Raw genomic sequence first — 71,208 nt, forward strand, 5'->3', positions numbered from 1 at the left:
GAAACACAAATTATGCAGTCAAGTTTCCCACATTTGGGGAAATCGCAGGAGCAGCACACCCAGAGTGCAATGGGTGAGCCTTGCCCTGGGAGAAGCACCTACGTGATCATAGTTTCTCACCTGGCAGGTAAGTAGGAGTTGGGCTAGAGCTGGGGAGGGTCGCTGCTCGAGTACCCCCCTGTCAAGTGAAGGAGATCCAACTGAGGCAGCACAAGGGAATTCTCGAAAGAAGAACAAGGCTAGAGGAAGATCTGAGACAAAGAAATCTGACTTTTACCAGAGCTGACCAGAGGAAAACACAAACACAGTCCCCCACTACCACAAATAATGCTGTCGAGTTTCACACATTTGGGGAAATCACAGGGGTCAGCATACCCAGAATGCAATGAATGAACCTCACACTGGGAGAATAATCTTCATGACCATGGTATCTCCTATGCAAAATAAGTATGATTTGGGATAGGGCTGGGGAGGGCCGTTGCTCAGGCACATCTCTGTCAAGTAAAGGAGATTCAACTGAGGCAGCATAAGGGAACTCTCATCTGGGGACAACAACTGCAGGGAGAACACATATTTTCAGATGAACATGGGAGGGCAGAAGGCTGCCTAATACTGAAGCACCCCCAAACAACAAACCAAATGCAACAACTAGTGCAAGCATTCCTGGGGGAAGGCCTGCAGCAGATGGATTTGCATATGGTGATGTCATCCAAGCAGTGGGTCAAAGTTGGCTTCAACCCTCGTCTGCATATGAAAAGAGAAAAGGGGCGTGCAGGGCATGGCGGCCTTTTGCGGCCCTTGGATGACCCCTAGTTCGCATTAAACACCTCCACCCTCCTTCGGTGTGGGGCTCATGTTGGCTATGCCCCAGCCCCTGAAGCATTCAAGCTGATTTCTTGCAGTAGCTGGGCACTGTAACAGCTCCAGAGCTGCTCTGTACGGCAAGTAAAAGGGTGTGGGCCCTGCAGCACTACCTGTAGTTTGCATTGTGCATTGGAAGGCACAAAGTAAGCAGACGGGAGAAGTAAGGATAGTGCGCAAGGCCATAGAATGGAGCGGCTTAAGAAAAGAGAAGTGGAAACAGACAGCAAACTAGGCTGGAGAGAGACCTGAGACAAAGAGATCTGAATTATACGAGAGCCGACCAGGGGAAACACAAATTATGCAGTCAAGTTTCCCACATTTGGGGAAATCGCAGGGGCAGCACATCCAGAGTGCAATGGGTGAGCCTTGCCCTGGGAGAAGCACCTTCATGATTATAGTATCTCACCTGGCAGGTAAGTAGAAGTTGGGCTAGAGCTGGGGAGGGTCGCTGCTCGGGCACCCCCCTGTCAAGTGAAGGAGATCCAACTGAGGCAGCACAAGGGAACTCTCGAAAGAAGAACAAGGCTAGAGGAAGAACTGAAACAAAGAAATCTGACTTTTACCAGAGCTGACCAGAGGAAAGCACAAACACAGTCCCCCACTACCACAAATAATGCAGTTGAGTTTCCCACATTTGGGGAAATCACAGGGGTCAGCATACCCAGAATGCAATGAATGAAACTCACCCTGGGAGAACAATCTTCAACACCATGGTCTCTCCTATGCAAAATAAGTATGATTTGGGATAGGGCTGGGGAGGGCCGCTGCTCAGGCACATCTCTGTCAAGTAAAGGAGATTCAACTGAGGCAGCACAAGGGAACTCTCATCTGGGGACAACAACTGCAGGGAGAACACATATTTTCAGATGAACATGGGAGGGCAGAAGGCTGCCTAATACTGAAGCACCCCCAAACAACAAACCAAATGCAACAACTAGTGCAAGCATTCCTGGGGGAAGGCCTGCAGCAGATGGATTTGCATATGGTGATGCCATCCAAGCAGTGGGTCAAAGTTGGCTTCAACCCTCGTCTGCATATGAAAAGAGAAAAGGGGCGTGCAGGGCATGGCGGCCTTTTGCGGCGCTTGGATGACCCCTAGTTCGCATTACACACCTCCACCCTCCTTCGGTGTGGGGCTCATGTTGGCTATGCCCCAGCCCCTGAAGCATTCAAGCTGATTTCTTGCAGCAGCTGGGCACTGTAACTGCTCCAGAGCTGCTCTGTAAGGCAAGTAAAAGGGTGTGGGCCCTGCAGCACTACCTGTAGTTTGCATTGTGCGTTGGAAGGCACGAAGTAAGCAGACGGGAGAAGTCAGGATAGTGCGCAAGGGCATAGAAGGGAGCGGCTCAAGAAAAGAGAAGTGGAAACAGACAGCAAACTAGGCTGGAGAGAGACCTGAGACAAAGAGATCTGAATTATACGAGAGCCGACCAAGGGAAACACAAATTATGCAGTCAAGTTTCCCACATTTGGGGAAATCGCAGGGGCAGCACAACCAGAGTGCAATGGGTGAGCCTTGCCCTGGGAGAAGCACCTTCATGATCATAGTATCTCACCTGGCAGGTAAGTATGAGTTGGGCTAGAGCTGGGGAGGGTCGCTGCTCGGGCACCCCCCCTGTTAAGTGAAAGAGATCCAACTGAGGCAGCACAAGGGAACTCTCGAAAGAAGAACAAGGCTAGAGGAAGATCTGAGATAAAGAAATCTGATTTTTACCAGAGCTGACCAGAGGAAAGCACAAACACAGTCCCCCACTACCACAAATAATGCAGTCGAGTTTCCCACATTTGGGGAAATCACAGGGGTCAGCATACCCAGAATGCAATGAATGAACCTCACCCTGGGAGAACAATCTTCATGACCATGGTATCGCCTATGCAAAATAAGTATGATTTGGGACAGGGCAGGGGAGGGCCGCTGCTCAGGCACATCTCTGTCAAGTAAAGGAGATTCAACTGAGGCAGCACAAGGGAACTCTCATCTGGGGACAACAACTGCAGGGAGAACACATATTTTCAGATGAACATGGGAGGGCAGAAGGCTGCCTAATACTGAAGCACCCCCAAACAACAAACCAAATGCAACAACTAGTGCAAGCATTCCTGGGGGAAGGCCTGCAGCAGATGGATTTGCATATGGTGATGTCATCCAAACAGTGGGTCAAAAATGGCTTCAACCCTCGTCTGCATATGAAAAGAGACAAGGGGCGTGCAGGGCATGGCGGCCTTTTGCGGCGCTTGGATGACCCCTAGTTCGCATTACACACCTCCACCCTCCTTCGGTGTGGGGCTCATGTTGGCTATTCCCCAGCCCCTGAAGCATTCAAGCTGATTTCTTGCAGCAGCTGGGCACTGTAACTGCTCCAGAGACGCTCTGTAAGGCAAGTAAAAGGGTGTGGGTCCTGCAGCACTACCTGTAGTTTGCATTGTGCGTTGGAAGGCACGAAGTAAGCAGACGGGAGAAGTCAGGATAGTGCGCAAGGGCATAGAAGGGAGCGGCTCAAGAAAAGAGAAGTGGAAACAGACAGCAAACTAGGCTGGAGAGAGACCTGAGACAAAGAGATCTGAATTATACAAGAGCCGACCAGGGGAAACACAAATTATGCAGTCAAGTTTCCCACATTTGGGGAAATCGCAGAAGCAGCACACCCAGAGTGCAATGGGTGAGCCTTGCCCTGGGAGAAGCACCTTCATGATCATAGTATCTCACCTGGCAGGTAAGTAGGAGTTGGGCTAGAGCTGGGGAGGGTCGCTGCTCGAGCATCCCCCTGTCAAGTAAAGGAGATTCAACTGAGGCAGCACAAGGGAACTCTCATCTGGGGACAACAACTGCAGGGAGAACACATATTTTCAGATAAAAATCTTGGTCATGCTCTGGTTTCTCTTCAGAACGAACAAATCTTTCGCCTTTTACTAAAGATTTCCGTGGAGAGGAGCAAAACCGAGTTTTATCTCAATTTTTGCATGCCCCATCTTTTTGGGGTTTCTTTTATCGGTTTAAAGATAGAATGAGTGTGCTTTAATGTAAGCTCATTTGCATAGAAATGACAGTAAATGTTTGTTTCTTTTCAAACAGAACTTTCTTGAGCATGCTACTTGCTTGAAAGATCTGGGAGCACATGGAATACAGTACAAACCATGCTTATAGCAAGGAGAAGACAGGTGAGAAATCTGCTTTCTTTCAAATTGGGCGCTCACTTTGATCTGAATGAGGACTGCTGGCACGGCACTCAGGCGACAGGTGGAATCTTGGTCATGCTCTGGTTTCTCTTCAGAACGAACAAATCTTTCGCCTTTTACTAAAGATTTCCGTGGAGAGGAGCAAAACTGAGTTTTATCTCAATTTTTGCATGCCCCATATTATTGGGGTTTCTTTTATCGGATTAAAGACAGAACGAGTGTGCTTTCTTGTTAGCTTTAATGTAAGTTTATTTGCATAACAATGACAATAAATGTCTGTTTCTTTTCAAGCAGAACTTTCTTGACCATACTAATTGCTTGAAAGATCTGGGAGCACGTGGAAAAGAGTACAAACCATGCTTATAGCAAGGGGAAGCCTGGTGAGAAATCTGCTTTCTTTCTTTCAAATTGGGTGCTCACTTTGAGCTGAATGAGGACTGCTGGCATGGCACTCAGGCGACAGGTGGAATCTTGGTCATGCTCTGGTTTCTCTTCAGAACGAACAAATCTTTCGCCTTTTACTAAAGATTTCCGTGGAGAGGAGCAAAACTGAGTTTTATCTCAATTTTTGCATGCCCCGTCTTATTGGGGTTTCTTTTATCAGTTTAAAGATAGAACGAGTGTGCTTTAATGTAAGCTCATTTGCATAGAAATGACAGTAAATGTTAGTTTCTTTTCAAACAGAACTTTCTTGACTATACTAATTGCTTGAAAGATCTGGGAGCACATGGAAAAGAGTACAAACCATGTTTATAGCAAGGGGAAGCCTGGTGAGAAATCTGCTTTCTTTCTTTCAAATTGGGTGCTCACTTTGAGCTGAATGAGGACTGCTGGCATGGCACTCAGGCGACAGGTAGAATCTTGGTCATGCTGTGGTTTCTCTTCAGAACGAACAAATCTTTCGCCTTTTACTAAAGATTTCCGTGGAGAGGAACAAAACGGAGTTTTATCTCAATTTTTGCATGCCCCATCTTATTGGGGTTTTATTTTATCGGTTTAAAGATAGAACGAGTGTGCTTTAATGTAAGCTCATTTGCATAGAAATGACAGTAAATGTTTGTTTCTTTTCAAACAGAACTTTCTTGACCACACTAATTGTTTGAAAGATCTGGGAGCACATGGAAAAGAGTACAAACGATGTTTATAGCAAGGGGAAGCCTGGTGAGAAATCTGCTTTCTTTCATTCAAATTGGGTGCTTACTTTGAGCTGAATGAGAACTGCTGGCATGGCACTCAGGCGACAGGTGGAATCTTGGTCATGCTCTGGTTTCTCTTCAGAACTAACAAATATTTCGCCTTTTATTAAAGATTTCCGTGGAGAGGAGCAAAACTGAGTTTTATCTCAATTTTTGCATGCCCCATATTATTGGGGTTTCTTTTATCAGTTTAAAGACAGAACGAGTGTGCTTTCTTGTTAGCTTTAATGTAAGTTTATTTGCATAACAATGACAGTAAATGTTTGTTTCTTTTCAAACAGAACTTTCTTGACCATGCTACTTGCTTGAAAGATCTGGGAGCACATGGAAAACAGTACAAACCATGCAGTATCACAAGAGCCTTTATTTGATCTTTCATGAAGATAGAGCAGAATTGAGGACACGTCAACAATTTCTGCCAAAGGTGGTTCATCTTTCCACATGGTGCCTTTGGCCACTGACACCTTCGTTGAGTCAAAGTCTCTGGCTGTGGTCAGAACTTTGAAAATTTATGTCACCAGAACGGTACAGATTAGGAAAACAGAGGCTCTGTTTGTCCTGTATGCTCCCAACAGGATTGGGTGTCCTGCTTCCATGCAGACCATTATGCGCTGGATCTGTGGTAAGATTCAGCATGCTCATTCCACGGCAGGATTGCCGTTACTGAATTAGGTGAAGACCCATTCTACTAGAAAGGTGGGTTCATCCTGGGCAGCTGGTCGGGGAGTCTCGGCATTGCAACTTTGCCGAGCAGCTATTTAGTAAACACTTTTGCTAAGTTTTACAAGTTTGATACCTTGGCTGATGATAACCTCAAGTTGGGTCATTCGGTGCTGCAGAGTCGTTCGCACTCTCCCACCCGTTCAAGAGCTTTGGTATAACCCCATGGTTCTTAATGTGACCCCAGCATCCTCTAGGTCATATGAGAAAATAGGATTTTAATACCTACCGGTAAATCCTTTTCTCTTAGTACGTAGAGGATGCTGGGCACCCGTCCCAGTCCATACTGTGTCTGCAGTAATTACTTGTGGTTATACACATGTTGTGTTACGGTTCTGCTCAGCTTTTTGCTGCAATTGTTCATGCCGTTGGCTTGTGTTCTGTTGAATGCCACGTTCTGCGGCATGCTTAAGGTGTGAGCTGGTAAGATGCTCACCTTAGTTTAACAATAAATCCTTTCCTCGAAATGTCCGTCTCCCTGGGCACAGTTCCTATAACTGGAGTCTGGAGGAGGGGCATAGAGGGAGGAGCCAGTTCACACCCTTTGAAAGTCTTAAAGTGCCCATGTCTCTTGCGGATCCCGTCTATACCCCATGGTTCTTAATGTGACCCCAGCATCCTCTACGGACTAAGAGAAAAGGATGCCCTTGTGTACTATCCTGACTTCTCCTCCCGTCTGCTTACTTTGTGCCTTCCAACGCACAATGCGAACTACATGTGGTGCTGCAGGGCCCACACCCTTTTACTTGCCTTACAGAGCAGCTCTGGAGCTGTTACAGTGCCCAGCTGCTGCAAGAAATCAGCATGAATGCTTCAGGGGATGGGGCATGGCCAACATGAGCCCCACACCAAAGGAGGGTGGGGGTGTTTAATGCGAACTAGGGGTCATCCAAGCACTGCAAAAGGCCGCCATGCCCTGCATGCCCCTTTTCTCTTTTTATATGCAGATGAGTGTTCCAGCCAACTTTGGCCCACTGCTTGGATGACATCACCGTATGCAAATCCGTCTGCTGCAGACCTTCCCCCAGGAATGCTTGTACTAGTTGTTGGATATGGTTTGATATTTGATGGTGCTTCAGTATTAGGCAGCCTTCCGCCCTCCCATGTTCATCTGAAAAGATGTGGTCTCCCTGCAGTTGTTGTCCCCAGACGAGAGTTCCCTTGTGCTTCCTCAGTTGAATCTCCTTAACTTGACGGGGGAGGGGCTGCCCGAGCTGCCACCCTCCCCAGCCCTATCCCAATTCATACTTATTTTACATATTAGATATCTTGATCATGAAGATTGTTCTCACAGGGTGAGGTTCATCCATTATATTTTAAAATAGGAAGGTACAAATTACATATTTGAATTGCATCTATGTGCTGGATTCAAATGCCCCCCCCCCCTTCCTTTCTCAATTGTGCCCGTCAGCAGCTATTCTAAGGTTGCTGCCAATGGGTGTGACACATTAATTTCTTCTGTGGGGTACACTGGACTCCACAAGGATTCACATTGGGGTGTAGAGTAGGATCTTGATCTGAGGCACCAACCGGCTCAAAGCTTTTGACTGTTCCCAAGATGCTCAGCGCATCCTCCTCTATAACCCCGCTTCCATGAACAGGGAGCTCAGTTTGTAGTTGGTGCCTTCAGTAGCAGGCCACTTAACAGGGGCCTGCCTCAGGCAGCCTATTCTTAGCTATTAATTTTGACAAGAAAAGAAGAACTTGTTTTATGAGAATCTACAAGGGCTGCAGCAGGCTAGGTCTAATAGACATCTTTACTGCAGCTTCATCACTCCCAGCGGCGCTGTATACTCCCGTGCCCTGGTTGCTGGGTCACTGCAGCGGAGGCTCCGGTTTCTTCCTAAGGTCAGTCACACACACACCGCCCTTCCGGATCACGAGGCCGCTGATTAAGGGGAGCGTGGCCGTAGGGGGTGGGCCGTGTGCGCACTGGGGTGGACACTGATTACTGGGCAGCCGCTCCACTAGCCACCAGGTACAGTTAAGGAGCACAGGTCTGGGGGTTTTTCTCCTATATTAACCCAATTTTGTACTGCCCGCAGCGCATTGTGATAGGTAATAGGGCCTGATTCAGGTTGGATTGCAATCACAATAAGCGATCCAACTGCAAAAATTGCTAAGATCATACGCATGTGCCTGCATGCGATCGCCTCTGCCTGTCAATCGGGGCAGGGGGGGAGAGTGGGGTCAGCAACACTCCATTTCCAAGTCAGGGATGGAGCAGTGCGGGGGCAAGGCTTCAAAATGGGGTCTGCAATGGAGGAGACACAGGGGGCGTGGTCACAGCGGCTGTATGACATCACATTCAGCCGCTGTGATCACAAAAATGGTGGCGGCTTCCTGCGCGCACATACAGTCTGCACCAGCAGGAGGCTACACCATTGTTTATGATCACGCTGAACTGCAGTGCGACTGCAATTACAGCATGGTCAAGAAGGGAGGTGTCATACTGGGTGGCCATGCCCTGTCACTGTGCAGGAGCCAGCACCGCTTACACACTAGTCCCCGGGTGCAGCCCCCAACCCCCGGGACACCCGGAGCAATAAAATGTAGATTCAGGCCACCAGGCCACGCCCCTACCTATGAAATCATGCCTCCTTTTTACCATTGCGCTGCTTATTTGCACGTACTGCATTACAATCTCCCTCGCCACCTCTCTGGGTGTCACCAGTGATAGTGACACCTCTGCCATGCTTGTAGCAGCTGGTCCAAAGATCTATGCCTCAAGCCCTGAGTGTTTGGCCCTTGTGACTTGTTGATCATCATAGCGAAGCAGATGCTTACAGAAAACTGCAGGGGCTTAGATTGAAAATAAAAAAAATTGATGGGTATAAGGTAGAGAGGAGCGGGTTCGGTTCTCCGAGAACCGAATTCCCCACGAACTCCACGTGGTTTACACTGGTCTGAGGCAGGCTCGGTTGTTCCCGCCTGACTCGGAAAACCTGAACAAGGGAAAATGTCATCATCCCGCTGTCGGATTCTCGCGAGATTCGGATATTATAATTAGAGCTGCGCGTTGCCGCCATTTTTACTCGTGCATTGAAGAGAGAGCGGAGAGGACGTGGCTATGTTCTCTCAGTGGAAATCTCAATATCAGTGCTCAGTATCAGTGGTTACCTATTGCTGCTCAGTAATACTAGTAGTGTGTCTCTCTTGCTCAGTGTCAGTTCTCAGTAGTATCCTCATCAGTGCTCAGTATCACTGCTCATTGTCTTGTGCTGCATTGTGGTGCTCAGCATACTACAGTACATTACTAATAGTCCAGTGCTGCATCTTGCTGCTCAGTGTCAGTTCTAGTATCCTCATCAGTGCTCACTATCACTGCTCATTGCATTGTGGTGTTCTATATACTACAGTAATATAGTAACATATAGTAACATAGTTTTTGAGGTTGAATAGAGGCAAATTGCCCATCGTGTTCAACCTGTTTTAAGTTGTGATGATTCTACATACTTGCTGAATAATGTTTTATGACTAGTTAGCTACTAAAACTCATGTTACCCCCGGATTAACCATGTTGATATTTTAAGTATTATAACCTTGGATAGCTTTTTCATTCAGAAATGTATCCATTCCTTTTTTAAATCCAATTACAGAGTCCGCCATTACCACCTTCCCTGGCAGGGAATTCCACATCCTGATTGCCCTAACAGTGAAGAACCCTTTCCTCCATTGCGTTCTGAACTTTCCTCCAGTCGCAGCGAGTGACCACGTGTTCTTTTAATAAATAATTCCTCTGATAACTCTTTGTTATGTATCTTTACATATTTGAAGATATTAATAATATCTCCTCTTAGGCACCTCTTTTCTAGTGTATACATATTCAGCCTAGTAAGTCTTTCCTTATAGTCCAGTACTTTTAGGCCTTTAATCAATTTAGTCTTCAGGATCTCTCAGACTTCCATGAGCAGCAGAGTAGTGCAATGGAAGGATGCTGGGCCCATAACCCAGAGGTCGATTGATCGAAACTATCCTCTGCTATGTGCATTTTTTTTTTATAATTAAAGTAATCAAAAACTGGGATTGATATTTTGGCTCTTTTATTTTTACTTAAAGTACAATAACTTTTATCATTTTAATTTGTTTTAATAGTATATTGACAGCATTGTTTTCTTTAAAAAATCCACTTAATTTTCTTTACCCTATTACTGAAATGGTAATTGACAAAAACAAACTACATTGTCATCAGAAGAGCAATGCAAAATGTACAAGTGATATATTAAAATCATCTTCCATCTTGAATTTCAATGATGCATTCGGACAACAATTTTGTGAGAAACATCTTCACCCATAAAGAAAGATTTTCTTAATTCCTTACCTGTGTGCTGATTAGATATTACCTTGTTTTCACATTAAACAGACTTCCACATGAGAAAGCAGCAAGGATGCAGTAACGTTTATGTTTCCTGGTTTCCTGTATTATTTCAGTAGACATTGAAATGAGGATGCATCTTGCTGCCTTTCCAATGAAGCAAGTTTAATTCAGTAATAGGTGAAAAAACATTCCTACAAAGGTGTTAATCAGAGATTTGGCTTTGTGGACACTTTTCAGAGAGCAAATTTGTTAGCATAAAAATAAAGTCAGAAAATGAAGAGCTGTTTAATCACTCAATTGGACTTTTCTGCCAGCATAATTTTTTTTTCTCTGCAATCCACTGCTAAATTGTGCTTCCTAGCTGTTTTTTATAAAATCACTTAATTAAATCTAACTCTGATTACATCAGAGAAGGCCAGGTACCCTACACCATAAGAGGGGGTTTGAAATTTTGACTTGTCTACTTAAAGATCACCAAAATCTGATCACAAGGTTAATTACATCCCTGGGTGGAATTGAACCACCAACCTTTTGGTTAATAGCCAAACATGCTAACCGATTGCACCACAGAGACACCTCGTAAAAGTCCATTCTGACAAAGGCTAATAAGCATTCATCTAGAACGTTTCCTAGAAAAACTTTAAAAAGTCAATAATCTGGAGAGTTTTGGTAAGAAACACATTGCTACTTTCCCATGATGAGTGAGTGCTTCAGGATCTCTTGCACTTACATGAGCAGCAAAGTACTGCAACGGAAGCATGCTGGGCCCATAACCCAGAGGTAGGCAGATTGAAACTATCTTCTGCTATATGCATTGTTTTTTGTTAATTATAGTAATCCAAAACTGGGATTGATATTTTGGCTCTTTTATTTTTACTTAAAGTAAAATAACTTTTACCATTTTAATTTGTTTTAATAGTATATTGACAGTATTGTTTTCTATCAAAAATCCACTTAATTTTCTTTACCCTATTATTAAAATGGTAATTGACAAAAACAAACTACATTGTCACCAGAAGAGCAGTACAAAATGTACAAGTGATATATTAAAATCATCTTTCCAGCTTGAATTTCAATGATGCTTTGGTGCAACAATTTTGTGAGAAACATCTTCACCCATAAAGAAAGATTTTCTTAATTCCTTACCTGTGTGCTGATTAGATATCACCTTGTTTTCACATTAAACAGACTTCCCCATGAGGAAGCAGCAAGGATGCAGTGACGTTTATGTTTCCTGGTGTCAACCTGTATTATTTCAGTAGACATTGAAATGAGGATGCATCTTGCTGCCTTTCCAATGAAGCAAGTTTAATTCAGTAATAGGTGAAAAACCATTCCTACAAAGGTGTTAATCAGAGACTTGGCTTTGTGGACACTTTTCAGAGAGCAAATTTGTTAGCATAAACATAAAATCAGAAAATGAAGAGCTGTTTCGTCACTCAATTGGACTTTTCTGCCAGCATAATTTTTTTTCTCTGCAACCCACTGCTAAATTGTGCTTCCTAGCTGTTTTTTTTATAAAATCACTTAATTAAATCTAACTCTGATTACATCAGAGAAGGCCAGGTACCCTACATCATAAGAGGGGGTTTGAAATTTTGACTTGTCTACTTAAAGATCACCAAAATCTGATTACAAGGTCAATTACATCCCTGGGTGGGATTGAACCACCAACCTTTTGGTTAATAGCCAAACATGCTAACCGATTGCGCCACATAGACACCTTGCAAAAGTAAATACTGACAAAGGCTAATAAGCATTCATCTAGAACGTTTCCTAGAAAAACTTTAAAAAGTCAATAATCTGGAGAATTTTTGTAAGAAACACATTGGTACTTTCCCATGATGAGTGAGTGCTTCAGGATCTCTTTCACTTACATGGGCTATTAATCAAAAGGTTGGTGGTTCAATCCCACCCAGGGATGTAATTGACCTTGTGATCAGATTTTGGTGATCTTTAAGTAGACAAGTCAAAATTTCAAACCCCCTTTTATGGTGTAGGGTACCTGGCCTTCTCTGACGTAATCAGAGTTAGATTTAATTAAGTGATTTTATAAAAAACAGCTAGGAAGCACAATTTAGCAGTGGGTTGCAGAGAAAAAAATAAAATTTTAAACCTACCGGTAAATTTTTTTCTCTCGTAGTCCGTAGAGGATGATGGGGACTCCGTAAGGACCATGGGGGATAGACGGGCTCCGCAGCAGACATGGGCACTTTAAGAAAGACTTTAGATCTGGGTGTGCACTGGCTCCTCCCTCTATGCCCCTCCTCCATACCTCAGTTAGAGAAACTGTGCCCAGAGGAGACGGACAGTACGAGGAAAGGATTTTTGTTAATCCAAGGTCAAGATTCATACCAGCCACACCAATCACACCGTATAACTTGTGATATACTACCCAGTTAACAGTATGAAAACAACATAGCATCAGTCCAAGACCGATGAAAACTAACATATAACCCTTATGTAAGCAATAACTATATACAAGTCTTGCAGAAGTAGTCCGCACTTGGGACGGGCACCCAGCATCCTCTACGGACTACGAGAAAAAGATTTACCGGTAGGTTTAAAATCTTATTTTCTCTTACGTCCTAGAGGATGCTGGGGATTCCGTAAGGACCATGGGGATTATACCAAAGCTCCCAAACGGGCTCCTGCGGATGACTCTGCAGCACCGATTGAGCAAACAGGAGGTCCTCCTCAGCCAGGGTATCAAACTTATAGAACTTTGCAAAGGTGTTTGAACCCGACCAAGTAGCAGCTCGGCACAGCTGTAGTGCCGAGACCCCTCGGGCAGCTGCCCAAGAAGAGCCCACCTTCCTAGTGGAATGGGCCTTGACTGAATTAAGCAACGGCAATCCCGCCATAGAATGCGCCTGCTGAATCGTGTTACAGATCCAGAGAGCAATAGTCTGCTTTGAAGCAGGGGTGCCAATCTTGTTGGCTGCATACAGGACAAACAGTGCTTCTGTTTTTCTGACTCTAGCCGTTCTGGCCACGTAAATTTTCAAAGCCCTGACCACATCAAGGGACTCGGAATCCTCCAAGTCACGCGTAGCCACAGGCACCACAATAGGTTGGTTCATATGAAAGGATGAGTCCACTTTTAGCAGGAATTGAGGACGGGTCTGCAATTCCGCTCTATCCATATGGAAAACCAGATAGGGGATTTTATGTGATAAAGCTGCTAATTCCGACACTCGCCTAGCGGAAGCCAAGGCTAATAACATGACCACCTTCCAAGTGAGATATTTAAACTCCACCATTTTAAGTGGTTCAAACCATAACCTTAACACCACGTTAAGGTCCCAAGGGACCACCGGAGGTACAAAAGGAGGCTGAATATGCAGTACTCCCTTCACAAAAGTTTGTACTTACTTCAGGAAGAGAGGCCAATTCCTTTTGAAAGAAAATGGATAAGGCCAAAATCTGAACCTTAATAGAGCCTAATTTTAGGCCCAAATTCACTCCAGTTTGTAGGAAGTGAAGGAAGTGGCCCAGGTGGAATTCTTCCGTATGAGCATTCCTGGCCTCACACCAAGAAACATATTTTCGCCATATACAGTGATAATGTTTAGATGTCACGTCCTTCCTAGCCTTTATTAGCGTAGGAATGACCTCATCTGGAATACCCATTTCCGCTAGGATCCGGCGTTCAACCGCCATGCCGTCAAACGCAGCTGCGGTAAGTCTTGGAACAGACAGGGCCCCTGTTGCAACAGGTCCTGTCTTAGAGGAAGTGGCCACGGATCTTCTGTGAGCATTTCCTGCAGATCTGGATACCAGGTCCTTCGCGGCCAATCTGGAACAATGAGAATTGTTCTTACTCCTCTTTTTCTTACTATTATCAACACCTTGGGTATGAGAGGTAGAGGAGGAAATACATAGACCGACCGGAACACCCACGGTGTCACTAGGGCGTCTACAGCTACTGCCTGAGGGTCTCTTGACCTGGTGCAATACCTCTGTAGCTTTTTGTTGAGGCGGGACGCCATCATGTCTATCTGGAACAGTCCCCACCGACTTGCAATCTGTGCGAAGACTTCCTGATGGAGTCCCCACTCTCCTGGATGTAGGTCGTGTCTGCTGAGGAAGTCTGCTTCCCAGTTGTCCACTCCCGGAATGAACACTGCTGACAGTGCGCTTACATGATTCTCCGCCCAGCGAAGAATTCTGGTTGCTTCCGCCATCGCCACTCTGCTCCTTGTGCCGCCTTGGCGGTTTACATGAACTACTGCGGTGACGTTGTCTGACTGGATCAGAACTGGTTGGTCGCGAAGTAAGGTCTCCGCTTGACATAGGGCGTTGTATATGGCCCTTAGCTCCAGGATGTTGATGTGAAGACAAGTCTCCTGACTTGACCAAAGACCTTGGAAATTTCTTCCCTGTGTGGCTGCTCCCCAACCTCGGAGGCTCGCGTTCGTGGTCACCAGGATCCAGTCCTGAATGCCGAACCTGCGGCCCTCTAGAAGGTGAGCACTCTGCAGCCACCACAGGAGAGATACCCTGGCCCTGGGGGACAGGGTGATCAACTGATGAATCTGTAGATGTGACCCAGACCATTTGTCCAGTAGGTCCCATTGCAAGATCCTCGCATGGAACCTGCCGAAGGGAATGGCCTCGTATGATGCCACCATCATTCCCAGGACTCGAGTGCAGTGATGCACTGACACCTGTTTTGGTTTCAATAGGTTCCTGACCAGAGTCATGAGTTCCTGGGCCTTTTCTATCGGAAGATAAACCCTTTTCTGGTCCGTATCCAGAATAATGCCCAAGCAAAGTCAGACGAGTCGTAGGAACCAACTGCGACTTCGGGATATTGAGAATCCAGCCGTGTTGCTGTAACACCTTCAGTGAAAGTTATACGCTGTTCAGCAACTGCTCTCTTGATCTCGCTTTTATGAGGAGATCGTTCAAGTACGGGATAATTGTGACACCTTGCTTTCGCAGGAGCACCATAATTTCCGTCATTACCTTGGTGAAAATTCTCGGAGAAAATTCTGGAGAGACCAAACGGCAACGTCTGAAATTGGTAATGACAATACTGTACCGCAAATCTTAGGTACGCCTGATGAGGTGGATAAATGAGTACATGAAGGTATGCATCCTTTATGTCCAGAGATATCATAAAATCCCCCCCTTCTAGGCTGGCGATGACCGCTCTTAGCGATTCCATCTTGAACTTGAACCTTTTCAAGTATAGGTTCAGGGATTTTAAATTTAATATGGGTCTGACCAAACCGTCCGGTTTTGGGACTACAAACAGGGTCGAATAATTTCCCTTTCCTTGTTGAAGCAGGGGAACCTTGACCACCACCTGTTGAAGATACAATTTGTGAATTGCATTTAACACTATCTCCCTTTCCTGGGGAGAAGATGGTAGGGCCGATTTGAAAAACCGGCGAGGAGGCACTTCTTCGAATTTCAGCTTGTAACCCTGAGAAACAATTTCTATTGCCTAGGTATCCACCTGCGAATGAACCCAGATGTGGCTGAAAACTCGAAGACGTGCCCCCAACTGGGCGGACTCCTTTAGCGGAGCCCCAGCGTCATGCGGTGGATTTTGTAGAGGCCAGGGAGGACTTCTGTTCCTGGGAACTAGCTGTGTTGTGCAGCTTCTTCCCTCTGCCCTTACCTCTGGCAAGAAAGGACGCACCTCGTACTTTCTTGTTTCTCTGTGATCGAAAGGACTGCATTTGATAATGTGGTGCTTTCTTAGGCTGTGAGGGAATATAAGGCAAAAAATTTGATTTACCAGCTGTAGCTGTGGAGACTAGGTCCGAGAGACCTTCCCCAAACAATTCCTCACCCCTGTAAGGTAAAACCTCCATATGCCTTTTTGAGTCGGCATCACCTGTCCATTGCCGGGTCCATAGGACTCGTCTAGCAGAAATCGACATAGCGTTTATTCTAGAACCCAGTAGACTAATGTCACTTTGAGCATCTCTCATATATAGGACAGCATCTTTTATATGCCCTATGGTCAATAACATAGCATCCTTATCTAGGGTCTCAATCTCTGCTGATAAGGTATCTGTCCATGCTGCCACTGCGCTACAACCCCGGCCGACGCAATCGCCGGTCTGAGTAAGGTACCAGAATGTGTGTAAATGGACTTTAGGGTAACCTCCTGCTTGCGGTCAGCAGGGTCCCTGATGGTAGCCGTATCCTGGGATGGCAGCGCTACCTTTTTGGATAAGCGTGTCAATGCTTTATCCACCCTAGGGGAGGATTCCCACCGTATCCTGTCCATTGGCGGGAAAGGATACGCCATAAGAATCCTTTTGGGAATCTGCAGCTTTTTGTCTGGAGATTCCCAAGCTTTTTCACATAATTCGTTCAACTCATGTGAGGGGGGAAAGGTTATCTCAGGTTTCTTTCCCTTATACATGTGTACCCTCGTGTCAGGGACAGGGGACTCTGTGATGTGCAAAACATCTTTTATTGCAATAATCATATATCGAATACATTTAGCCAATTTTGGCTGTAACTTTGCATCATCGTAGTCGACACTGGAGTCAGAATCCGTGTCGGTATCTGTGTCAACTATTTGGGATAGTGGGCGCTTTTGAGACCCCGAAGGTCCCTGCGACATAGGGACAGGCATGGGTTGACTCCCTGACTGTTCCCTAGCTTCAGCTTTGTCTAATCTCTTGTGTAATAAGTTTACATTAGCACTTAAAACATTCCACATATCCATCCAGTCAGGTGTCGGCGTTGTCGATGGAGACACCACATTAATTTGCTCCTGCTCCTCTCTAGGAGAGCCTTCTACCTCAGACATGTCGACACACGTGTACCGACACACCATACACTCAGGGAATCCTCTTATCTGAGGACAGTTCCCCAACAAGGCCCTTTGGAGAGACAGAGAGAGAGAGTATGCCAGCACACACCCCAGCGCTATATGACCCAGGAAAAAAACACAATAATTTTATGTTTACCCAGTAGCGCTGTATTTCCATATATATATGCGCCTAATTATGTGCCCCCCTCTTCTTTAAGACCCTCTTTCTACCGTGGTATAAGCAGGGGAGAGTCCGTGGAGCTTCCCCTCAGCGGTGCTGTGGAGAAAATGGCGCTGGTGAGTGCTGAGGGAGAAGCCCCACCCCCTCAGCGACGGGCTTCTGTCCCGCTCAAATATAGTAAAAAAATGGCGGGGGCTCTTATATATATATACAGTGCCTAGCTGCATATATATTTATTTTGCCAAAGAGAGGTCTATATTGCTGCCCAGGGCGTCCCCCCTGCGCCCTTCACCCTTACACTGACTGCCGTGTGTGAGGTGTATGGGAGCAATGGAGCACAGCTTTACTGCTGTGCGTTACCTCAGTGAAGATCATGAAGTCTTCCGCCGCCTCTGAAGTCTTCTTTTCTTCTCATACTCACCCGGCTTCTATCTTCCGGCTCTGCGAGGGGGACGGCGGCGCGGCTCTGGGACGGACGGCGAGGGTGAGACCTGCGTACCGATCCCTCTGGAGCTAATGCTGTACAGTAGCCTAAGAAGCAGAGCCTATCAACTCACAGAAGTATGTGTGCATCTCTCCCCTCCGCCCCTCGATGCAGGGAGTCTGTTGCCAGCAGGCTCCCTGAAAATAAAAAAATCTAACAAATATACTTTCTGTCAGGAAACTCAGGAGAGCTCCCTGAAAAGCACCCAGTCTCCTCTGGGCACAGTAGTAAACTGAGGTCTGGAGGAGGGGCATAGAGGGAGGAGCCAGTGCACACCCAGATCTAAAGTCTTTCTTAAAGTGCCCATGTCTCCTGCGGAGCCCGTCTATCCCCCATGGTCCTTACGGAGTCCCCAGCATCCTCTAGGACGTAAGAGAAAAATTATGCTGGCAGAAAAATCCAATTGAGTGATTAAACAGCTCCAGAGCTGCTCTGTAAGGCAAGTAAAAGGGTGTGGGCCCTGCAGCACTACCTGTAGTTTGCATTGTGCATTGGAAGCCTAGTTTGCTGTCTGTTTCCACTTCTTTTTTCTTGAGCCCCTCCCGTCTATACCCTTGTGCACTATCCTGACTTCTCCTCCCGTCTGCTTACTTTGTGCCTTCCAATGCACAATGCAAACTACAAGTAGTGCTGCAGGGCCCACACCCTTTTACTTGCCTTACAGAGCAGCTCTTGAGCTGTTACAGTGCCCAGCTGCTGCAAGAAATCAGCGTGAATGCTTCAGGGGCTGGGGCATGGCCAACATGAGCCCCACACTGAAGGAGGGTGGGGGTGTTTAATGCGAACTAGGGGTCTCGCACAATGCGAACTACAGGTAGTGCTGCAGGGCCCACACCCTTTTACTTGCCTTACAGAGCAGCTCTGGAGCTGTTACAGTGCCCAGCTGCTGCAAGAAATCAGCTTGAATGCTTCAGGGGCTGGGGCATAGCCAACATGAGCCCCACACCGACGGAGGGTGGAGGTGTTTAATGCGAACTAGGGGTCATCCAAGTGCCGCAAAAGGCCGCCATGCCCTGCACGCATCTTTTCTCTTTTCATATGCAGACGAGGGTTGAAGCCAACTTTGACCCTCTGCTTGGATGACATCGCCATATGCAAATCCATCTGCTGCAGGCCTTCCCCCAGGAATGCTTGCACTAGTTGTTGCATTTGGTTTGTTGTTTGGGGGTGCTTCAGTATTAGGCAGCCTTCTGCCCTCCCATGTTCATCTGAAAATATGTGTTCTCCCTGCAGTTGTTGTCCCCAGATAAGAGTTCCCTTGTGCTGCCTCAGTTGAATCTCCTTTACTTGACAGAGATGTGCCTGAGCAGCGGCCCTCCCCAGCCCTATCCCAAATCATACTTATTTTGCATAGGAGATACCATGGTCATGAAGACTGTTCTCCCAGGGTGCGGTTCATTCATTGCATTCTGGGTATGCTGACCCCTGTGATTTCCCCAAATGTGGGAAACTCGACTGCATTATTTAATGCGAACTAGGGGTCATCCAAGCACCGCAAAAGGCCGCCATGCCCTGCATACCCCTTTTCTCTTTTCATAAGCAGACGAGGTTTGAAGCCAACTTTGACCCACTGCTTGGATGACATCACTTGCTGCCTTTCCAATGAAGCAAGTTTAATTTAATAATAGGTGAAAAACCATCCCTACAAAGGTGTTAATCAGATACTTGGCTTTGTGGACACTTTTCAGAGCACAAATTTGTTAGCATAAAAATAAAGCCAGAAAATGAAGAGCTGTTTAATCACTCAATTGGATTTTTCTGCCAGCATATTTCTTTTTCTCTGCAACCCACTGCTAAATTGTGCTTCGTGGCAGTTTTTTTTATAAAATCACTTAATCAAATCTAACTCTGATTACATCAGAGAAGGCCAGGTACCCTACACCATAAGATGTGGTTTGAAATTTTTACTTGTCTACTTAAAGATCACCAAAATCTGATAACAAGGTCAATTACGTCCCTAGGTGGGATTGAACCACCAACCTTTTGGTTAACAACTGAACACGCTAACTATTTGCGCCTCAGAGACACTTTGCGAAAGTACATACTGACAAAGGCTAATAAGCATTCATCTAGAACGTTTCCTAGAAAAACTTTAAAAAGTCAATAATCTGGAGAGTTTTTGTAAGATGTTCCTTCCATCAACCAATGAAGAAACACATTGGTACTTTCCCATGATGAGTGAGTACTTCAGGATCTCTTGCACTTACATGTGCAGCAGAGGACTACAATGGAAGCATGCTGGGCCTATAACCCAGAGGTAGGCAGATTGCAACTGTCCTCTGCTATATGCATTTTTTTTGTTAATTAAAGTAATCCAAAACTGGGATTGATATTTTGGCTCTTTTATTTTTACTTAAAGTACAATAACTTTTACTGTTTTAATTTGTTTTAATAGTATATTGACAGTATTGTTTTCTTTCAAAAATCCACTTAATTTTCTTTACCCTATTATTAAAATGGTAAGTGACAAAAACAAACTACATTGTCACCAGAAGAGCAATACAAAATGTACAAGTGATATATTAAAATCATCTTTTCAGCTTGAATTTCAATGATGCATTGAGGTAACGATTTTGTGAGAAACATCTTCACCCTTAAATAAAGATTTTCTTAATTCCCTACCTGTGTGCTAATTAGATATCACCTTGTTTTCACATTTAACAGACTTCCACATGAGAAAGCAGCAAAGATGCAGTGGCGTTAATGTTTCCTGGTGTCAACCTGTATTATTTCAGTAGACATTGAAATGAGGATGCATCTTGCTGCCTTTCCAATGAAGCAAGTTTAATTTAGTAATAGGTTAAAAACCATCCCTACAAAGGTGTTAATCAGAGACTTGGCTTCGTGGACACTTTTCAGAGAACAAATTTGTTAGCATAAAAATAAAGCCAGAAAATGAAGAGCTGTTTAATCACTCAATTGGATTTTTCTGCCAGCATTTTTCTTTTTCTCTGCAACCCACTGCTAAATTGTGCTTCCTAGCTGTTTTTTTTATAAAATCACTTAATCAAATCTAACTCTGATTACATCAGAGAAGGCCATGTATCCTACACCATAAGATGGGGTTTGAAATTTTGACTTGTCTACTTAAAGATCACCAAAATCTGATAACAAGGTCAATTACGTCCCTGGGTGGGATTGAACCACCAACCTTTTGGTTAATAGCCTTATACACTAACTGATTGCGCCACAGCGACACTTTTCAAAAGTACATACTGACAAAGGCTAATAAGCATTCATCTAGAATGTTTCCTAGTAACATTTTAAAAAGTCAATAATGTGGAGAGTTTTTGTAAGATGTTTCTTCCATCAACCAATGAAGAAACACATTGGTACTTTCCCATGATGAGTGAGTGCTTCAGGATCTCTTGCACTTACATGTGCAGCAGAGTACTGTAATGGAAGCATGCTGGGTCCATAACCCAGAGGTAGGCAGATTGAAACTATCCTCTGCTATATGCATTGTTTTTTGTTAATTAAAGTAATCCAAAACTGGGATTGATATTTTTGCTCTTTTATTTTTACTTAAAGTACAATAACTTTTACCATTTTAATTTGTTTTAATAGTATATTGACAGTATTGTTTTCTTTCAAAAATCCACTTAATTTTCTTTACCCTATTATTAAAATGGTAATTGACAAAAACAAACTACATTGTCACCAGAAGAGCAGTACAAAATGTACAAGTGATATATTAAAATCATCTTTCCAGCTTGAATTTCAATGATGCCTTGGTGCAACAATTTTGTGAGAAACATCTTCACCCATAAAGAAAGATTTTCTTAATTCCTTACCTGTGTGATGATTAGATATCACCTTGTTTTCACATTAAACAGACTTCCCCATGAGGAAGCAGCAAGGATGCAGTGACGTTTATGTTTCCTGGTGTCAACCTGTATTATTTCAGTAGACATTGAAATGAGGATGCATCTTGCTGCCTTTCCAATGAAGCAAGTTTAATTTAATAATAGGTGAAAAACCATCCCTACAAAGCTGTTAATCAGATACTTGGCTTTGTGGACACTTTTCAGAGCACAAATTTGTTAGCATAAAAATAAAGCCAGAAAATGAAGAGCTGTTTAATCACTCAATTGGATTTTTCTGCCAGCATATTTCTTTTTCTCTGCAACCCACTGCTAAATTGTGCTTCGTGGCTGTTTTTTTTATAAAATCACTTAATCAAATCTAACTCTGATTACATCAGAGAAGGCCAGGTACCCTACACCATAAGATGTGGTTTGAAATCTTTACTTGTCTACTTAAAGATCACCAAAATCTGATAACAAGGTCAATTACGTCCCTAGGTGGGATTGAACCACCAACCTTTTGGTTAACAACTGAACACGCTAACTATTTGCGCCTCAGAGACACTTTGCGAAAGTACATACTGACAAAGGCTAATAAGCATTCATCTAGAACGTTTCCTAGAAAAACTTTAAAAAGTCAATAATCTGGAGAGTTTTTGTAAGATGTTCCTTCCATCAACCAATGAAGAAACACATTGGTACTTTCCCATGATGAGTGAGTGCTTCAGGATCTCTTGCACTTACATGTGCAGCAGAGGACTACAATGGAAGCATGCTGGGCCTATAACCCAGAGGTAGGCAGATTGCAACTGTCCTCTGCTATATGCATTTTTTTTGTTAATTAAAGTAATCCAAAACTGGGATTGATATTTTGGCTCTTTTATTTTTACTTAAAGTACAATAACTTTTACTGTTTTAATTTGTTTTAATAGTATATTGACAGTATTGTTTTCTTTCAAAAATCCACTTAATTTTCTTTACCCTATTATTAAAATGGTAATTGACAAAAACAAACTACATTGTCACCAGAAGAGCAATACAAAGGGGTATATGCAATAGCGGGCGAATCGCGTCATTAGATCCGCCTCTGTATGATTCGCCCGCTATCGCCAGCCGCAGCCCTGTCGCCGGGACCCTGGATTCGCAATATGCAATGAAAAAATGATTCGCCCCTCCTGCAGGCGGATTCCGGCCAATCGGCGATCAGTGGGCGTACTGAATTCGCCTTCCCGCCCAAAGCAGCACTATATTAGGGCTTGTTTGTTGCATGTGCTCTGCAGCCATTTTGTGAACCTGCAGAGAGGTGTGAGGAGGTGCAGAGCTAGCAATTTGGTTGTTTGCTGTGGATATCTTTGGACACCCCAGCAGGCTTTATTCCAGGACAGTCAGGAGGATTCCTGTTACCCCGGAGCAGAGCCATTTTAGGAGCTTTTACTACAGTTGTAGGTAAGTACCACATGTGTGTCTGGTGTTGCATGTATGTGTTTGTGTAGTGGGGGTTGCCATGAGGTGTACATGGGGTGTTTGTGCATGTGTGCATGTGTGCAGGTATGTGTATAGCCCCTTGCTTGTGTTGCTGCATTTTTGGGGGGAGACTTGTGTTTTGGGGTAGTTTTTCACGTTTTTTTTTTCTTTAATTGACTTTTTTGGGTCTTCTATTAGCATTGGTGTACCCCCTGAGTGTGTTGGGATGCTTTCTGACCATTTTGGGGTGATTTGGAGCAAGTTTAGTCGACAGCCAGGTTGACATGTGCTGCTGATTGTTTTTCAAACATGTGTTTTCCTGCCTAATTTTGATGTGGGGTGCCTCCTGAGTGTGCAGGGATGCTTTCTGGTCATTTTGGGGTGATTTGGAGCAAGTTGAGTCGACAGCCAGGTTGACATGTGATGCTGATTGTTTTTCAAACATGTGTTTTCCCGCCTAATTTTGCTGTGGGGTGCCTCCTGAGTGTGCAGGGATGCTTTCTGGCCATTTTGGGGTGATTTGGAGCAAGTTGAGTCGACAGCCAGGTTGACATGTGCTGCTGATTGTTTTTCAAACATGTGTTTTCCCGCCTAATTTTGCTGTGGGGTGCCTCCTGAGTGTGCAGGGATGCTTTCTGGCCATTTTGGGGTGATTTGGAGCAAGTTGAGTCGACAGCCAGGTTGACATGTGCTGCTGATTGTTTTTCAAACATGTGTTTTCCCGCCTAATTTTGCTGTGGGGTGCCTCCTGAGTGTGCAGGGATGCTTTCTGGCCATTTTGGGGTGATTTGGAGCAAGTTGAGTCGACAGCCAGGTTGACATGTGCTGCTGATTGTTTTTCAAACATGTGTTTTCCCGCCTAATTTTGCTGTGGGGTGCCTCCTGAGTGTGCAGGGATGCTTTCTGGCCATTTTGGGGTGATTTGGAGCAAGTTTAGTCGACAGCCAGGTTGACATGTGCTGCTGATTGTTTTTCAAACATGTGTTTTCCCACCTAATTTTGCTGTGGGGTGCCTCCTGAGTGTGCAGGGATGCTTTCTGGCCATTTTGGGGTGATTTGGAGCAAGTTGAGTCGACAGCCAGGTTGACATGTGCTGCTGATTGTTTTTCAAACATGTGTTTTCCCGCCTAATTTTGCTGTGGGGTGCCTCCTGAGTGTGCAGGGATGCTTTCTGGCCATTTTGGGGTGATTTGGAGCAAGTTTAGTCGACAGCCTGGTCGACATTTTGTAAGGGGCAGCCATTTTGTAAGGGGCAGCCATTTTGTGAGGGTCAGCCATTTATACATGTATGTTTTTTTTTTTTATAACAGAGATGTCAAGGGACAAACCAACCCGATCCGCCCCTTCCCCCACCCCCTCGGATCTATCCCTGCAAAGCAATGAGGAGTGGGAGCCAACCCAGGAGGCGGATGCGACCGACCAGGCATCTAGTGACCAGCCGCGGTCGTCAAGGGCCCATGAGAAGTCCAAGAAAAAGCCTAGTAAAAAGGTACTTAACCACACATGCAGACACAAATAGCATCAAACTTTACCCACTGTAGTTTGTGCAATGCCATGCACACCTACTGTAATAGGTGCGCAATGCCAGGGATACTGACACTCACAGGTACATACCGATCTTAATAAAAATTTTTTTTTTTTTTTTAATCCCTAAAGGCAAGAAGCCAGCCAGAGGAGCAGTCGGAGGAGGAAGCCTCTGGTGAAGAAGCAGGACAGAAAAAGCCGCGTGGACCCAGATACACTGAGGCGGAAAACTGTGTCCTAGTGGATTGCGTCGACAGGTCCTACGACGTTTTGTATGGATCAAGGGCACAGAAAACAGCATTTAAGGTAAAGCGGAACATCTGGGAATCCATCGCCAGTCAAGTAACTGCAATTTCTGGAAACCGTCGGAGCACCCGAAATTGCTTGAAGCGGTACAGTGATTGCCGCAGACAGACCAAGAAGAAGATGGGGATTCAGCGCCGACATGAGACAGCTACGGGAGGTGGCCCGGCTCTCAATTTGAAGTGGCTATCCTGGGAGAACGTTATTAGAAGGCGCTTGAACCCTGTCATGGTCGAAGGAGTTCGCGGAGGTGTGGACTCCAGCCGTCCTGCTGGCTTTCTCGAGGAGGAAGAACCGCCCAGAAGACGGAGGAAGGCGGGAGACCAGCCGTCCAAAAGGAGGTCTGATGGTAAGAATACATTCACATGAGCTGTATTTCCTTTTAAATTTTTTGTATGTGCTAATGTTTTTTTTTTTTTTTCAGACAGACCTGCCCAGAGGACATCACCTGCGCACAGGACATCGCCAGCGCACGGACCGTTACCTGTGCAGCAGGCATCGGCAGCAGCGCGCGGACCATCAACTGCGCCGCAAGCATCGCGAGCACACAGATCGTCACCTGTGCGCCACAGTTCGTCATCGCGCAGTTGGTCACCTGTGCACCAGACGACATCAGTGCACAGACTATCACCTGTGCACCAGACACCGTCGGCGACCACACCACAAGATGGGCGCCAAACTACAGCTCCTGCGCGCAGGCCATCACCAGATCGTCGTCTCTCCAGGAGCTCTGGGACTGTGACTGAAGAGCCTCAAGACACAACCCTTGTGGACCCATCACTCGATCTGTTTGAGTCTACAGGGTTAAACTTTTCTTGGGTTTGAGGACAGCCGTGCAGATGTATCCAGCCAGACCCTTGAAAAGTCTTCCGAAACGAGGACAAGTGGAGCTCCTGGAGCAGCGGCATCACAGGATGGAGAAGGTTTGTTTGTTTTTTTTGTGGGGGGGGGGGGGGGCAGTAGTTGTGTAAAGTTTATCAACTTTTCCAAAATTTATTTTGCAAACAGTGGTGCCACGAACCAGCAGCGGACTAGCTTCGGGGATTGGTTCGTACTTCAGGCCGGATCTCCTACAGGGGTCGTCAGAGGATGACGAGGTGGAAGTGCAGGATGATCCAGTTGCTACATCCCTGCGTGAGTAAATTGAATTGTGAACCTTCCAAAAAATGTATGATGAATGTGGATAATATTGTCTAATTTTCTTTTCAGCTGCCCAAATGAATGTGGTGGCAGACATCCAGGAAGGGCAGAATCCCTCAACTGTTCAGAGGGTTCACACCCTGGCATCAGAGATTGGGACACGCCAGGATACATACACAAATGTTGTGGGAAGCAGACTGGACAACATTGAGAGGACAATGGAGAAAATGTCCAACAATCTGCATGAACTGCAGAAGACTATTTCCGACAGCACGGCCACAATACTACAGATCATAATTGAAGATCGTAGGGAGAATAGGAACATACTTAACATCATGTCCGATTCCTTGGTCAAGCTTGTGGAAAAAAACACATGTTTGGCAGAAAGCAATAAGAACATGTCGGATAGTCATCGACACTCCGCTTCCAGCCAACAGGTCATGGCAACCACACTGCAGATGATCTATGATAAGCTCCCAGTACCAGCTCATCAACACGCTGGTGATCCACCATATCCGCCGTCTCAAGCCACAAGGACGCATCGTACCCTTCCTCAAGTCCCATCCCAGTACAGTCAGTCACAGATGTACCAGGGATATACAGGGATGTACCCCACCCCCCAGATGCCTCCACCACCAGCCGCACATTCTTCAACAGCATGGGCACCGAGGGCCAGTCGACATACTCCCCAGCCTCCCAGGACATCCACGCCCTATCAGGGGGAAGAAGAGGATCCGGACAGACTTCCACCATAAACCCGGTCGTATTATTTTATTTTATTTTAAATGTTTTTCATGTATCCCTGTCTTCCCCTCCCATTAGTTTGTTGTTTTTCTTACTATTGTTTATTATTTGTTGGGCTTCCCCACCCGTGACCGGGTACTACCAAGGAGCTTTGTGTAGGCATACATGCGCGGGCATGTATGCGGGCGCGTGTGGTAACGGATGAAAGCTCCTTGCGGCTACATGTATGATGGGCCAAAGAGCTATTCTGATACCCCCTTTTTCTTCAAAAAATCCTTTTTGTAATGATGTACAGTAGACTTTCATTGTGTGAATTTACTATTCACTAGTCTGTGTTTTTGACTTATTCATAGGATTGTTGAGGAAAAATGAAGTGGACGGCATAAGATTGTGTTGAGCGTACCAAGGTGAGTAGAACCATGTTTAATTCAAGAAACTTTGAACCGCATGCCTTTGTAGAACAACACCGCCCAGCAATGGCTCATGCTGGGCTGTGTTGTTCCACAAATGTTAGCATGTCAAAGTACTGACCACTGACGACACTCTTTCACTTTGAACCGCATGCCTTTGTAGAACAACACCGCCCAGCAATGGCTCATGCTGGGCTGTGTTGTTCCACAAATGTTAGCATGTCAAAGTACTGACCACTGACGACACTCTTTCACTTTGAACCGCATGCCTTTGTAGAACAACACCGCCCAGCAATGGCTCATGCTGGGCTGTGTTGTTCCACAAATGTTAGCATGTCAAAGTACTGACCACTGACGACACTCTTTCACTTTGAACCGCATGCCTTTGTAGAACAACACCGCCCAGCAATGGCTCATGCTGGGCTGTGTTGTTCCACAAATGTTAGCATGTCAAAGTACTGACCACTGACGACACTCTTTCACTTTGAACCGCATGCCTTTGTAGAACAACACCGCCCAGCAATGGCTCATGCTGGGCTGTGTTGTTCCACAAATGTTAGCATGTCAAAGTACTGACCACTGACGACACTCTTTCACTTTGAACCGCATGCCTTTGTAGAACAACACCGCCCAGCAATGGCTCATGCTGGGCTGTGTTGTTCCACAAATGTTAGCATGTCAAAGTACTGACCACTGACGACACTCTTTCACTTTGAACCGCATGCCTTTGTAGAACAACACCGCCCAGCAATGGCTCATGCTGGGCTGTGTTGTTCCACAAATGTTAGCATGTCAAAGTACTGACCACTGACGACACTCTTTCACTTTGAACCGCATGCCTTTGTAGAACAACACCGCCCATCAATGGCTCATGCTGGGCTGTGTTGTTCCACAAATTTTCATTGGAAAAAATGAACATGAATTTAGTGTGTTTTTACTTTAATATACTTTTTTTTTCTTTTCCCCACAGATATCTATATACACAAGAAAAGAATGTAAAGAAGAACAAACTACTTTTTTGTTTTAATTAACTTTCAAACTTTATTAAAAAAAAATTTTCTTCAATAAACTTTTAAAAATAGAAGTTTCCTGTGGTTTTTATTAAAATTTGTAATGCAGTTGAATTGTATGTAAGTAGATTTCCCAGGGAACATCAGGGGATCTGTCTCCTCACATCCACGCCACTTGGGAAGATACAACGCAGGACCTGTGGAAGAGAACAGTATGAGCTACCAGATGTGGGTAATAGTGTCACCCTGGGACTGGAAGGAAGAGGTACATACAGTCCACACAACACAAGCGGGGAACAATGGGTCCAAATGCAAACCTCCAGCACTTGCGTCACTACACATCCAAACATTCCCTGACCAGCATTGCTGTTTCATGGAATGTTTGGATGTGTAGTGACGCAAGTGCCGGAGGGCTGCACTTTGGGCATGCCAGGGTGATTTTGGATAAGGGAGTTTTGGGCAATACATCTCACCTGAGGGGGTTGTCTGCTACATGGCGGAGGGTCAGGTCCACATCACCAGTAGGGTCTCCCATGGAACATCAGGTGAAATGCCGTGTCTCCTCACATCCACGCCACTTGGGAAGATACAACGCAGGACCTGTGGAAGAGAACAGTATGAGCTACCAGATGTGGGTAATAGTGTCACCCTGGGACTGGAAGGAAGAGGTACATACAGTCCACACAACACAAGCGGGGAACAATGGGTCCAAATGCAAACCTCCAGCACTTGCGTCACTACACATCCAAACATTCCCTGACCAGCATTGCTGTTTCATGGAATGTTTGGATGTGTAGTGACGCAAGTGCCGGAGGGCTGCACTTTGGACATGCCAGGGTGATTTTGGTCAAAGGGAGTTCTGGGCAATCCATCTCACCTATGTTGACACGCCGACTGCAACGATCTCCGACGAACCGAGGGTACCTGTCAAAAAATCATACTCACCTTCCAGCGTCCAGAGGTACATCCACGTCCAGAGAGATAATCCACGTACTTGGCAAAACAAAAAAACGCACACCGATCCAGCGGACTAATGAAAGGGGTCCAATGTTTTCACATCAAACCCCTTTGTCCCAAATGCCGGGACAAATTTTAAAAATGTTTTTATTGGTGTTTTTTTTTTTTTGGGAATAGCAGATCTATTTATATTAGAAGGGATTAGGTACTTTTTTTTTGGGGGGGGGAGGCACAAATATTATTTATATATTTTTTAAAATAATTTTTTTTTTTTTATTGCTGGAACGGTAAAATCAGAAAAAAAAATGGCGTGGGGTCCCCCCTCCAAAGCATAACCAGCCTCGGGCTCATTGAGCTGGTCCTGGTTCTAAAAATGCGGGGAAAAAATTGACAGGGGATCCCCCGTATTTTTAAAACCAGCACCGGGCTCTGCGCCTGATGCTGGTGCCAAAAATACGGGGGACAAAACGAGTAGGGGTCCCCCGTATTTTTAACACCAGCATCGGGCTCCACTAGCTGGACAGATAATGCCACAGCCGGGGGTCACTTTTATGCCGTGCCCTGCGGCCGTGGTATCAAATATCCAACTAGTCACCCCTGGCCGGGGTACCCTGGGGGAGTGGGGACCCCTTCAATCAAGGGGTCCCCCCCCAGCCACCCAAGGGCCAGGGGTGAAGCCCGAGGCTGTCCCCCCCCCATCCAATGGGCTGCGGATGGGGGGGCTGATAGCCTTTGTTGTAAAAGAAAGATATTGTTTTTTCCAGTAGTACTACAAGTCCCAGCAAGCCTCCCCCGCAAGCTGGTACTTGGAGAACCACAAGTACCAGCATGCGGGAGAAAAACGGGCCCGCTGGTACCTGTAGTTCTAATGGAAAAAAAATACCCAAATAAAAACAGGACACAGACACCGTCGACAGTAAAACTTTATTACACACTGCCGACACACACATACTTACCTATGTTCACACGCCGACATCGGTCCTCTTCTCCATGTAGAATCCCGGGGTACCTGAAAAGCAAAGTTCAATATACTCACCTTAACCAGGGTCCAGAGATAAATCCACGTACTTGGCAAAAAAAGAAAACGCATTTACCCGCACCAAAAACGGACTGAAAGGGGTCCCATACTGACACATGGGACACCTTTCCACGATTAAGATCTGTCAGTGACAGCTGTTACTGACAGGTCTCTAAGCCAATCAGGAAGCGCAACTTCGTTGCGCTCACCTGATTGGCTGATCGCTGTGACAGCGCATCGCACAGCTCCCTCCATTATATTCAATGGTGGGAACTTAGCGGCTAGCGGTGAGGTCACCCGCCGGTCAGCGGCTGACCGGCGGGTGACCCCACCGCTAACCGCTAAGTTCCCACCATTGAAAGTAATGGAGCGGCTTTGCGAGGCGCTGTCAGAGTACAGACGGCGTCCAGCCAATCAGGTGAGCGCCACGGCAGTAGCGCTTCCTGATTGGCTGAAGGGACATCAGTGACAGGAGTCACGTGATGTCCCGGCATTCGGGGAGAGGGGTCCCATGTGTCAGCATGGGACCCCTTTCGGTCCGCAGGTCCGGTTGTTCGTTTTCTTTTTTTGCCAAGTACGTGGATTTATCTCTGGAGCCTGGTTGAGGTGAGTATATTGATCTTTTATTTTCAGGTACCCCGGGATTCTACATGGAGAAGAGGACCGATGTCGGCGTGTGAACATAGGTAAGTATGTGTGTGTCGGCAGTGTGTAATAAAGTTTTACTGTCGACGGTGTCTGTGTCCTGTTTTTATTTGGGTATTTTTTTTCCATTAGAACTACAGGTACCAGCGGGCCCGTTTTTCTCCCGCATGCTGGTACTTGTGGTTCTCCAAGTACCAGCTTGCGGGGGAGGCTTGCTGGGACTTGTAGTACTACTGGAAAAAACAATATCTTTCTTTTACAACAAAGGCTATCAGCCCCCCCATCCGCAGCCCATTGGATGGGGGGGGACAGCCTCGGGCTTCACCCCTGGCCCTTGGGTGGCTGGGGGGGGGGGACCCCTTGATTGAAGGGGTCCCCACTCCCCCAGGGTACCCCGGCCAGGGGTGACTAGTTGGATATTTGATGCCACGGCCGCAGGGCACGGCATAAAAGTGACCCCCGGCTGTGGCATTATCTGTCCAGCTAGTGGAGCCCGATGCTGGTGTTAAAAATACGGGGGACCCCTACTCGTTTTGTCCCCCGTATTTTTGGCACCAGCATCAGGCGCAGAGCCCGGTGCTGGTTTTAAAAATACGGGGGATCCCCTGTCAATTTTTTCCCCGCATTTTTAGAACCAGGACCAGCTCAATGAGCCCGAGGCTGGTTATGCTTTGGAGGGGGGACCCCACGCCATTTTTTTTTCTGATTTTACCGTTCCAGCAATAAAAAAAAAAATAATAAAAAAAAAATAATATTTTAAAAAATATATAAATAATATTTGTGCCTCCCCCAAAAAAAAAAAAAAAACCTAATCCCTTCTAATATAAATAGATCTGCTATTCCCAAAAAAAAAACACAAAAAAAACCATGTTTAAAATTTTTTTATTTGTTTTCACCCTCCAAAGTGTGGCGGATTGAAAATCGCGAATTTGCTGTCTAAAAGCACTGCAGGCGAATTTCCAAACTTGAATTGAATATGCTGGAGGCGAATTGCAGCATCTGTACCATTGCAGAAAAGGCGAATGCGGAAAAAGGCGAATTGAGAAAAGGCGAATTTTGACGGTCCGTTTTTTTGCGAAAAAGTACTGCACTGCATAGGCGAATTGATTTTTTGAGGCGAAAACGTTCCGGAATTCGCCTTTTTCTGAAATTCGCCCGCTATTGCATATACCCCTATATGTACAAGTGATATATTAAAATCATCTTTTCAGCTTGAATTTCAATGATGCATTGAGGTAACGATTTTGTGAGAAACATCTTCACCCTTAAATAAAGATTTTCTTAATTCCCTACCTGTGTGCTAATTAGATATCACCTTGTTTTCACATTTAACAGACTTCCACATGAGAAAGCAGCAAGGATGCAGTGGCGTTAATGTTTCCTGGTGTCAACCTGTATTATTTCAGTAGACATTGAAATGAGGATGCATCTTGCTGCCTTTCCAATGAAGCAAGTTTAATTTAGTAATAGGTTAAAAACCATCCCTACAAAGGTGTTAATCAGAGACTTTGCTTTGTGGACACTTTTCAGAGAACAAATTTGTTAGCATAAAAATAAAGCCAGAAAATGAAGAGCTGTTTAATCACTCAATTTGATTTTTCTGCCAGCATTTTTCTTTTTCTCTGCAACCCACTGCTAAATTGTGCTTCCTAGCTGTTTTTTTATAAAATCACTTAATCAAATCTAACTCTGATTACATCAGAGAAGGCCAGGTATCCTACACCATAAGAGGGGGTTTGAAATTTTGACTTGTCTACTTAAAGATCACCAAAATCTGATAACAAGGTCAATTACGTCCCTGGGTGGGATTGAACCGCCAACCTTTTGGTTAATAGCCTTATACACTAACTGATTGCGCCACAGCGACACTTTTCAAAAGTACATACTGACAAAGGCTAATAAGCATTCATCTAGAATGTTTCCTAGAAACATTTTAAAAAGTCAATAATGTGGAGAGTTTTTGTAAGATGTTTCTTCCATCAACCAATGAAGAAACACATTGGTACTTTCCCATGATGAGTGAGTGCTTCAGGATCTCTTGCACTTACATGTGCAGCAGAGTACTGTAATGGAAGCATGCTGGGTCCATAACCCAGAGGTAGGCAGATTGAAACTATCCTCTGCTATATGCATTGTTTTTTTGTTAATTAAAGTAATCCAAAACTGGGATTGATATTTTTGCTCTTTTATTTTTACTTAAAGTACAATAACTTTTACCATTTTAATTTGTTTTAATAGTATATTGACAGTATTGTTTTCTTTCAAAAATCCACTTAATTTTCTTTACCCTATTATTAAAATGGTAATTGACAAAAACAAACTACATTGTCACCAGAAGAGCAGTACAAAATGTACAAGTGATATATTAAAATCATCTTTCCAGCTTGAATTTCAATGATGCCTTGGTGCAACAATTTTGTGAGAAACATCTTCACCCATAAAGAAAGATTTTCTTAATTCCTTACCTGTGTGCTGATTAGATATCACCTTGTTTTCACATTAAACAGACTTCCCCATGAGGAAGCAGCAAGGATGCAGTGACGTTTATGTTTCCTGGTGTCAACCTGTATTATTTCAGTAGACATTGAAATGAGGATGCATCTTGCTGCCTTTCCAATGAAGCAAGTTTAATTCAGTAATAGGTGAAAAACCATTCCTAAAAAGGTGTTAATCAGAGACTTGGCTTTGTGGACACTTTTCAGAGAGCAAATTTGTTAGCATAAACATAAAATCAGAAAATGAAGAGCTGTTTAATCACTCAATTGGACTTCTCTGCCAGCATAATTTTTTTTCTATGCAACCCACTGCTAAATTGTGCTTCCTAGCTGTTTTTTTATAAAATCACTTAATCAAATCTAACTCTGATTACATCAGAGAAGGCCGGGTACCCTACACCATAAGAGGGGGTTTGAAATTTTGACTTGTCTACTTAAAGATCACCAAAATCTGATAACAAGGTCAATTACGTCCCTGGGTGGGATTGAATCACCAACCTTTAGGTTAATAGCCATACACACTAACTGATTGCGGCACAGCGACACTTTGCAAAAGTACATACTGACAAAGGCTAATAAGCATTCATCTAGAACGTTTCCTAGAAAAACTTTAAAAAGTCAATAATCTGGAGAATTTTTGTAAGAAACACATTGGTACTTTCCCATGATGAGTGAGTGCTTCAGGATCTCTTGCACTTACATGGGCTATTAACCAAAAGGTTCCCACCCAGTGATGTAATTGACCTTGTGATCATATTTTGGTGATCTTTAAGCAGACAAGTCAAAATTTCAAACCCCCTCTTATGGTGTAGGGTACCTGGCCTTCTCTGACGTAATCAGAGTTAGATTTAATTAAGGTGCGCAAGGGCATAGAAGGGAGCGGTTTAAGAAAAGAGAAGTGGAAACAGACAGCAAACTAGGCTGGAGAGAGACCTGAGACAAAGAGATCTGAATTATACGAGAGCCGACCAGGGGAAACACAAATTATGCAGTCAAGTTTCCCACATTTGGGGAAATCACAGGAGCAGCACACCCAGAGTGCAATGGGTGAGCCTTGCCCTGGGAGAAGCACCTTCATGATCATAGTATCTCACCTGGCAGGTAAGTAGGAGTTGGGCTAGTGCTGGGGAGGGTCGCTGCTCGGGTACCCCCCTGTCAAGTGAAGGAGATCCAACTGAGGCAGCACAAGGGAACTCTCGAAATAAGAACAAGGCTAGAGGAAGATCTGAGACAAAGAAATCTGACTTTTACCAGAGCTGACCAGAGGAAAGCACAAACACAGTCCCCCACTACCACCAGGAAACATTAACGCCACTGCATCCTTGCTGCTTTCTCATGTGGAAGTCTATTTAATGTGAAAACAAGGTGATATCTAATTAGCACAAAGAAAAGAAAATTAAGTGAATTTTTGAAAGAAAACAATACTGTCAATATACTATTAAAACAAATTAAAATGGTAAAAGTTATTGTTCTTTAAGTAAAAATAAAAGAGCAAAAATATCAATCCCAGTTTTGGATTACTTTAACAAAAAAAATGCATATAGCAGAGGATAGTTTCAATCTGTCTACCTCTGGGTTATGGGGCCAGCATGCTTCCATTGCAGTACTCTGCTGCACATGTAAGTGCAAGAGATCCTGAAGCATTCACTCATCATGGGAAAGTACCAATATGTTTCTTCATTGGTTGATGGCAGAAACATCTTACAAAAACACTCCAGATTATTGACTTTTTAAAGTTTTTCTTGGAAACGTTCTAGATGATTGTTTATTAGCCTTTGTCAGTATGTACTTTTACAAAGTGTCGCTGTGGCGCAATCAGTTAGTGTGTATGGCTATTAACCAAAAGGTTGGTGGTTCAATCCCACCCAGGGATGTAATTGACCTTGTTATCAGATTTTGGTGATCTTTAAGTAGACAAGTCAAAATTTCAAACCCCCTGTTATGGTGTTAGGTATTTAGACTTCTCTGATGTAATCAGAGTTAGATTTGATTCAGTGATTTTATAAAAACAGCTAGGAAGCACAATTTAGCAGTGGGTTGCAGAGAAAAAGAAATATGCTGGCAAAAAAATCCAATTGAGTGATTAAACAGCTCTTGGATGGTTTTTCACCTATTACTAAATTAAACTTGCTACATTGGAAAGGCAGCAAGATGCATCCTCATTTCAATATCTACTGAAATAATACAGGTTGACACCAGGAAACATTAACGCCACTGCATCCTTGCTGCTTTCTCATGTGGAAGTCTGTTTAATGTGAAAACAAGGTGATATCTAATTAGCACACAGGTAAGGAATTAAGAAAATCTTTATTTAAGGGTGAAGATGTTTCTCACAAAATCGTTGCCCCAATGCATCATTGAAATTCAAGCTGGAAAGATGATTTTAATATATCACTTGTACATTTTGTATTGCTCTTCTGGTGACAATGTAGTTTGTTTTTGTCAATTACCATTTTAATAATCGGGTAAAGAAAATTAAGTGGATTTTTGAAAGAAAACAATACTGTCAATATACTAAAAAAACAAATTAAAATGGTAAAAGTTATTGTACTTTAAGTAAAAATAAAAGAGCAAAAATGTCAATCCCAGTTTTGGATTACTTTAATTAACAAAAAAAAATGCATATAGCAGAGGATAGTTTCAATCTGCCTACCTCTGGGTTATGGACCCAGCATGCTTCCATTACAGTACTCTGCTGCACATGTAAGTGCAAGAGATCCTGAAGCACTCACTCATCATGGGAAAGTACCAATGTGTTTCTTCATTGGTTGATGGAAGAAACATCTTACAAAAACTCTCCACTTTATTGACTTTTTAAAATGTTTCTAGGAAACGTTCTAGATGAATGCTTATTAGCGTTTTTCAGTATATGCTTTTGCAAAGTGTCGCTGTGCCGCAATCAGTTAGTGTGTAAGGCTATTAACCAAAAGGTTGGTGGTTCAATCCCACCCAGGGACGTAATTGACCTTGTTATCAGATTTTGGTGATCTTTATGTAGACAAGTCAAAATTTCAAACCCCCTCTTATGGTGTAGGGTACCTGGCCTTCTCTGATGTAATCAGAGTTAGATTTGATTCAGTGATTTTATAAAAACAGCTAGGAAGCACAATTTAGCAGTGGGTTGCAGAGAAAAAGAAATATGCTGGCAAAAAAATCCAATTGAGTGATTAAACAGCTCTTGGATGGTTTTTCACCTATTACTAAATTAAACTTGCTACATTGGAAAGGCAGCAAGATGCATCCTCATTTCAATATCTACTGAAATAATACAGGTTGACACCAGGAAACATTAACGCCACTGCATCCTTGCTGCTTTCTCATGTGGAAGTCTGTTTAATGTGAAAACAAGGTGATATCTAATTAGCACACAGGTAAGGAATTAAGAAAATCTTTATTTAAGGGTGAAGATGTTTCTCACAAAATCGTTGCCCCAATGCATCATTGAAATTCAAGCTGGAAAGATGATTTTAATATATCACTTGTACATTTTGTATTGCTCTTCTGGTGACAATGTAGTTTGTTTTTGTCAATTACCATTTTAATAATCGGGTAAAGAAAATTAAGTGGATTTTTGAAAGAAAACAATACTGTCAATATACTAAAAAAACAAATTAAAATGGTAAAAGTTATTGTACTTTAAGTAAAAATAAAAGAGCAAAAATGTCAATCCCAGTTTTGGATTACTTTAATTAACCAAAAAAAAAATGCATATAGCAGAGGATAGTTTCAATCTGCCTACCTCTGGGTTATGGACCCAGCATGCTTCCATTACAGTACTCTGCTGCACATGTAAGTGCAAGAGATCCTGAAGCACTCACTTATCATGGGAAAGTACCAATGTGTTTCTTCATTGGTTGATGGAAGAAACATCTTACAAAAACTCTCCAGATTATTGACTATTTAAAGTTTTTATAGGAAACGTTCTAGATGAATGCTTATTAGCCTTTGTCAGTATGTACTTTTGCAAAGTGTCGCTGTGGCGCAATCAGTTAGTGTGTACGGCTATTAACCAAAAGGTTGGTGGTTTAATCCCACCCAGGGACGTAATTGACCTTGTTATCAGATTTTGTTGATCTTTAAGTAGACAAGTCAAAATTTCGAAAACCCCTGTTATGGTGTAGGGTACCTGGCCTTCTCTGATGTAATCAGAGTTAGATTTGATTCAGTGATTTTATAAAAACAGCTAGGAAGCACAATTTAGCAGTGGGTTGCAGAGAAAAAGAAATATGCTGGCAAAAAAATCCAATTGAGTGATTAAACAGCTCTTCATTTTCTGGCTTTATTTTTATGCTAACAAATTTGTTCTCTGAAAAGTGTCCACAAAGCCAAGTATCTGATTAACATCTTTGTAGGGATGGTTTTTCACCTATTACTAAATTAAACTTGCTTCATTGGAAAGGCAGCAAGATGCATCCTCATTTCAATATCTACTGAAATAATACAGGTTGACACCAGGAAACATTAACGCCACTGCATCCTTGCTGCTTTCTCATGTGGAAGTCTGTTTAATGTGAAAACAAGGTGATATCTAATTAGCACACAGGTAAGGAATTAAGAAAATCTTTATTTAAGGGTGAAGATGTTTCTCACAAAATCGTTGCCCCAATGCATCATTGAAATTCAAGCTGGAAAGATGATTTTAATATATCACTTGTACATTTTGTATTGCTCTTCTGGTGACAATGTAGTTTGCTTTTGTCAATTACCATTTTAATAATCGGGTAAAGAAAATTAATTGGATTTTTGAAAGAAAACAATACTGTCAATATACTATTAAAACAAATTAAAATGGTAAAAGTTATTGTACTTTAAGTAAAAATAAAAGAGCAAAAATATCAATCCCAGTTTTGGATTACTTTAATTAACAAAAAAAAATGCATATAGCAGAGGATAGTTTCAATCTGCCTACCTCTGGGTTATGGACCCAGCATGCTTCCATTACAGTACTCTGCTGCACATGTAAGTGCCAGAGATCCCGAAGCACTCACTCATCATGGGAAAGTACCAGTGTGTTTCTTCATTGGTTGATGGAAGAAACATCTTACAAAAACTCTCCACATTATTGACTTTTTAAAATGTTTCTAGGAATCGTTCTAGATGAATGCTTATTAGCCTTTGTCAGTAAGTACTTTTGCAAAGTGTCGCTGTGGCGCAATCAGTTAGTGTGTAAGGCTATTAACCAAAAGGTTGGTGGTTCAATCCCACACAGGGACTTAATTGACCTTGTTATCAGATTTTGGTGATCTTTAAGTAGACAAGTCAAAATTTCAAACCCACTGTTATGGTGTAGGGTACCTGGCCTTCTCTGATGTAATCAGAGTTAGATTTGATTCAGTGATTTTAGAAAAACAGCTAGGAAGCACAATTTAGCAGTGGGTTGCAGAGAAAAAGAAATATGCTGGCAAAAAATCCAATTGAGTGATTAAACAGCTCTTCATTTTCTGGCTTTATTTTTATGCTAACAAATTTGTTCTCTGAAAAGTGTCCACAAAGCCAAGTCTCTGATTAACACCTTTGTAGGGATGGTTTTTCACCTATTACTAAATTAAACTTGCTTCATTGGAAAGGCAGCAAGATGCATCTTCATTTCAATGTCTACTGAAATAATACAGGTTGACACCAGGAAACATTAACGCCACTGCATCCTTGCTGCTTTCGCATGTAATAGTCTGTTTAATGTGAAAACAAGGTGATATCTAATTAGCACACAGGTAAGGAATTAAGAAAATCTTTATTTAAGGGTGAAGATGTTTCTCACAAAATCGTTGCCCCAATGCATCATTGAAATTCAAGCTGGAAAGATGATTTTAATATATCACTTGTACATTTTGCATTGCTCTTCTGGTGACAATGTAGTTTGTTTTTGTCAATTACCATTTTAATAATCGGGTAAAGAAAATTAATTGGATTTTTGAAAGAAAACAATACTGTCAATATACTATTAAAACAAATTAAAATGGTAAAAGTTATTGTACTTTAAGTAAAAATAAAAGAGCAAAAATATCAATCCCAGTTTTGGATTACTTTAATTAACAAAAAAAAATGCATATAGCAGAGGATAGTTTCAATCTGCCTACCTCTGGGTTATGGACCCAGCATGCTTCCATTACAGTACTCTGCTGCACATGTAAGTGCAAGAGGTCCTGAAGCACTCACTTATCATGGGAAAGTACCAATGTGTTTCTTCATTGGTTGATGGAAGAAACATCTTACAAAAACTCTCCACATTATTGACTTTTTAAAATGTTTCTAGGAGACGTTCTAGATGAATGCTTATTAGCCTTTGTCAGTATGTACTTCTGCAAAGTGTCGCTGAGGCGCAATCAGTTAGTGTGTATGGTTATTAACCAAAAGGTTGGTTGTTCAATCCCACCCAGGGACGTAATTGACCTTGTTATCAGATTTCGGTGATCTTTAAGTAGACAAGTCAAAATTTCAAACCCCCTGTTATGGTGTAGGGTACCTGGCCTTCTCTGATGTAATCAGAGTTAGATTTGATTCAGTGATTTTATAAAAACAGCTAGGAAGCACAATTTAGCAGTGGGTTGCAGAGAAAAAGAAATATGCTGGCAAAAAAATCCAATTGAGTGATTAAACAGCTCTTCATTTTCTGGCTTTATTTTTATGCTAACAAATTTGTTCTCTGAAAAGTGTCCACAAAGCCAAGTCTCTGATTAACACCTTTGTAGGGATGGTTTTTCACCTATTACTAAATTAAACTTGCTTCATTGGAAAGGCAGCAAGATGCATCCTCATTTCAATGTCTACTGAAATAATACAGGTTGACACCAGGAAACATTAACGCCACTGCATCCTTGCTGCTTTCGCATGTGGAAGTCTGTTTAATGTGAAAACAAGGTGATATCTAATTAGCACACAGGTAAGGAATTAAAAAAATCTTTATTTAAGGGTGAAGGTGTTTCTCACAAAATCGTTGCCCCAATGCATCATTGAAATTCAAGCTGGAAAGATGATTTTAATATATCACTTGTACATTTTGTATTGCTCTTCTGGTGACAATGTGTTTGTTTTTGTCAATTACCATTTTAATAATAGGGTAAAGAAAATTAAGTGGATTTTTGAAAGAAAACAATACTGTCAATATACTATTAAAACAAATTAAAATGGTAAAAGTTATTGTACTTTAAGTAAAAATAAAAGAGCAAAAATATCAATCCCAGTTTTGGATTACTTTAATTAACAAAAAAAAATGCATATAGCAGAGGATAGTTTCAATCTGCCTACCTCTGGGTTATGGGCCCAGCATGTTTCCATTGCAGTACTCTGCTGCACATGTAAGTGCAAGAGATCCTGAAGCACTCACTCATCATGGGAAAGTACCAATGTGTTTCTTCGTTGGTTGATGGAAGAAACATCTTACAAAAACTCTCCAGATTATTGACTTTTTAAAGTTTTTCTAGGAAACGTTCTAGATGAATGCTTATTAGCCTTTGTCAGTATGTACGTTTGCAAAGTGTCTCTGTGGCGCAATCGGTTAGTGTGTTTGGTTATTAATCAAAGGGTTGGTGGTTCAATCCCACCAGGGGATGTAATTGACCTTGTTATCAGATTTTGGTGATCTTTAAGTAGACAAGTCAAAATTTCAAACCCCCTTCTTATGGTGTAGGGTACCTGGCCTACTCTGATGTAATCAGAGTTAGATTTGAATCAGTGATTTTATAAAAAAACAGCTAGGAAGCACAATTTAGCAGTGGGTTGCAGAGAAAAAGAAATATGCTGGCAAAAAAATCCAATTGAGTGATTAAACAGCTCTTGGATGGTTTTTCACCTATTACTAAATTAAACTCGCTTCATTGGAAAGGCAGCAAGATGCATCCTCATTTCAATATCTACTGAAATAATACAGGTTGACACCAGGAAACATTAACGCCACTGCATCCTTGCTGCTTTGTCATGTGGAAGTCTGTTTAATGTGAAAACAAGGTGATATCTAATTAGCACACAGGTAAGGAATTAAGAAAATCTTTATTTAAGGGTGAAGATGTTTCTCACAAAATCGTTGCCCCAATGCATCATTGAAATTCAAGCTGGAAAGATGATTTTAATATATCACTTGTACATTTTGTATTGCTCTTCTGGTGACAATGTAGTTTGTTTTTGTCAATTACCATTTTAATAATCGGGTAAAGAAAATTAAGTGGATTTTTGAAAGAAAACAATACTGTCAATATACTAGTAAAACAAATTAAAATGGTAAAAGTTATTGTACTTTAAGTAAAAATAAAAGAGCAAAAATGTCAATCCCAGTTTTGGATTACTTTAATTAACAAAAAAAATGCATATAGCAGAGGATAGTTTCAATCTGCCTACCTCTGGGTTATGGACCCAGCATGCTTCCATTACAGTACTCTGCTGCACATGTAAGTGCAAGAGATCCTGAAGCACTCACTCATCATGGGAAAGTACCAATGTGTTTCTTCATTGGTTGATGGAAGAAACATCTTACAAAAACTCTCCACTTTATTGACTTTTTAAAATGTTTCTAGGAAACGTTCTAGATGAATGCTTATTAGCGTTTTTCAGTATATACTTTTGCAAAGTGTCGCTGTGGCGCAATCAGTTAGTGTGTAAGGCTATTAACCAAAAGGTTGGTGGTTCAATCCCACCGAGGGACGTAATTGACCTTGTTATCAGATTTTGGTGATCTTTATGTAGACAAGTCAAAATTTCAAACCCCCTCTTATGGTGTAGGGTACCTGGCCTTCTCTGATGTAATCAGAGTTAGATTTGATTCAGTGATTTTATAAAAACAGCTAGGAAGCACAATTTAGCAGTGGGTTGCAGAGAAAAAGAAATATGCTGGCAAAAAAATCCAATTGAGTGATTAAACAGCTCTTCATTTTCTGGCTTTATTTTTACGCTAACAAATTTGTTCTCTGAAAAGTGTCCACAAAGCCAAGTCTCTGATTAACACCTTTGTAGGGATGGTTTTTCACCTATTACTAAATTAAACTTGCTTCATTGGAAAGGCAGCAAGATGCATCCTCATTTCAATATCTACAGAAATAATACAGGTTGACACCAGGAAACATTAACGCCACTGCATCCTTGCTGCTTTCTCATGTGGAAGTTTGTTTAATGTGAAAACAAGGTGATATCTAATTAGCACACAGGTAAGGAATTAAGAAAATCTTTATTTAAGGGTGAAGATGTTTCTCACAAAATCGTTGCCCCAATGCATCATTGAAATTCAAGCTGGAAAGGTGATTTTAATATATCACTTGTACATTTTGTATTGCTCTTCTGGTGACAATGTAGTTTGTTTTTGTCAATTACCATTTTAATAATCGGGTAAAGAAAATTAATTGGATTTTTGAAAGAAAACAATACTGTCAATATACTATTAAAGCAAATTAAAATGGTAAAAGTTATTGTACTTTAAGTAAAAATAAAAGAGCAAAAATATCAATCCCAGTTTTGGATTACTTTAATTAACAAAAAAAAAATGCATATAGCAGAGGATAGTTTCAATCTGCCTACCTCTGGGTTATGGACCCAGCATGCTTCCATTACAGTACTCTGCTGCACATGTAAGTGCAAGAGATCCTGAAGCACTCACTCATCATGGGAAAGTACCAATGTGTTTCTTCATTGGTTGATGGAAGAAACATCTTACAAAAACTCTCCACTTTATTGACTTTTTAAAATGTTTCTAGGAAACGTTCTAGATGAATGCTTATTAGCGTTTTTCAGTATATGCTTTTGCAAAGTGTCGCTGTGCCGCAATCAGTTAGTGTGTAAGGCTATTAACCAAAAGGTTGGTGGTTCAATCCCACCCAGGGACGTAATTGACCTTGTTATCAGATTTTGGTGATCTTTATGTAGACAAGTCAAAATTTCAAACCCCCTCTTATGGTGTAGGGTACCTGGCCTTCTCTGATGTAATCAGAGTTAGATTTGATTCAGTGATTTTATAAAAACAGCTAGGAAGCACAATTTAGCAGTGGGTTGCAGAGAAAAAGAAATATGCTGGCAAAAAAATCCAATTGAGTGATTAAACAGCTCTTCATTTTCTGGCTTTATTTTTACGCTAACAAATTTGTTCTCTGAAAAGTGTCCACAAAGCCAAGTCTCTGATTAACACCTTTGTAGGGATGGTTTTTCACCTATTACTAAATTAAACTTGCTTCATTGGAAAGGCAGCAAGATGCATCCTCATTTCAATATCTACAGAAATAATACAGGTTGACACCAGGAAACATTAACGCCACTGCATCCTTGCTGCTTTCTCATGTGGAAGTTTGTTTAATGTGAAAACAAGGTGATATCTAATTAGCACACAGGTAAGGAATTAAGAAAATCTTTATTTAAGGGTGAAGATGTTTCTCACAAAATCGTTGCCCCAATGCATCATTGAAATTCAAGCTGGAAAGGTGATTTTAATATATCACTTGTACATTTTGTATTGCTCTTCTGGTGACAATGTAGTTTGTTTTTGTCAATTACCATTTTAATAATCGGGTAAAGAAAATTAATTGGATTTTTGAAAGAAAACAATACTGTCAATATACTATTAAAGCAAATTAAAATGGTAAAAGTTATTGTACTTTAAGTAAAAATAAAAGAGCAAAAATATCAATCCCAGTTTTGGATTACTTTAATTAACAAAAAAAAAATGCATATAGCAGAGGATAGTTTCAATCTGCCTACCTCTGGGTTATGGACCCAGCATGCTTCCATTACAGTACTCTGCTGCACATGTAAGTGCAAGAGGTCCTGAAGCACTCACTTATCATGGGAAAGTACCAATGTGTTTCTTCATTGGTTGATGGAAGAAACATCTTACAAAAACTCTCCAGATTATTGACTATTTAAAGTTTTTATAGGAAACGTTCTAGATGAATGCTTATTAGCCTTTGTCAGTATGTTCTTTTGCAAAGTGTCGCTGTGGCGCAATCAGTTAGTGTGTACGGCTATTAACCAAAAGGTTGGTGGTTCAATCCCACCCAGGGACGTAATTGACCTTGTTATCAGATTTTGTTGATCTTTAAGTAGACAAGTCAAAATTTCGAAAACCCCTGTTATGGTGTAGGGTACCTGGCCTTCTCTGATGTAATCAGAGTTAGATTTGATTCAGTGATTTTATAAAAACAGCTAGGAAGCACAATTTAGCAGTGGGTTGCAGAGAAAAAGAAATATGCTGGCAAAAAAATCCAATTGAGTGATTAAACAGCTCTTCATTTTCTGGCTTTATTTTTATGCTAACAAATTTGTTCTCTGAAAAGTGTCCACAAAGCCAAGTATCTGATTAACATCTTTGTAGGGATGGTTTTTCACCTATTACTAAATTAAACTTGCTTCATTGGAAAGGCAGCAAGATGCATCCTCATTTCAATATCTACTGAAATAATACAGGTTGACACCAGGAAACATTAACGCCACTGCATCCTTGCTGCTTTCTCATGTAGAAGTCTGTTTAATGTGAAAACAAGGTGATATCTAATTAGCACACAGGTAAGGAATTAAGAAAATCTTTATTTAAGGGTGAAGATGTTTCTCACAAAATCGTTGCCCCAATGCATCATTGAAATTCAAGCTGGAAAGATGATTTTAATATATCACTTGTACATTTTGTATTGCTCTTCTGGTGACAATGTAGTTTGCTTTTGTCAATTACCATTTTAATAATCGGGTAAAGAAAATTAATTGGATTTTTGAAAGAAAACAATACTGTCAATATACTATTAAAACAAATTAAAATGGTAAAAGTTATTGTACTTTAAGTAAAAATAAAAGAGCAAAAATATCAATCCCAGTTTTGGATTACTTTAATGAACAAAAAAAAATGCATATAGCAGAGGATAGTTTCAATCTGCCTACCTCTGGGTTATGGACCCAGCATGCTTCCATTACAGTACTCTGCTGCACATGTAAGTGCCAGAGATCCCGAAGCACTCACTCATCATGGGAAAGTACCAGTGTGTTTCTTCATTGGTTGATGGAAGAAACATCTTACAAAAACTCTCCACATTATTGACTTTTTAAAATGTTTCTAGGAATCGTTCTAGATGAATGCTTATTAGCCTTTGTCAGTAAGGACTTTTGCAAAGTGTCGCTGTGGCGCAATCAGTTAGTGTGTAAGGCTATTAACCAAAAGGTTGGTGGTTCAATCCCACCCAGGGACTTAATGGACCTTGTTATCAGATTTTGGTGATCTTTAAGTAGACAAGTCAACATTTCAAACCCCCTGTTATGGTGTAGGGTACCTGGCCTTCTCTGATGTAATCAGAGTTAGATTTGATTAAGTGATTTTATAAAAACAGCTAGGAAGCACAATTTAGCAGTGGGTTGCAGAGAAAAAGAAATATGCTGGCAACAAAATCCAATTGAGTGATTAAACAGCTCTTCATTTTCTGGCTTTATTTTTATGCTAACAAATTTGTTCTCTGAAAAGTGTCCACAAAGCCAAGTCTCTGATTAACACCTTTGTAGGGATGGTTTTTCACCTATTACTATATTAAACTTGCTTCATTGGAAAGGCAGCAAGATGCATCTTCATTTCAATGTCTACTGTAATAATACAGGTTGACACCAGGAAACATTAACGCCACTGCATCCTTGCTGCTTTCGCATGTAATAGTCTGTTTAATGTGAAAACAAGGTGATATCTAATTAGCACACAGGTAAGGAATTAAGAAAATCTTTATTTAAGGGTGAAGATGTTTCTCACAAAATCGTTGCCCCAATGCATCATTGAAATTCAAGCTGGAAAGATGATTTTAATATATCACTTGTACATTTTGTATTGCTCTTCTGGTGACAATGTAGTTTGTTTTTGTCAATTACCATTTTAATAATCGGGTAAAGAAAATTAATTGGATTTTTGAAAGAAAACAATACTGTCAATATACTATTAAAACAAATTAAAATGGTAAAAGTTATTGTACTTTAAGTAAAAATAAAAGAGCAAAAATATCAATCCCAGTTTTGGATTACTTTAATTAACAAAAAAAAATGCATATAGCAGAGGATAGTTTCAATCTGCCTACCTCTGGGTTATGGACCCAGCATGCTTCCATTACAGTACTCTGCTGCACATGTAAGTGCAAGAGATCCTGAAGCACTCACTCATCATGGGAAAGTACCAATGTGTTTCTTCATTGGTTGATGGAAGAAACATCTTACAAAAACTCTCCACATTATTGACTTTTTAAAATGTTTCTAGGAATCGTTCTAGATGAATGCTTATTAGCCTTTGTCAGTAAGTACTTCTGCAAAGTGTCGCTGTGGCGCAATCAGTTAGTGTGTAAGGCTATTAACCAAAAGGTTGGTGGTTCAATCCCACCCAGGGACTTAATTGACCTTGTTATCAGATTTTGGTGATCTTTAAGTAGACAAGTCAAAATTTCAAACCCCCTGTTATGGTGTAGGGTACCTGGCCTTCTCTGATGTAATCAGAGTTAGATTTGATTCAGTGATTTTATAAAAACAGCTAGGAAGCACAATTTAGCAGTGGGTTGCAGAGAAAAAGAAATATGCTGGTAAAAAAATCCAATTGAGTGATTAAACAGCTCTTCATTTTCTGGCTTTATTTTTATGCTAACAAATTTGTTCTCTGAAAAGTGTCCACAAAGCCAAGTCTCTGATTAACACCTTTGTAGGGATGGTTTTTCACCTATTACTAAATTAAACTTGCTTCATTGGAAAGGCAGCAAGATGCATCTTCATTTCAATGTCTACTGAAATAATACAGGTTGACACCAGGAAACATTAACGCCACTGCATCCTTGCTGCTTTCTCATGTGGAAATCTGTTTAATGTGAAAACAAGGTGATATCTAATTAGCACACAGGTAAGGAATTAAGAAAATCTTTATTTAAGGGTGAAGATGTTTCTCACAAAATCGTTGCCCCAATGCATCATTGAAATTCAAGCTGGAAAGATGATTTTAATATATCACTTGTACATTTTGTATTGCTCTTCTGGTGACAATGTAGTTTGCTTTTGTCAATTACCATTTTAATAATCGGGTAAAGAAAATTAATTGGATTTTTGAAAGAAAACAATACTGTCAATATACTATTAAAGCAAATTAAAATGGTAAAAGTTATTGTACTTTAAGTAAAAATAAAAGAGCAAAAATATCAATCCCAGTTTTGGATTACTTTAATTAACAAAAAAAAAATGCATATAGCAGAGGATAGTTTCAATCTGCCTACCTCTGGGTTATGGACCCAGCATGCTTCCCGTACAGTACTCTGCTGCACATGTAAGTGCAAGAGGTCCTGAAGCACTCACTTATCATGGGAAAGTACCAATGTGTTTCTTCATTGGTTGATGGAAGAAACATCTCACAAAAACTCTCCAGATTATTGACTATTTAAAGTTTTTATAGGAAACGTTCTAGATGAATGCTTATTAGCCTTTGTCAGTATGTTCTTTTGCAAAGTGTCGCTGTGGCGCAATCAGTTAGTGTGTACGGCTATTAACCAAAAGGTTGGTGGTTCAATCCCACCCAGGGACGTAATTGACTTTGTTATCAGATTTTGTTGATCTTTAAGTAGACAAGTCAAAATTTCGAAAACCCCTGTTATGGTGTAGGGTACCTGGCCTTCTCTGATGTAATCAGAGTTAGATTTGATTCAGTGATTTTATAAAAACAGCTAGGAAGCACAATTTAGCAGTGGGTTGCAGAGAAAAAGAAATATGCTGGCAAAAAAATCCAATTGAGTGATTAAACAGCTCTTCATTTTCTGGCTTTATTTTTATGCTAACAAATTTGTTCTCTGAAAAGTGTCCACAAAGCCAAGTATCTGATTAACATCTTTGTAGGGATGGTTTTTCACCTATTACTAAATTAAACTTGCTTCATTGGAAAGGCAGCAAGATGCATCCTCATTTCAATATCTACTGAAATAATACAGGTTGACACCAGGAAACATTAACGCCACTGCATCCTTGCTGCTTTCTCATGTAGAAGTCTGTTTAATGTGAAAACAAGGTGATATCTAATTAGCACACAGGTAAGGAATTAAGAAAATCTTTATTTAAGGGTGAAGATGTTTCTCACAAAATCGTTGCCCCAATGCATCATTGAAATTCAAGCTGGAAAGATGATTTTAATATATCACTTGTACATTTTGTATTGCTCTTCTGGTGACAATGTAGTTTGCTTTTGTCAATTACCATTTTAATAATCGGGTAAAGAAAATTAATTGGATTTTTGAAAGAAAACAATACTGTCAATATACTATTAAAACAAATTAAAATGGTAAAAGTTATTGTACTTTAAGTAAAAATAAAAGAGCAAAAATATCAATCCCAGTTTTGGATTACTTTAATGAACAAAAAAAATGCATATAGCAGAGGATAGTTTCAATCTGCCTACCTCTGGGTTATGGACCCAGCATGCTTCCATTACAGTACTCTGCTGCACATGTAAGTGCCAGAGATCCCGAAGCACTCACTCATCATGGGAAAGTACCAGTGTGTTTCTTCATTGGTTGATGGAAGAAACATCTTACAAAAACTCTCCACATTATTGACTTTTTAAAATGTTTCTAGGAATCGTTCTAGATGAATGCTTATTAGCCTTTGTCAGTAAGGACTTTTGCAAAGTGTCGCTGTGGCGCAATCAGTTAGTGTGTAAGGCTATTAACCAAAAGGTTGGTGGTTCAATCCCACCCAGGGACTTAATGGACCTTGTTATCAGATTTTGGTGATCTTTAAGTAGACAAGTCAACATTTCAAACCCCCTGTTATGGTGTAGGGTACCTGGCCTTCTCTGATGTAATCAGAGTTAGATTTGATTAAGTGATTTTATAAAAACAGCTAGGAAGCACAATTTAGCAGTGGGTTGCAGAGAAAAAGAAATATGCTGGCAAAAAAATCCAATTGAGTGATTAAACAGCTCTTCATTTTCTGGTTTTATTTTTATGCTAACAAATTTGTTCTCTGAAAAGTGTCCACAAAGCCAAGTCTCTGATTAACACCTTTGTAGGGATGGTTTTTCACCTATTACTATATTAAACTTGCTTCATTGGAAAGGCAGCAAGATGCATCTTCATTTCAATGTCTACTGTAATAATACAGGTTGACACCAGGAAACATTAATGCCACTGCATCCTTGCTGCTTTCGCATGTAATAGTCTGTTTAATGTGAAAAAAAGGTGATATCTAATTAGCACACAGGTAAGGAATTAAGAAAATCTTTATTTAAGGGTGAAGATGTTTCTCACAAAATCGTTGCCCCAATGCATCATTGAAATTCAAGCTGGAAAGATGATTTTAATATATCACTTGTACATTTTGTATTGCTCTTCTGGTGACAATGTAGTTTGTTTTTGTCAATTACCATTTTAATAATCGGGTAAAGAAAATTAATTGGATTTTTGAAAGAAAACAATACTGTCAATATACTATTAAAACAAATTAAAATGGTAAAAGTTATTGTACTTTAAGTAAAAATAAAAGAGCAAAAATATCAATCCCAGTTTTGGATTACTTTAATTAACAAAAAAAAATGCATATAGCAGAGGATAGTTTCAATCTGCCTACCTCTGGGTTATGGACCCAGCATGCTTCCATTACAGTACTCTGCTGCACATGTAAGTGCAAGAGGTCCTGAAGCACTCACTCATCATGGGAAAGTACCAATGTGTTTCTTCATTGGTTGATGGAAGAAACATCTTACAAAAACTCTCCACATTATTGACTTTTTAAAATGTTTCTAGGAATCGTTCTAGATGAAGGCTTATTAGCCTTTGTCAGTAAGTACTTCTGCAAAGTGTCGCTGTGGCGCAAACAGTTAGTGTGTAAGGCTGTTAACCAAAAGGTTGGTGGTTCAATCCCACCCAGGGACTTAATTGACCTTGTTATCAGATTTTGGTGATCTTTAAGTAGACAAGTCAAAATTTCAAACCCCCTGTTATGGTGTAGGGTACCTGGCCTTCTCTGATGTAATCAGAGTTAGATTTGATTCAGTGATTTTATAAAAACAGCTAGGAAGCACAATTTAGCAGTGGGTTGCAGAGAAAAAGAAATATGCTGGTAAAAAAATCCAATTGAGTGATTAAACAGCTCTTCATTTTCTGGCTTTATTTTTATGCTAACAAATTTGTTCTCTGAAAAGTGTCCACAAAGCCAAGTCTCTGATTAACACCTTTGTAGGGATGGTTTTTCACCTATTACTAAATTAAACTTGCTTCATTGGAAAGGCAGCAAGATGCATCTTCATTTCAATGTCTACTGAAATAATACAGGTTGACACCAGGAAACATTAACGCCACTGCATCCTTGCTGCTTTCTCATGTGGAAATCTGTTTAATGTGAAAACAAGGTGATATCTAATTAGCACACAGGTAAGGAATTAAGAAAATCTTTATTTAAGGGTGAAGATGTTTCTCACAAAATCGTTGCCCCAATGCATCATTGAAATTCAAGCTGGAAAGATGATTTTAATATATCACTTGTACATTTTGTATTGCTCTTCTGGTGACAATGTAGTTTGCTTTTGTCAATTACCATTTTAATAATCGGGTAAAGAAAATTAATTGGATTTTTGAAAGAAAACAATACTGTCAATATACTATTAAAACAAATTAAAATGGTAAAAGTTATTGTACTTTAAGTAAAAATAAAAGAGCAAAAATATCAATCCCAGTTTTGGATTACTTTAATTAACAAAAAAAAATGCATATAGCAGAGGATAGTTTCAATCTGCCTACCTCTGGGTTATGGACCCAGCATGCTTCCATTACAGTACTCTGCTGCACATGTAAGTGCAAGAGGTCCTGAAGCACTCACTTATCATGGGAAAGTACCAATGTGTTTCTTCATTGGTTGATGGAAGAAACATCTTACAAAAACTCTCCACATTATTGACTTTTTAAAATGTTTCTAGGAAACGTTCTAGATGAATGCTTATTAGCCTTTGTCAGTATGTACTTTTGCAAAGTGTCGCTGTGGCGCAATCAGTTAGTGTGTATGGTTATTAACCAAAAGGTTGGTTGTTCAATCCCACCCAGGGACGTAATTGACCTTGTTATCAGATTTCGGTGATCTTTAAGTAGACAAGTCAAAATTTCAAACCCCCTGTTATGGTGTAGGGTACCTGGCCTTCTCTGATGTAATCAGAGTTAGATTTGATTCAGTGATTTTATAAAAACAGCTAGGAAGCACAATTTAGCAGTGGGTTGCAGAGAAAAAGAAATATGCTGGCAAAAAAATCCAATTGAGTGATTAAACAGCTCTTCATTTTCTGGCTTTATTTTTATGCTAACAAATTTGTTCTCTGAAAAGTGTCCACAAAGCCAAGTCTCTGATTAACACCTTTGTAGGGATGGTTTTTCACCTATTACTAAATTAAACTTGCTTCATTGGAAAGGCAGCAAGATGCATCCTCATTTCAATGTCTACTGAAATAATACAGGTTGACACCAGGAAACATTAACGCCACTGCATCCTTGCTGCTTTCGCATGTGGAAGTCTGTTTAATGTGAAAACAAGGTGATATCTAATTAGCACACAGGTAAGGAATTAAAAAAATATTTATTTAAGGGTGAAGGTGTTTCTCACAAAATCGTTGCCCCAATGCATCATTGAAATTCAAGCTGGAAAGATGATTTTAATATATCACTTGTACATTTTGTATTGCTCTTCTGGTGACAATGTAGTTTGTTTTTGTCAATTACCATTTTAATAATAGGGTAAAGAAAATTAAGTGGATTTTTGAAAGAAAACAATACTGTCAATATACTATTAAAACAAATTAAAATGGTAAAAGTTATTGTACTTTAAGTAAAAATAAAAGAGCAAAAATATCAATCCCAGTTTTGGATTACTTTAACAAAAAAAATGCATATAGCAGAGGATAGTTTCAATCTGCCTACCTCTGGGTTATGGGCCCAGCATGTTTCCATTGCAGTACTCTGCTGCACATGTAAGTGCAAGAGATCCTGAAGCACTCACTCATCATGGGAAAGTACCAATGTGTTTCTTCGTTGGTTGATGGAAGAAACATCTTACAAAAACTCTCCAGATTATTGACTTTTTAAAGTTTTTCTAGGAAACGTTCTAGATGAATGCTTATTAGCCTTTGTCAGTATGTGTGTTTGCAAAGTGTCTCTGTGGCGCAATCGGTTAGTGTGTTTGGTTATTAATCAAAGGGTTGGTGGTTCAATCCCACCCGGGGATGTAATTGACCTTGTTATCAGATTTTGGTGATCTTTAAGTAGACAAGTCAAAATTTCAAACCCCCTTCTTATGGTGTAGGGTACCTGGCCTACTCTGATGTAATCAGAGTTAGATTTGAATCAGTGATTTTATAAAAAAACAGCTAGGAAGCACAATTTAGCAATGGGTTGCAGAGAAAAAGAAATATGCTGGCAGAAAAATCCAATTGAGTGATTAAACAGCTCTTCATTTTCTGGCTTTATTTTTAAGCTAACTAATTTGTTCTCTGAAAAGTGTCCACAAAGCCAAGTATCTGATTAACATATTTGTAGGGATGGTTTTTCACCTATTACTAAATTAAACTTGCTTCATTGGAAAGGCAGCAAGATGCATCCTCATTTCAATATCTACTGAAATAATACAGGTTGACACCAGGAAACATTAACGCCACTGCATCCTTGCTGCTTTCTCATGTGGAAGTCTGTTTAATGTGAAAACAAGGTGATATCTAATTAGCACACAGGTAAGGAATTAAGAAAATCTTTATTTAAGGGTGAAGATGTTTCTCACAAAATCGTTGCCCCAATGCATCATTGAAATTCAAGCTGGAAAGATGATTTTAATATATCACTTGTACATTTTGTATTGCTCTTCTGGTGACAATGTAGTTTGTTTTTGTCAATTACCATTTTAATAATAGGGTAAAGAAAATTAAGTGGATTTTTGAAAGAAAACAATACTGTCAATATACTATTAAAACAAATTAAAATGGTAAAAGTTATTGTACTTTAAGTAAAAATAAAAGCTAAAATATCAATCCCAGTTTTGGATTACTTTAATGAACAAAAAAAAAATGCATATAGCAAAGGATAGTTTCAATCTGCCTACCTCTGGGTTATGGGCCCAGCATGCTTCCATTGCAGTACTCTGCTGCACATGTAAGTGCAAGAGATCCTGAAGCACTCACTCATCATGCGAAAGTGCCAATGTGTTTCTTCATTGGTTGCTGGAAGAAACATCTTACAAAAACTCTCCAGATTATTGACTTTTTAAAGCTTTTATAGGAAACGTTCTAGATGAATGCTTATTAGCCTTTGTCAGTATGTAATTTTGCAAAGTGTCGCTGTGGCGCAATCAGTTAGTGTGTACGGCTATTAACCAAAAGGTTGGTGGTTCAATCCCACCCAGGGACGTAATTGACCTTGTTATCAGATTTTGTTGATCTTTAAGTAGACAAGTCAAAATTTCGAAAACCCCTGTTATGGCGTAGGGTACCTGGCCTTCTCTGATGTAATCAGAGTTAGATTTGATTCAGTGATTTTATAAAAACAGCTAGGAAGCACAATTTAGCAGTTGGTTGCAGAGAAAAAGAAATATGCTGGCAAAAAAATCCAATTGAGTGATTAAACAGCTCTTGGATGGTTTTTCACCTATTACTAAATTAAACTCGCTTCATTGGAAAGGCAGCAAGATGCATCCTCATTTCAATATCTACAGAAATAATACAGGTTGACACCAGGAAACATTAACGCCACTGCATCCTTGCTGCTTTCTCATGTGGAAGTCTGTTTAATGTGAAAACAAGGTGATATCTAATTAGCACACAGGTAAGGAATTAAGAAAATCTTTATTTAAGGGTGAAGATGTTTCTCACAAAATCGTTGCCCCAATGCATCATTGAAATTCAAGCTGGAAAGATGATTTAAATATATCACTTGTACATTTTGTATTGCTCTTCTGGTGACAATGTAGTTTGTTTTTGTCAATTACCATTTTAATAATCGGGTAAAGAAAATTAAGTGGATTTTTGAAAGAAAACAATACTGTCAATATACTAGTAAAACAAATTAAAATGGTAAAAGTTATTGTACTTTAAGTAAAAATAAAAGAGCAAAAATTTCAATCCCAGTTTTGGATTACTTTAATTAACAAAAAAAAATGCATATAGCAGAGGATAGTTTCAATCTGCCTACCTCTGGGTTATGGACCCAGCATGCTTCCATTACAGTACTCTGCTGCACATGTAAGTGCAAGAGATCCTGAAGCACTCACTCATCATGGGAAAGTACCAATGTGTTTCTTCATTGGTTGATGGAAGAAACATCTTACAAAAACTCTCCACTTTATTGACTTTTTAAAATGTTTCTAGGAAACGTTCTAGATGAATGCTTATTAGCGTTTTTCAGTACATGCTTTTGCAAAGTGTCGCTGTGGTGCAATCAGTTAGTGTGTAAGGCTATTAACCAAAAGGTTGGTGGTTCAATCCCACCTAGGGACGTAATTGACCTTGTTATCAGATTTTGGTGATCTTTATGTAGACAAGTCAAAATTTCAAACCCCCTCTTATGGTGTAGGGTACCTGGCCTTCTCTGATGTAATCAGAGTTAGATTTGATTCAGTGATTTTATAAAAACAGCTAGGAAGCACAATTTAGCAGTGGGTTGCAGAGAAAAAGAAATATGCTGGCAAAAAAATCCAATTGAGTGATTAAACAGCTCTTCATTTTCTGGCTTTATTTTTATGCTAACAAATTTGTTCTCTGAAAAGTGTCCACAAAGCCAAGTCTCTGATTAACACCTTTGTAGGGATGGTTTTTCACCTATTACTAACTTAAACTTGCTTCATTGGAAAGGCAGCAAGATGCATCCTCATTTCAATATCTACAGAAATAATACAGGTTGACACCAGGAAACATTAACGCCACTGCATCCTTGCTGCTTTCTCATGTGGAAGTCTGTTTAATGTGAAAACAAGGTGATATCTAATTAGCACACAGGTAAGGAATTAAGAAAATCTTTATTTAAGGGTGAAGATGTTTCTCACAAAATCGTTGCCCCAATGCATCATTGAAATTCAAGCTGGAAAGATGATTTTAATATATCACTTGTACATTTTGTATTGCTCTTCTGGTGACAATGTAGTTTGCTTTTGTCAATTACCATTTTAATAATCGGGTAAAGAAAATTAATTGGATTTTTGAAAGAAAACAATACTGTCAATATACTATTAAAGCAAATTAAAATGGTAAAAGTTATTGTACTTTAAGTAAAAATAAAAGAGCAAAAATATCAATCCCAGTTTTGGATTACTTTAATTAACAAAAAAAAATGCATATAGCAGAGGATAGTTTCAATCTGCCTACCTCTGGGTTATGGACCCAGCATGCTTCCATTACAGTACTCTGCTGCACATGTAAGTGCAAGAGGTCCTGAAGCACTCACTTATCATGGGAAAGTACCAATGTGTTTCTTCATTGGTTGATGGAAGAAACATCTTACAAAAACTCTCCAGATTATTGACTATTTAAAGTTTTTATAGGAAACGTTCTAGATGAATGCTTATTAGCCTTTGTCAGTATGTACTTTTGCAAAGTGTCACTGTGGCGCAATCAGTTAGTGTGTACGGCTATTAACCAAAAGGTTGGTGGTTCAATCCCACCCAGGGACGTAATTGACCTTGTTATCAGATTTTGTTGATCTTTAAGTAGACAAGTCAAAATTTCGAAAACCCCTGTTATGGTGTAGGGTACCTGGCCTTCTCTGATGTAATCAGAGTTAGATTTGATTCAGTGATTTTATAAAAACAGCTAGGAAGCACAATTTAGCAGTGGGTTGCAGAGAAAAAGAAATATGCTGGCAAAAAAATCCAATTGAGTGATTAAACAGCTCTTCATTTTCTGGCTTTATTTTTATGCTAACAAATTTGTTCTCTGAAAAGTGTCCACAAAGCCAAGTATCTGATTAACATCTTTGTAGGGATGGTTTTTCACCTATTACTAAATTAAACTTGCTTCATTGGAAAGGCAGCAAGATGCATCCTCATTTCAATATCTACTGAAATAATACAGGTTGACACCAGGAAACATTAACGCCACTGCATCCTTGCTGCTTTCTCATGTAGAAGTCTGTTTAATGTGAAAACAAGGTGATATCTAATTAGCACACAGGTAAGGAATTAAGAAAATCTTTATTTAAGGGTGAAGATGTTTCTCACAAAATCGTTGCCCCAATGCATCATTGAAATTCAAGCTGGAAAGATGATTTTAATATATCACTTGTACATTTTGTATTGCTCTTCTGGTGACAATGTAGTTTGCTTTTGTCAATTACCATTTTAATAATCGGGTAAAGAAAATTAATTGGATTTTTGAAAGAAAACAATACTGTCAATATACTATTAAAACAAATTAAAATGGTAAAAGTTATTGTACTTTAAGTAAAAATAAAAGAGCAAAAATATCAATCCCAGTTTTGGATTACTTTAATTAACAAAAAAAAATGCATATAGCAGAGGATAGTTTCAATCTGCCTACCTCTGGGTTATGGACCCAGCATGCTTCCATTACAGTACTCTGCTGCACATGTAAGTGCAAGAGATCCTGAAGCACTCACTCATCATGGGAAAGTACCAATGTGTTTCTTCATTGGTTGATGGAAGAAACATCTTACAAAAACTCTCCACTTTATTGACTTTTTAAAATGTTTCTAGGAAACGTTCTAGATGAATGCTTATTAGCGTTTTTCAGTACATGCTTTTGCAAAGTGTCGCTGTGGTGCAATCAGTTAGTGTGTAAGGCTATTAACCAAAAGGTTGGTGGTTCAATCCCACCTAGGGACGTAATTGACCTTGTTATCAGATTTTGGTGATCTTTATGTAGACAAGTCAAAATTTCAAACCCCCTCTTATGGTGTAGGGTACCTGGCCTTCTCTGATGTAATCAGAGTTAGATTTGATTCAGTGATTTTATAAAAACAGCTAGGAAGCACAATTTAGCAGTGGGTTGCAGAGAAAAAGAAATATGCTGGCAAAAAAATCCAATTGAGTGATTAAACAGCTCTTCATTTTCTGGCTTTATTTTTATGCTAACAAATTTGTTCTCTGAAAAGTGTCCACAAAGCCAAGTCTCTGATTAACACCTTTGTAGGGATGGTTTTTCACCTATTACTAAATTAAACTTGCTTCATTGGAAAGGCAGCAAGATGCATCTTCATTTCAATGTCTACTGTAATAATACAGGTTGACACCAGGAAACATTAACGCCACTGCATCCTTGCTGCTTTCGCATGTAATAGTCTGTTTAATGTGAAAACAAGGTGATATCTAATTAGCACACAGGTAAGGAATTAAGAAAATCTTTATTTAAGGGTGAAGATGTTTCTCACAAAATCGTTGCCCCAATGCATCATTGAAATTCAAGCTGGAAAGATTATTTTAATATATCACTTGTACATTTTGTATTGCTCTTCTGGTGACAATGTAGTTTGTTTTTGTCAATTACCATTTTAATAATCGGGTAAAGAAAATTAATTGGATTTTTGAAAGAAAACAATACTGTCAATATACTATTAAAACAAATTAAAATGGTAAAAGTTATTGTACTTTAAGTAAAAATAAAAGAGCAAAAATATCAATCCCAGTTTTGGATTACTTTAATTAACAAAAAAAAATGCATATAGCAGAGGATAGTTTCAATCTGCCTACCTTTGGGTTATGGACCCAGCATGCTTCCATTACAGTACTCTGCTGCACATGTAAGTGCAAGAGATCCTGAAGCACTCACTCATCATGGGAAAGTACCAATGTGTTTCTTCATTGGTTGATGGAAGAAACATCTTACAAAAACTCTCCACAGTATTGACTTTTTAAAATGTTTCTAGGAATCGTTCTAGATGAATGCTTATTAGCCTTTGTCAGTAAGTACTTCTGCAAAGTGTCGCTGTGGCGCAATCAGTTAGTGTGTAAGGCTATTAACCAAAAGGTTGGTGGTTCAATCCCACCCAGGGACTTAATTGACCTTGTTATCAGATTTTGGTGATCTTTAAGTAGACAAGTCAAAATTTCAAACCCCCTGTTATGGTGTAGGGTACCTGGCCTTCTCTGATGTAATCAGAGTTAGATTTGATTCAGTGATTTTATAAAAACAGCTAGGAAGCACAATTTAGCAGTGGGTTGCAGAGAAAAAGAAATATGCTGGCAAAAAAATCCAATTGAGTGATTAAACAGCTCTTCATTTTCTGGCTTTATTTTTATGCTAACAAATTTGTTCTCTGAAAAGTGTCCACAAAGCCAAGTCTCTGATTAACACCTTTGTAGGGATGGTTTTTCACCTATTACTATATTAAACTTGCTTCATTGGAAAGGCAGCAAGATGCATCTTCATTTCAATGTCTACTGTAATAATACAGGTTGACACCAGGAAACATTAACGCCACTGCATCCTTGCTGCTTTCGCATGTAATAGTCTGTTTAATGTGAAAACAAGGTGATATCTAATTAGCACACAGGTAAGGAATTAAGAAAATCTTTATTTAAGGGTGAAGATGTTTCTCACAAAATCGTTGCCCCAATGCATCATTGAAATTCAAGCTGGAAAGATGATTTTAATATATCACTTGTACATTTTGTATTGCTCTTCTGGTGACAATGTAGTTTGTTTTTGTCAATTACCATTTTAATAATAGGGTAAAGAAAATTAAGTGGATTTTTGAAAGAAAACATTACTGTCAATATACTATTAAAACAAATTAAAATGGTAAAAGTTATTGTACTTTAAGTAAAAATAAAAGCTAAAATATCAATCCCAGTTTTGGATTACTTTAATGAACAAAAAAAAATGCATATAGCAAAGGATAGTTTCAATCTGCCTACCTCTGGGTTATGGGCCCAGCATGCTTCCATTGCAGTACTCTGCTGCACATGTAAGTGCAAGAGATCCTGAAGCACTCACTCATCATGCGAAAGTACCAATGTGTTTCTTCATTGGTTGCTGGAAGAAACATCTTACAAAAACTCTCCAGATTATTGACTTTTTAAAGTTTTTCTAGGAAACGTTCTAGATGAATGCTTATTAGTCTTTGTCAGTATGTACTTTTTGCAAAGTGTCTCTGTGGCGCAATAGGTTAGTGTGTTCAGCTATTAATCAAAAGGTTGGTGGTTCAATCCCACCCAGGGACGTAATTGACCTTGTAATCAGATTTTGGTGATATTTAAGTAGACAAGTCAAAATTGCAAACCCCCTCTTATGGTGTAGGGTACCTGGCCTTCTCTGATGTAATCAGAGTTAGATTTGATTAAGTGATTTTATAAAAAAACAGCTAGGAAGCACAATTTAGCAGTGGGTTGCAGAGAAAAAGAAAAATGCTGGCAGAAAAACCCAATTGAGTGATTAAACAGCTCTTCATTTTCTGGCTTTATTTTTATGATAACAAATTTGTTCTCTGAAAAGTGTCCACAAAGCCAAGTATCTGATTAACATCTTTGTAGGGATGTTTTTTCACCTATTACTAAATTAAACTTGCTTCATTGGAAAGGCAGCAAGATGCATCCTCATTTCAATATCTACTGAAATAATACAGGTTGACACCAGGAAACATTAACGCCACTGCATCTTTGCTGTTTTCTCATGTGGAAGTCAGTTTAATGTGAAAACAAGGTGATATCTAATTAGCACACAGGTAAGGAATTAAGAAAATCTTTATTTAAGGGTGAAGATGTTTCTCACAAAATCGTTGCCCCAATGCATCATTGAAATTCAAGCTGGAAAGATGATTTTAATATATCACTTGTACATTTTGTATTGCTCTTCTGGTGACAATGTAGTTTGTTTTTGTCAATTACCATTTTAATAATCGGGTAAAGAAAATTAATTGGATTTTTGAAAGAAAACAATACTGTCAATATACTATTAAAACAAATTAAAATGGTAAAAGTTATTGTACTTTAAGTAAAAATAAAAGAGCAAAAATATCAATCCCAGTTTTGGATTACTTTAATTAACAAAAAAAAATGCATATAGCAGAGGATAGTTTCAATCTGCCTACCTCTGGGTTATGGACCCAGCATGCTTCCATTACAGTACTCTGCTGCACATGTAAGTGCAAGAGATCCTGAAGCACTCACTCATCATGGGAAAGTACCAATGTGTTTCTTCATTGGTTGATGGAAGAAACATCTAACAAAAACTCTCCACATTATTGACTTTTTAAAATGTTTCTAGGAATCGTTCTAGATGAATGCTTATTAGCCTTTGTCAGTATGTACTTTTGCAAAGTGTCGCTGTGGCGCAATCAGTTAGTGTGTAAGGCTATTAACCAAAAGGTTGGTGGTTCAATCCCACCAAGAGACTTAATTGACCTTGTTATCAGATTTTGGTGATCTTTAAGTAGACAAGTCAAAATTTCAAACCCCCTGTTATGGTGTAGGGTTCCTGGCCTTCTCTGATGTAATCAGAGTTAGATTTGATTCAGTGATTTTATAAAAACAGCTAGGAAGCACAATTTAGCAGTGGGTTGCAGAGAAAAAGAAATATGCTGGCAGAAAAATCCAATTGAGTGATTAAACAGCTCTTCATTTTCTGGCTTTATTTTTATGCTAACTAATTTGTTCTCTGAAAAGTGTCCACAAAGCCAAGTATCTGATTAACATCTTTGTAGGGATGGTTTTTCACCTATTACTAAATTAAACTTGCTTCATTGGAAAGGCAGCAAGATGCATCCTCATTTCAATGTCTACTGAAATAATACAGGTTGACACCAGGAAACATTAACGCCACTGCATCCTTGCTGCTTTCTCATGTGGAAGTCTGTTTAATGTGAAAACAAGGTGATATCTAATTAGCACACAGGTAAGGAATTAAGAAAATCTTTATTTAAGGGTGAAGATGTTTCTCACAAAATCGTTGCCCCAATGCATCATTGAAATTCAAGCTGGAAAGATGATTTTAATATATCACTTGTACATTTTGTATTGCTCTTCTGGTGACAATGTAGTTTGCTTTTGTCAATTACCATTTTAATAATCGGGTAAAGAAAATTAATTGGATTTTTGAAAGAAAACAATACTGTCAATATACTATTAAAACAAATTAAAATGGTAAAAGTTATTGTACTTTAAGTAAAAATAAAAGAGCAAAAATATCAATCCCAGTTTTGGATTACTTTAATTAACAAAAAAAAATGCATATAGCAGAGGATAGTTTCAATCTGCCTACCTCTGGGTTATGGACCCAGCATGCTTCCATTACAGTACTCTGCTGCACATGTAAGTGCAAGAGATCCTGAAGCACTCACTCATCATGGGAAAGTACCAATGTGTTTCTTCATTGGTTGATGGAAGAAACATCATACAAAAACTCTCCACATTATTTACTTTTTAAAATGTTTCTAGGAATCGTTCTAGATGAATGCTTATTAGCCTTTGTCAGTATGTACTTTTGCAAAGTGTCGCTGTGGCGCAATCAGTTAGTGTGTAAGGTTATTAACCAAAAGGTTGGTGGTTCAATCCCACCCAGGGACTTAATTGACCTTGTTATCAGATTTTGGTGATCTTTAAGTAGACAAGTCAAAATTTCAAACCCCCTGTTATGGTGTAGGGTACCTGGCCTTCTCTGATGTAATCAGTGTTAGATTTGATTCAGTGATTTTATAAAAACAGCTAGGAAGCACAATTTAGCAGTGGGTTGCAGAGAAAAAGAAATATGCTGGTAAAAAAATCCAATTGAGTGATTAAACAGCTCTTCATTTTCTGGCTTTATTTTTATGCTAACAAATTTGTTCTCTGAAAAGTGTCCACAAAGCCAAGTCTCTGATTAACACCTTTGTAGGGATGGTTTTTCTCCTATTACTAAATTAAACTTGCTTCATTGGAAAGGCAGCAAGATGCATCTTCATTTCAATGTCTACTGAAATAATACAGGTTGACACCAGGAAACATTAACGCCACTGCATCCTTGCTGCTTTCTCATGTGGAAATCTGTTTAATGTGAAAACAAGGTGATATCTAATTAGCACACAGGTAAGGAATTAAGAAAATCTTTATTTAAGGGTGAAGATGTTTCTCACAAAATCGTTGCCCCAATGCATCATTGAAATTCAAGCTGGAAAGATGATTTTAATATATCACTTGTACATTTTGTATTGCTCTTCTGGTGACAATGTAGTTTGCTTTTGTCAATTACCATTTTAATAATCGGGTAAAGAAAATTAATTGGATTTTTGAAAGAAAACAATACTGTCAATATACTATTAAAACAAATTAAAATGGTAAAAGTTATTGTACTTTAAGTAAAAATAAAAGAGCAAAAATATCAATCCCAGTTTTGGATTACTTTAATTAACAAAAAAAAATGCATATAGCAGAGGATAGTTTCAATCTGCCTACCTCTGGGTTATGGACCCAGCATGCTTCCATTACAGTACTCTGCTGCACATGTAAGTGCAAGAGGTCCTGAAGCACTCACTTATCATGGGAAAGTACCAATGTGTTTCTTCATTGGTTGATGGAAGAAACATCTTACAAAAACTCTCCACATTATTGACTTTTTAAAATGTTTCTAGGAAACGTTCTAGATGAATGCTTATTAGCCTTTGTCAGTATGTACTTTTGCAAAGTGTCGCTGTGGCGCAATCAGTTAGTGTGTATGGTTATTAACCAAAAGGTTGGTTGTTCAATCCCACCCAGGGACGTAATTGACCTTGTTATCAGATTTCGGTGATCTTTAAGTAGACAAGTCAAAATTTCAAACCCCCTGTTATGGTGTAGGGTACCTGGCCTTCTCTGATGTAATCAGAGTTAGATTTGATTCAGTGATTTTATAAAAACAGCTAGGAAGCACAATTTAGCAGTGGGTTGCAGAGAAAAAGAAATATGCTGGCAAAAAAATCCAATTGAGTGATTAAACAGCTCTTCATTTTCTGGCTTTATTTTTATGCTAACAAATTTGTTCTCTGAAAAGTGTCCACAAAGCCAAGTCTCTGATTAACACCTTTGTAGGGATGGTTTTTCACCTATTACTAAATTAAACTTGCTTCATTGGAAAGGCAGCAAGATGCATCCTCATTTCAATGTCTACTGAAATAATACAGGTTGACACCAGGAAACATTAACGCCACTGCATCCTTGCTGCTTTCGCATGTGGAAGTCTGTTTAATGTGAAAACAAGGTGATATCTAATTAGCACACAGGTAAGGAATTAAAAAAATATTTATTTAAGGGTGAAGGTGTTTCTCACAAAATCGTTGCCCCAATGCATCATTGAAATTCAAGCTGGAAAGATGATTTTAATATATCACTTGTACATTTTGTATTGCTCTTCTGGTGACAATGTAGTTTGTTTTTGTCAATTACCATTTTAATAATAGGGTAAAGAAAATTAAGTGGATTTTTGAAAGAAAACAATACTGTCAATATACTATTAAAACAAATTAAAATGGTAAAAGTTATTGTACTTTAAGTAAAAATAAAAGAGCAAAAATATCAATCCCAGTTTTGGATTACTTTAATTAACAAAAAAAAATGCATATAGCAGAGGATAGTTTCAATCTGCCTACCTCTGGGTTATGGACCCAGCATGCTTCCATTACAGTACTCTGCTGCACATGTAAGTGCAAGAGGTCCTGAAGCACTCACTTATCATGGGAAAGTACCAATGTGTTTCTTCATTGGTTGATGGAAGAAACATCTTACAAAAACTCTCCACATTATTGACTTTTTAAAATGTTTCTAGGAGACGTTCTAGATGAATGCTTATTAGCCTTTGTCAGTATGTACTTCTGCAAAGTGTCGCTGTGGCGCAATCAGTTAGTGTGTATGGTTATTAACCAAAAGGTTGGTTGTTCAATCCCACCCAGGGACGTAATTGACCTTGTTATCAGATTTCGGTGATCTTTAAGTAGACAAGTCAAAATTTCAAACCCCCTGTTATGGTGTAGGGTACCTGGCCTTCTCTGATGTAATCAGAGTTAGATTTGATTCAGTGATTTTATAAAAACAGCTAGGAAGCACAATTTAGCAGTGGGTTGCAGAGAAAAAGAAATATGCTGGCAAAAAAATCCAATTGAGTGATTAAACAGCTCTTCATTTTCTGGCTTTATTTTTATGCTAACAAATTTGTTCTCTGAAAAGTGTCCACAAAGCCAAGTCTCTGATTAACACCTTTGTAGGGATGGTTTTTCACCTATTACTAAATTAAACTTGCTTCATTGGAAAGGCAGCAAGATGCATCCTCATTTCAATGTCTACTGAAATAATACAGGTTGACACCAGGAAACATTAACGCCACTGCATCCTTGCTGCTTTCGCATGTGGAAGTCTGTTTAATGTGAAAACAAGGTGATATCTAATTAGCACACAGGTAAGGAATTAAAAAAATCTTTATTTAAGGGTGAAGGTGTTTCTCACAAAATCGTTGCCCCAATGCATCATTGAAATTCAAGCTGGAAAGATGATTTTAATATATCACTTGTACATTTTGTATTGCTCTTCTGGTGACAATGTGTTTGTTTTTGTCAATTACCATTTTAATAATAGGGTAAAGAAAATTAAGTGGATTTTTGAAAGAAAACAATACTGTCAATATACTATTAAAACAAATTAAAATGGTAAAAGTTATTGTACTTTAAGTAAAAATAAAAGAGCAAAAATATCAATCCCAGTTTTGGATTACTTTAATTAACAAAAAAAAATGCATATAGCAGAGGATAGTTTCAATCTGCCTACCTCTGGGTTATGGGCCCAGCATGTTTCCATTGCAGTACTCTGCTGCACATGTAAGTGCAAGAGATCCTGAAGCACTCACTCATCATGGGAAAGTACCAATGTGTTTCTTCGTTGGTTGATGGAAGAAACATCTTACAAAAACTCTCCAGATTATTGACTTTTTAAAGTTTTTCTAGGAAACGTTCTAGATGAATGCTTATTAGCCTTTGTCAGTATGTACGTTTGCAAAGTGTCTCTGTGGCGCAATCGGTTAGTGTGTTTGGTTATTAATCAAAGGGTTGGTGGTTCAATCCCACCAGGGGATGTAATTGACCTTGTTATCAGATTTTGGTGATCTTTAAGTAGACAAGTCAAAATTTCAAACCCCCTTCTTATGGTGTAGGGTACCTGGCCTACTCTGATGTAATCAGAGTTAGATTTGAATCAGTGATTTTATAAAAAAACAGCTAGGAAGCACAATTTAGCAGTGGGTTGCAGAGAAAAAGAAATATGCTGGCAAAAAAATCCAATTGAGTGATTAAACAGCTCTTGGATGGTTTTTCACCTATTACTAAATTAAACTCGCTTCATTGGAAAGGCAGCAAGATGCATCCTCATTTCAATATCTACTGAAATAATACAGGTTGACACCAGGAAACATTAACGCCACTGCATCCTTGCTGCTTTGTCATGTGGAAGTCTGTTTAATGTGAAAACAAGGTGATATCTAATTAGCACACAGGTAAGGAATTAAGAAAATCTTTATTTAAGGGTGAAGATGTTTCTCACAAAATCGTTGCCCCAATGCATCATTGAAATTCAAGCTGGAAAGATGATTTTAATATATCACTTGTACATTTTGTATTGCTCTTCTGGTGACAATGTAGTTTGTTTTTGTCAATTACCATTTTAATAATCGGGTAAAGAAAATTAAGTGGATTTTTGAAAGAAAACAATACTGTCAATATACTAGTAAAACAAATTAAAATGGTAAAAGTTATTGTACTTTAAGTAAAAATAAAAGAGCAAAAATGTCAATCCCAGTTTTGGATTACTTTAATTAACAAAAAAAATGCATATAGCAGAGGATAGTTTCAATCTGCCTACCTCTGGGTTATGGACCCAGCATGCTTCCATTACAGTACTCTGCTGCACATGTAAGTGCAAGAGATCCTGAAGCACTCACTCATCATGGGAAAGTACCAATGTGTTTCTTCATTGGTTGATGGAAGAAACATCTTACAAAAACTCTCCACTTTATTGACTTTTTAAAATGTTTCTAGGAAACGTTCTAGATGAATGCTTATTAGCGTTTTTCAGTATATACTTTTGCAAAGTGTCGCTGTGGCGCAATCAGTTAGTGTGTAAGGCTATTAACCAAAAGGTTGGTGGTTCAATCCCACCGAGGGACGTAATTGACCTTGTTATCAGATTTTGGTGATCTTTATGTAGACAAGTCAAAATTTCAAACCCCCTCTTATGGTGTAGGGTACCTGGCCTTCTCTGATGTAATCAGAGTTAGATTTGATTCAGTGATTTTATAAAAACAGCTAGGAAGCACAATTTAGCAGTGGGTTGCAGAGAAAAAGAAATATGCTGGCAAAAAAATCCAATTGAGTGATTAAACAGCTCTTCATTTTCTGGCTTTATTTTTACGCTAACAAATTTGTTCTCTGAAAAGTGTCCACAAAGCCAAGTCTCTGATTAACACCTTTGTAGGGATGGTTTTTCACCTATTACTAAATTAAACTTGCTTCATTGGAAAGGCAGCAAGATGCATCCTCATTTCAATATCTACAGAAATAATACAGGTTGACACCAGGAAACATTAACGCCACTGCATCCTTGCTGCTTTCTCATGTGGAAGTTTGTTTAATGTGAAAACAAGGTGATATCTAATTAGCACACAGGTAAGGAATTAAGAAAATCTTTATTTAAGGGTGAAGATGTTTCTCACAAAATCGTTGCCCCAATGCATCATTGAAATTCAAGCTGGAAAGGTGATTTTAATATATCACTTGTACATTTTGTATTGCTCTTCTGGTGACAATGTAGTTTGTTTTTGTCAATTACCATTTTAATAATCGGGTAAAGAAAATTAATTGGATTTTTGAAAGAAAACAATACTGTCAATATACTATTAAAGCAAATTAAAATGGTAAAAGTTATTGTACTTTAAGTAAAAATAAAAGAGCAAAAATATCAATCCCAGTTTTGGATTACTTTAATTAACAAAAAAAAAATGCATATAGCAGAGGATAGTTTCAATCTGCCTACCTCTGGGTTATGGACCCAGCATGCTTCCATTACAGTACTCTGCTGCACATGTAAGTGCAAGAGGTCCTGAAGCACTCACTTATCATGGGAAAGTACCAATGTGTTTCTTCATTGGTTGATGGAAGAAACATCTTACAAAAACTCTCCAGATTATTGACTATTTAAAGTTTTTATAGGAAACGTTCTAGATGAATGCTTATTAGCCTTTGTCAGTATGTTCTTTTGCAAAGTGTCGCTGTGGCGCAATCAGTTAGTGTGTACGGCTATTAACCAAAAGGTTGGTGGTTCAATCCCACCCAGGGACGTAATTGACCTTGTTATCAGATTTTGTTGATCTTTAAGTAGACAAGTCAAAATTTCGAAAACCCCTGTTATGGTGTAGGGTACCTGGCCTTCTCTGATGTAATCAGAGTTAGATTTGATTCAGTGATTTTATAAAAACAGCTAGGAAGCACAATTTAGCAGTGGGTTGCAGAGAAAAAGAAATATGCTGGCAAAAAAATCCAATTGAGTGATTAAACAGCTCTTCATTTTCTGGCTTTATTTTTATGCTAACAAATTTGTTCTCTGAAAAGTGTCCACAAAGCCAAGTATCTGATTAACATCTTTGTAGGGATGGTTTTTCACCTATTACTAAATTAAACTTGCTTCATTGGAAAGGCAGCAAGATGCATCCTCATTTCAATATCTACTGAAATAATACAGGTTGACACCAGGAAACATTAACGCCACTGCATCCTTGCTGCTTTCTCATGTAGAAGTCTGTTTAATGTGAAAACAAGGTGATATCTAATTAGCACACAGGTAAGGAATTAAGAAAATCTTTATTTAAGGGTGAAGATGTTTCTCACAAAATCGTTGCCCCAATGCATCATTGAAATTCAAGCTGGAAAGATGATTTTAATATATCACTTGTACATTTTGTATTGCTCTTCTGGTGACAATGTAGTTTGCTTTTGTCAATTACCATTTTAATAATCGGGTAAAGAAAATTAATTGGATTTTTGAAAGAAAACAATACTGTCAATATACTATTAAAACAAATTAAAATGGTAAAAGTTATTGTACTTTAAGTAAAAATAAAAGAGCAAAAATATCAATCCCAGTTTTGGATTACTTTAATGAACAAAAAAAAATGCATATAGCAGAGGATAGTTTCAATCTGCCTACCTCTGGGTTATGGACCCAGCATGCTTCCATTACAGTACTCTGCTGCACATGTAAGTGCCAGAGATCCCGAAGCACTCACTCATCATGGGAAAGTACCAGTGTGTTTCTTCATTGGTTGATGGAAGAAACATCTTACAAAAACTCTCCACATTATTGACTTTTTAAAATGTTTCTAGGAATCGTTCTAGATGAATGCTTATTAGCCTTTGTCAGTAAGGACTTTTGCAAAGTGTCGCTGTGGCGCAATCAGTTAGTGTGTAAGGCTATTAACCAAAAGGTTGGTGGTTCAATCCCACCCAGGGACTTAATGGACCTTGTTATCAGATTTTGGTGATCTTTAAGTAGACAAGTCAACATTTCAAACCCCCTGTTATGGTGTAGGGTACCTGGCCTTCTCTGATGTAATCAGAGTTAGATTTGATTAAGTGATTTTATAAAAACAGCTAGGAAGCACAATTTAGCAGTGGGTTGCAGAGAAAAAGAAATATGCTGGCAACAAAATCCAATTGAGTGATTAAACAGCTCTTCATTTTCTGGCTTTATTTTTATGCTAACAAATTTGTTCTCTGAAAAGTGTCCACAAAGCCAAGTCTCTGATTAACACCTTTGTAGGGATGGTTTTTCACCTATTACTATATTAAACTTGCTTCATTGGAAAGGCAGCAAGATGCATCTTCATTTCAATGTCTACTGTAATAATACAGGTTGACACCAGGAAACATTAACGCCACTGCATCCTTGCTGCTTTCGCATGTAATAGTCTGTTTAATGTGAAAACAAGGTGATATCTAATTAGCACACAGGTAAGGAATTAAGAAAATCTTTATTTAAGGGTGAAGATGTTTCTCACAAAATCGTTGCCCCAATGCATCATTGAAATTCAAGCTGGAAAGATGATTTTAATATATCACTTGTACATTTTGTATTGCTCTTCTGGTGACAATGTAGTTTGTTTTTGTCAATTACCATTTTAATAATCGGGTAAAGAAAATTAATTGGATTTTTGAAAGAAAACAATACTGTCAATATACTATTAAAACAAATTAAAATGGTAAAAGTTATTGTACTTTAAGTAAAAATAAAAGAGCAAAAATATCAATCCCAGTTTTGGATTACTTTAATTAACAAAAAAAAATGCATATAGCAGAGGATAGTTTCAATCTGCCTACCTCTGGGTTATGGACCCAGCATGCTTCCATTACAGTACTCTGCTGCACATGTAAGTGCAAGAGATCCTGAAGCACTCACTCATCATGGGAAAGTACCAATGTGTTTCTTCATTGGTTGATGGAAGAAACATCTTACAAAAACTCTCCACATTATTGACTTTTTAAAATGTTTCTAGGAATCGTTCTAGATGAATGCTTATTAGCCTTTGTCAGTAAGTACTTCTGCAAAGTGTCGCTGTGGCGCAATCAGTTAGTGTGTAAGGCTATTAACCAAAAGGTTGGTGGTTCAATCCCACCCAGGGACTTAATTGACCTTGTTATCAGATTTTGGTGATCTTTAAGTAGACAAGTCAAAATTTCAAACCCCCTGTTATGGTGTAGGGTACCTGGCCTTCTCTGATGTAATCAGAGTTAGATTTGATTCAGTGATTTTATAAAAACAGCTAGGAAGCACAATTTAGCAGTGGGTTGCAGAGAAAAAGAAATATGCTGGTAAAAAAATCCAATTGAGTGATTAAACAGCTCTTCATTTTCTGGCTTTATTTTTATGCTAACAAATTTGTTCTCTGAAAAGTGTCCACAAAGCCAAGTCTCTGATTAACACCTTTGTAGGGATGGTTTTTCACCTATTACTAAATTAAACTTGCTTCATTGGAAAGGCAGCAAGATGCATCTTCATTTCAATGTCTACTGAAATAATACAGGTTGACACCAGGAAACATTAACGCCACTGCATCCTTGCTGCTTTCTCATGTGGAAATCTGTTTAATGTGAAAACAAGGTGATATCTAATTAGCACACAGGTAAGGAATTAAGAAAATCTTTATTTAAGGGTGAAGATGTTTCTCACAAAATCGTTGCCCCAATGCATCATTGAAATTCAAGCTGGAAAGATGATTTTAATATATCACTTGTACATTTTGTATTGCTCTTCTGGTGACAATGTAGTTTGCTTTTGTCAATTACCATTTTAATAATCGGGTAAAGAAAATTAATTGGATTTTTGAAAGAAAACAATACTGTCAATATACTATTAAAGCAAATTAAAATGGTAAAAGTTATTGTACTTTAAGTAAAAATAAAAGAGCAAAAATATCAATCCCAGTTTTGGATTACTTTAATTAACAAAAAAAAATGCATATAGCAGAGGATAGTTTCAATCTGCCTACCTCTGGGTTATGGACCCAGCATGCTTCCATTACAGTACTCTGCTGCACATGTAAGTGCAAGAGGTCCTGAAGCACTCACTTATCATGGGAAAGTACCAATGTGTTTCTTCATTGGTTGATGGAAGAAACATCTCACAAAAACTCTCCACATTATTGACTTTTTAAAATGTTTCTAGGAATCGTTCTAGATGAATGCTTATTAGCCTTTGTCAGTAAGGACTTTTGCAAAGTGTCGCTGTGGCGCAATCAGTTAGTGTGTAAGGCTATTAACCAAAAGGTTGGTGGTTCAATCCCACCCAGGGACTTAATGGACCTTGTTATCAGATTTTGGTGATCTTTAAGTAGACAAGTCAACATTTCAAACCCCCTGTTATGGTGTAGGGTACCTGGCCTTCTCTGATGTAATCAGAGTTAGATTTGATTAAGTGATTTTATAAAAACAGCTAGGAAGCACAATTTAGCAGTGGGTTGCAGAGAAAAAGAAATATGCTGGCAAAAAAATCCAATTGAGTGATTAAACAGCTCTTCATTTTCTGGTTTTATTTTTATGCTAACAAATTTGTTCTCTGAAAAGT

General features: G+C 39.8%; 1 protein-coding gene, 14 non-coding genes and 1 pseudogene across 15 annotated transcripts in view; 7 read left to right on the forward strand and 9 right to left on the reverse strand.

Moving 5' to 3' along the window:
* LOC135026746 (U1 spliceosomal RNA) overlaps positions 1-135 on the reverse strand; it is a 163-nt gene extending 28 nt beyond the window's left edge. Inside the window, exon 1 of the small nuclear RNA XR_010223332.1 lies at positions 1-135. This exon is cut by the window's left edge and continues 28 nt beyond it. This is a non-coding gene — a small nuclear RNA (U1 spliceosomal RNA).
* A 152-nt stretch (positions 136-287) lies between these two features.
* LOC135026714 (U1 spliceosomal RNA) lies at positions 288-451 on the reverse strand. The gene has a single exon (XR_010223302.1). It is a non-coding gene; the product is annotated as a U1 spliceosomal RNA (small nuclear RNA).
* A 671-nt stretch (positions 452-1,122) lies between these two features.
* Positions 1,123-1,285, reverse strand: LOC135026760 (U1 spliceosomal RNA). The gene has a single exon (XR_010223345.1). It is a non-coding gene; the product is annotated as a U1 spliceosomal RNA (small nuclear RNA).
* A 152-nt stretch (positions 1,286-1,437) lies between these two features.
* LOC135026843 (U1 spliceosomal RNA) lies at positions 1,438-1,601 on the reverse strand. The gene has a single exon (XR_010223419.1). It is a non-coding gene; the product is annotated as a U1 spliceosomal RNA (small nuclear RNA).
* Positions 1,602-2,272: 671 nt separating this feature from the next.
* On the reverse strand, positions 2,273-2,435 carry LOC135026731 (U1 spliceosomal RNA). The gene has a single exon (XR_010223319.1). It is a non-coding gene; the product is annotated as a U1 spliceosomal RNA (small nuclear RNA).
* A 153-nt stretch (positions 2,436-2,588) lies between these two features.
* Positions 2,589-2,752, reverse strand: LOC135026822 (U1 spliceosomal RNA). Its single transcript, XR_010223398.1, has one exon. It is a non-coding gene; the product is annotated as a U1 spliceosomal RNA (small nuclear RNA).
* A 671-nt stretch (positions 2,753-3,423) lies between these two features.
* Positions 3,424-3,586, reverse strand: LOC135026748 (U1 spliceosomal RNA). Its single transcript, XR_010223334.1, has one exon. It is a non-coding gene; the product is annotated as a U1 spliceosomal RNA (small nuclear RNA).
* A 144-nt stretch (positions 3,587-3,730) lies between these two features.
* On the forward strand, positions 3,731-3,846 carry LOC135026784 (U5 spliceosomal RNA). Its single transcript, XR_010223362.1, has one exon. It is a non-coding gene; the product is annotated as a U5 spliceosomal RNA (small nuclear RNA).
* A 270-nt stretch (positions 3,847-4,116) lies between these two features.
* LOC135026783 (U5 spliceosomal RNA) lies at positions 4,117-4,232 on the forward strand. The gene has a single exon (XR_010223361.1). It is a non-coding gene; the product is annotated as a U5 spliceosomal RNA (small nuclear RNA).
* Positions 4,233-4,518: 286 nt separating this feature from the next.
* Positions 4,519-4,634, forward strand: LOC135026788 (U5 spliceosomal RNA). Its single transcript, XR_010223365.1, has one exon. It is a non-coding gene; the product is annotated as a U5 spliceosomal RNA (small nuclear RNA).
* A 274-nt stretch (positions 4,635-4,908) lies between these two features.
* On the forward strand, positions 4,909-5,024 carry LOC135026794 (U5 spliceosomal RNA). The gene has a single exon (XR_010223371.1). It is a non-coding gene; the product is annotated as a U5 spliceosomal RNA (small nuclear RNA).
* Positions 5,025-5,299: 275 nt separating this feature from the next.
* Positions 5,300-5,415, forward strand: LOC135026808 (U5 spliceosomal RNA). Its single transcript, XR_010223384.1, has one exon. It is a non-coding gene; the product is annotated as a U5 spliceosomal RNA (small nuclear RNA).
* Positions 5,416-10,775: 5,360 nt separating this feature from the next.
* On the reverse strand, positions 10,776-10,849 carry TRNAN-AUU (transfer RNA asparagine (anticodon AUU)). Its single transcript has one exon. It is a non-coding gene; the product is annotated as a tRNA-Asn (tRNA).
* An 8,212-nt stretch (positions 10,850-19,061) lies between these two features.
* On the forward strand, positions 19,062-19,240 carry LOC135026776 (U1 spliceosomal RNA; annotated as a pseudogene).
* Positions 19,241-25,632: 6,392 nt separating this feature from the next.
* On the forward strand, positions 25,633-27,054 carry LOC135026700 (uncharacterized). Its single transcript, XM_063953643.1, has 3 exons — positions 25,633-25,744; positions 25,830-25,955; positions 26,031-27,054. The coding sequence occupies exon 3, from the start codon at positions 26,039-26,041 to the stop codon at positions 26,714-26,716; it is 678 nt and encodes a 225-aa protein (XP_063809713.1). The 5' UTR covers positions 25,633-25,744; positions 25,830-25,955; positions 26,031-26,038; the 3' UTR covers positions 26,717-27,054.
* Positions 27,055-34,186: 7,132 nt separating this feature from the next.
* LOC135026742 (U1 spliceosomal RNA) lies at positions 34,187-34,349 on the reverse strand. The gene has a single exon (XR_010223328.1). It is a non-coding gene; the product is annotated as a U1 spliceosomal RNA (small nuclear RNA).
* Between the last annotated feature and the right edge of the window lie 36,859 nt (positions 34,350-71,208).

The sequence above is a fragment of the Pseudophryne corroboree genome, unplaced genomic scaffold, assembly GCF_028390025.1.
Source record: "Pseudophryne corroboree isolate aPseCor3 unplaced genomic scaffold, aPseCor3.hap2 scaffold_449, whole genome shotgun sequence".
NCBI classification, from domain to species: Eukaryota; Metazoa; Chordata; class Amphibia; order Anura; family Myobatrachidae; genus Pseudophryne; species Pseudophryne corroboree.

Excerpts from the sequence above, each read along its gene's own strand:
- LOC135026700 (XM_063953643.1), top strand. The coding sequence starts at position 26,039 with ATGAATGTGGTGGCAGACATCCAGGAAGGGCAGAATCCCTCAACTGTT.